At 31.8% G+C, this 56,618-nt stretch overlaps 4 protein-coding genes across 4 annotated transcripts in view; 2 read left to right on the top strand and 2 right to left on the bottom strand.

Moving 5' to 3' along the window:
* The first annotated feature begins 1,747 nt into the window (after positions 1–1,747).
* On the top strand, positions 1,748–28,702 carry LOC134723097 (uncharacterized). The gene is made up of 3 exons (XM_063586736.1): positions 1,748–1,808; positions 20,351–26,882; positions 26,991–28,702. The coding sequence occupies exons 2-3, from the start codon at positions 20,354–20,356 to the stop codon at positions 28,700–28,702; spliced, it is 8,241 nt and encodes a 2,746-aa protein (XP_063442806.1). The 5' UTR covers positions 1,748–1,808; positions 20,351–20,353.
* Positions 28,703–29,603: 901 nt separating this feature from the next.
* LOC134723847 (uncharacterized) lies at positions 29,604–32,920 on the top strand. The gene is made up of 2 exons (XM_063587386.1): positions 29,604–29,780; positions 30,879–32,920. Exons 1-2 carry the CDS (start codon positions 29,753–29,755, stop codon positions 32,690–32,692), a joined length of 1,842 nt encoding a protein of 613 aa, XP_063443456.1. The 5' UTR covers positions 29,604–29,752; the 3' UTR covers positions 32,693–32,920.
* Positions 32,921–37,847: 4,927 nt separating this feature from the next.
* LOC134723098 (protein NipSnap homolog 3A-like) lies at positions 37,848–47,664 on the bottom strand. Its single transcript, XM_063586738.1, has 6 exons — positions 47,439–47,664; positions 42,497–42,716; positions 41,078–41,236; positions 39,241–39,339; positions 38,493–38,561; positions 37,848–37,909 (listed from the first exon to the last, which is right to left on the bottom strand). Exons 1-6 carry the CDS (start codon positions 47,478–47,480, stop codon positions 37,848–37,850), a joined length of 651 nt encoding a protein of 216 aa, XP_063442808.1. The 5' UTR covers positions 47,481–47,664.
* Positions 47,665–53,929: 6,265 nt separating this feature from the next.
* Positions 53,930–56,618, bottom strand: part of LOC134722111 (T-cell immunomodulatory protein-like) — a 19,466-nt gene continuing 16,777 nt past the window's right edge. The window contains exons 15-17 of the mRNA XM_063585633.1: positions 56,532–56,614; positions 55,948–56,065; positions 53,930–55,394 (exon numbers count right to left, since the gene is read on the bottom strand). Coding sequence (XP_063441703.1) covers positions 55,335–55,394; positions 55,948–56,065; positions 56,532–56,614 — 261 coding nt within the window. The 3' untranslated portion in view covers positions 53,930–55,334. The remainder of the gene's footprint in view (positions 55,395–55,947; positions 56,066–56,531; positions 56,615–56,618) is intronic.

Genomic DNA, 56,618 nt, shown 5'->3' on the forward strand with positions numbered 1-56,618 from the left:
CTACGGGGAGGCGTTGCAAGATGAGGATTGTTAGTCCAGTGGTTTATTTTTTCGATAATGCGAACCGAGTGTATCCAAAACGGAAAATTTCTAAAGCACCTTTTCAAGTAACTTTACTACAAGCTATAGTATCATCTCATACAACTATACCAAAGTAATATATGCGTATATCCCGAAATTGATAAGGGTTGGTTGAGAACTAAACTTTATGGCTTTCTGTCGAATTTTGTTTTTTTAAATTGTTTTAATCGATCCAGAGAAGATCATTGAAAAAAGGACCAACTGTTTAGTTAAAAAAATTAGAACCTACAATAAACATGTAAATTGTAAAAATGAACAGCAACATACACAAGAGTAGCTAAGGTACATTATATGTGCATGCATATATACTTGAAAGTCCTGATTAGCAAAGCGGCGATATTTTTTTCTCATCGGCTCTGTGTTTATTCTCTCTTTTCTGTATATAATGTACTTATGACATGGCTCTCATATGTTCTGGTTATGACTTTGATAAAGCTTTATACAAAAGGATTGTATGATATTCCTAGGACTTCCTAAAGGAGGACATTTTTCTCTCTGCGTAGAAATCATTATAGATCCCTGGAACTGTCACGGAATAGAAGTTCCTTCATAGTAAAAGTTCCACATGGAACAACTATTCTGGAATATTACTTCCACAGGAATAAATATTACAGTAGATGTTCCTAACGGAATAAATAGTATAGAATATTTGTTCCATCAGGTACAGGTATTATGACATTGTTCATAATAAAGTTTCCACTGGAACAAATATACATTGACAGAACTAGTATACTATTAGTATAATAGTCCCAGTAGTTCCTGACCTTGTATATTGTAGATAGAAAAATAAGATATTTCACTTGTCATTCATTGAAAAATAGGACCTACGTTAAACATGTAAATCGTAAAAATGAACAGCAACATGCACAAGAGTAGCTAAGGTACACTGTATCACGGTGCATGCATATATAATTTTAAAAGTCCTGATTAGCAAACCGGCGATTTTTTTCACCGCCTCTGTGTTTATTTACGCTTTTCCCTATATATATTAGAGGCCCTCATATAATGTACTTATTGCATGGCTCTCATGTTCTGGTTATGTCTTTAACAAAGCCGACTAGTCTACAAAGGGACTGTATATATTCCTATAGGACGTTATTTGTTCTTGGTAGAAATCGTTATAGATCATTGTTATTAAACCGAATAATCTGTCTCTTGTGTGTGTACAATTGTCATTTTAAATTTTCTTTTCATCATTTGGCTATATAATTTTATTTTTTGGTTCACACGTGTCTACCGATCATTGTATATTGTAGATCGAAAAAGTACTTAAGATAATAAATAACCTCATTGGCGAACCCAAAAGGGGGGTTGGTGGTCCGGAACCCCCCTTTTTTGGACGATCAATGCATTTGAATGGGGACATATACTTGGACCCCCCCCCCTTTTTTGTCCTGGGTTAGGACCCCCCCCCTTTTTTTAAATGGCTGGTTCCACCACTGAACCTCATTATATATATAGTGACTATTTGATTTAAACTTTTAAAATGATGCAAGAAATAATCTCATAAACATTTCACCAGGTAAAAATGAACTTCATTCCAAAAAAATCCCTGATAAATATTGCCATTACGTACAATTATTTACAACACAAATTTAAATTGGTTTACCCGCCAAATAATTTATGGCGGGAAATTTTCGTATCTTATCAAAGAAAAAGTCCGAAGGGTTCGAAATACAAAAAAAAAACAGAAGAAGATAAAGTGCAAACAAACTAAGTTACAATTGGTAGGTTATTCGCTGTGTTGACCTTATAGGTAAACAAGATGGGAAAAAAACGCCATTTGTTTGTATTTTTACAACAAGTAAAAAAGTTTACCTATATATATGTGAATTTGGAGCTGGAATTTGGCACAAAAAAATATAGTTTTGGCTCATGAGATACATCTAATTACCAATTATATTTTATAAGAAACATTGAAGAGAGTTTGTGTTATTTTTTAGACTGAAGTACACAAAAATAAAAAACATGCCTGACTTTAGTTTTTCAAGAAGGAGAAATGAGAAAACGGGTAAACATTGATTAAGGGGGATTAACTGTTAAAGCTGAGATAAAATCCCCAAAATTTGATAAAAAAAAAGCACAATTAAAAGTTTTAAGAAAAATAAAATATAATTAATAGTTAAGCTAAGCTAGGTTTGCAGTGGCCAGCATATCCATTGGGTAAAGATGTATACTGCCCCCTTTTTATACACCTGTTTACAGTACATAGGGGAAAAAGCCTTTATTCTCCACTATTTTAAGGCAAACCATATCACTGACAGTATACCAATTTGGTATACTGTCAGTGATATGGTTTGCCTTAAAATAGTGTCAAAATTGGTATACTGTCAGTGATATGGTTTGCCTTAAAATAGTGTCACTGACAGTATACCAATTTGGTATACTGTCAGTGATATGGTTTGCCTTAAAATAGTGGAGAATAAAGGCTTTTTCCCCTGGAGAAGAATCCCAATTTGAAAAAAATGACTTGAAATTATTCCAAAATAGACAACTTTTTCCCAAACACTGAAAAACACTCCTTTAAACATATTTCATGTCTAAATGACTACAAGTGCTTATTTGAGGGTCTATTTATGTATCAAAAGGGGTCTTATTTCACTCTTGAAAGGGGGTCTGTAAATTGAAGTTTCAGTCAAATTCATGGTTTATTATAACTTTCCCTATTTGAAGAAAATTACGCATATTTTCCCAATAAAAAAGGGTAGAGGTTACATTTTGAAAAAAGCCAACAATATCACTGACCGTTGTCTGTCTGACTGTTGTCAACATGTCAAACATGAACTAGAAAACACCTTAACTGATTTGTATGAAACTTAAGGGAATTATTTATATATATTGATGTGAGCTCCCTTTCCATTTGCATAAATTTAAGATTTTATCGTTTAAGAAATAATTCATGGAAGCCATAGATTGTTGGAAACTTACACATGGCCTGGGCCGTGATATTCGAATTTTATCCTGAGCGTTAGTGAGGGATAAAATAAACAAATATCACAGCCCAGGCCATGTTTAAATTTCCAACAATCTATGGCTTCCATGAATTATTTCAATTCTAATAGGACAAATACAGTCATTAAAAAACTGAAGCGAGGGTGGGTATGCCGTGTGTGTGGCTGTTCATTTTTACTCCCTGTTAGATAAAGCTCAACTTTTTTTTATAAATATGTAGCTTGCATAGGTTATTTTGTGAATAACTGCTTGAAAAAATCTTTCTAACTCTTTAAATTCTCAAACCCAACATTGTCAATTTTTAATTTACATGTTTTTTTCTCTTAAGCTACTGTAAAATCCAAAGTTGACATTTTGTAACTAAGGAGCTGTCAAGTTGTCTTGCTGAAATAAGTAAATATGCGAATAATGCAATAGAATAAAAATAAAACAAAACCTACCTCAAAATATCAGTTTTAATACAATAGCATACGAAAACTTTCAATTTTAGCGGTTTCATTTGTATGACCTCATGTTTTGAAATGACTTAACCCTTTCAACGCTACACAAAAAAATAGAAAAATGGCTGCTACTGCTGCATATTTTTTGTGTTCATTCATTAGAACAGTATATTCCTTTTCAGACTGCTGTATCTTTTTTATCATAAGAGATACAGACAAAGTTATTGCATGAAAAATGCTCAGGAGAGTATGAACTGTAATGTAAGCCAGTTATTTCAGTAAATTTTTTATCAGGCTACCTGCATTTTCAGGTAATTAACAGGTAAAAGGTGTAATTTATTACATTTGTGTTGAAATTTGAATAAAAACTACTTTTAATCTTCATCTATTTTGTTGTTTTATCTGCCATATAGTAAAGCAGACACAAATTTCTTGAATCTGTAGCGTATTGCACCAGACACAAAGAATTATGTAATCATGGCACAAATCAGTGGCTCTGTCCTCAAAATTTTCAGTCAACCTCCATTTTCCCACCTTTTTAGCTCACCTGGCCTAAAAGGCCAAGTGAGCTTTTCTCATCACTTCTCGTCTGTCGTCCATCGTCGTTAACTTTTACAAAAATCTTCTCCTCTGAAACTACTGGGCCAAATTAAACCAAACTTGGCCACAATCATCATTGATGTATCAAGTTTAAAAAAATGTGTCCGTTGACCCGTCCAACCAACCAAGAAGGCTGCCATGGCTAAAAATAGAACATAGGGGTAAAATGCAATTTTTGGCTTATTACTCAAAAACCAAAGCATTGAGAGCAAATCTGACATGGGGCAAAAATGTTCATTAGGTCAAAATCTATCAGCCCTGAAATTTTAAGATGAATGGGACAACCCGTTGTTGGGTTGCTGCCCCTGAATTGGTAATTTTAAGGAAATTTTGCAGTTTTTTATCTTGAATATTACTATAGATAAAGATAAACTGTAAACAGCAAAAATGATCAGCAAAGTAAGATCTACAAATAAGTTACTATGACCAAAATTGTCAATTGACCCCTTAAGGTAATCGGGTAACTGGTTTTTCCAGTATAATGCCCCTGAATTGATGATTTTAAAGAAATTTTGCAGTTTTTGGTTATTCTCTTGAATATCATTATAGATACAGATAAACTGTTAATAGCAAAAATGTTAAGCAAAGTAAGATCTACAAATAAGTCAATTTGACCAAAATTGTCAATTGACCCCTTAAGGAGTTATTGCCCTTTAAAGACTTTTTTCACAATTTGTTCATCATGTTGTCTTACTTTAAAAAGTCTTCTCCTTTGAAACTACTGTATCAATTTCAGCCAAACTTAGGCTAAATGAGTTTCAGAGTAGCTAGTATAAATTTTATATTTTATTTCCTTGTATGTCAAGAAACATAGCTCCTCTGGCTAAAAAAGAACATAGGAGGAAATGATTTTTTAGCTCACCTGGCCTAAAAGGCCAAGTGAGCTTTTCCCATCACTTGGCGTGCGTCCGTTATCTGTCGTCCGTCGTCCGGCGTTAACTTTTACAAAAATCTTCTCCTCTGAAACTACTGAACCAATTCAAACCAAACTTCATCTGATTGATTCCTAGGGTATCTAGAATAAAGTTATGATTTAATTCCTATTTCATCAAAAAACATGGCCGCCATGGCTAAAAATAGAACATAGGGGTAAAATGCCGTTTTTGGCTTATAACTAAAAAAAACAAAGCATTTAGAGCAAATCTGACATGGGGTTAAATTGTTTATGAGGTGAAGATCTATCTGCCCTGAAATTTTCAGACAAATCAGACAATCCATTGTTAGGTTGCTGCCCCTAAATTGGTAATTTTTTTTTGGTTATTATCTTAAATATTACTATAGATGGATATAAACTTTAAACAGCAGTAATGTTCAGCAAAGTAAGATTTACAAATAAGTCAACATGACCAAAATGGTCAGTTGACCCCTTTAGGAGTTATTGCCCTTTGTAGTCAATTTTTAACAATTTTTCGTAATCTCCATGATCTTTTACAAAAATCTTCTCCTCTGAAACTGCTGAGCCAAATAAATCCAAACTTGGCCACAATCATCATTGATGTATCCAGTTTTAAATTGTGTTTTTTGACCTGGCCAACCAAACAAGATGGCTGCAACGGCTGTAATAGAACATGGAGGTTAAATGCAGTTTTTGGTTTTTTCTCAAAAACCAAAGCATTTAGAGCAAATCTGACAAGGAGTAACATTGTTTATCTGGTCAAGATCTATCTGCCATAAAAATTTTAAGATGAATGGGACAACCCGTTGTTGGGTTGCTGCCCCTGAATTGGTTATTTTAAGGAAATTTTGCTGTTTTTGGATATTATGTTGAATATTATTATGGATAGAGATAAACTATAAACAGCAAAAATGTCCAGCAAAGTAAGATTTAGAAATAATTCAACAGGACCAAAATTTAAGTTGACCCCTTTAGGAGTTATTGCCCTTTATAGTCAATTTTTAACCATTTTTCGTAAATCTTAGTTAACTTTTATAAAAATCTTCTCTAAAACTACTGGGCCAAATTTTACCAAACATAGCAAGAATCATAATTAGGCTATCTAGTTTAAAAATTGTGTTTTGTGATCGGGCATACCAACCAAGATGGCTGCTACGGCTAAAAATAGAACATAGGGGTAAAAAGCGTTTTTGGCTTGTAACTCAAACACCAAAGCATTTAGAGCAAATCTGACAGGGGTAAAAGTGTTTATCTGGTTAAGATCTATCAGCCCTGAAATTTTTAGATGAATTGGACAACTCGTTGTTAGGTTGCTGCCCCTAAATTGGTAATTTTAAGGAAATTTTGCTGTTTTGGGTTATTATCTTGAATATTATTATTGATAGAGATAAACTGTAAACAGCAATAATGTACAGCAATTTAAGACTAAAAAATAAGTCAAAATGACCAAAATTGTCAATTGACCCCATAAGAAGTTATTGTCCTTTCTAATCAATTTTTAACAATTTTCATAAAATTTGTAAATTTTTACTAACATTTTCCACTGAAACTACACGGACAAGTTCATTATAGATAGAGATAATTATAAGCAGCAAGAATGTTCAGTAAAGTAAGATGTACAAACACATCACAATCACCTAAACACGAATTTGTCATGAACTGTCTGCTTCCTTTGTTTAATTCACATATACCAAGGTGAGCGACACAGGCTCTTTAGAGCCTCTATTTTTTTTTGCTTTTGAAGAAAATAGGACGATTCAAAGAACATTTAAATAAATTGAAAAGCCAAAATAATCATTGATGAGAGATTTCACCAAAAAAATTAAGGTGAGCGATTCAGGCTCTTGAGAGCCTCTTGTTTGTATTCTTTTAAAAAATCTTCTCCTCTGAAACTACATGGCCAAATTTAACCAAACCTGGCCACAATTTTCATTGTGGTATATAGTTTTAAAATGTGTCCCATGACCCCCGCCTACCAAACAAAATGGCCGAAATGGATAAAATTAGAACATAGTGGTAAAATTCAGTTTTTGATTTATATCTTGGAAACTAAGACATAAAGGGCAAATCTTACAGGATTTAAATGTCCATCAGAACAAGATCTATCCCCTCTCAAATTTTCAGATGAATCTGACAACTCGTTGGGTTGCTGCCCTAAAACTGGTTATTTTAAGGAAATTTTGCAGTTTTTGGTTATTATATTGAATACTATTATAGATAGAGATAAACTGTAAACAGCAATAATGTTCAGCAAAGTAAGATCTACAAATAAGTCAACATGATCAAAATTGTTAGAGGACCCCTTAAGGAGTTATTGCCCTTTATAGTCAATATTGAACAACTTTTCATAATTTTTGTAACTTGTACAAAAATTTTCTTTTCTTAAACTATTGGCCAAATTTAACCAAACTTGACCACAATTATTATTAGGGTATCTATTTAAAAAAAAGGGTCTAATGACCCCACCTACCAACCAAGATGACTGACATCAGTAAATACAGTAACAGGTGAGCCACACAGGCTCTTGAGAGTCTCTAGTTTTTTAGTGGTATGAGTTAACATTGGTACGGGATAACTATAATTCGATAAAACACAAAAAGTACATGGCTCCTACACTTGTAACCAGGATTGGCTATTTTTAAAGTTGAGTGACTTCAGATTATTACTATCCAGCTGTACCAGGGTTGCCAAAAATGCTTGAGACTCACGCATGTTCATGCTTTTTTGTGACAGTATCCTTGGATCTATTTTTTCCTCTTTGATCTTTTCAATTTGGGCCAAATCTAACGCATTTGCTTAATGAAAATTTGGCAGAACTACTATGGCAACGTATCCCTCTGACAGAGCATTCTACTCTTTGATTCGTAAATCTCAGTAATCTTTTACAAAAATCTTCTCCTCTGAAACTGCCGGGCCAAATTAAACCAAACTTGGCCACAATCATCATTGGGGTATCTAGTTTAAAAATTGTGTCAGGTGACCTGACCATCCAACAAAGATGGCTGCCACAGCTAAAAATAGAACCTACTAGGGGTATAATGCACTCAAAAACCAAAGCATTTAGAGCAAATCTGATGAAGTAAAATTGATTATCAGGTCAAGATCTATCTGCCATGAAATTTTCAGATGAATCAGACAACCTGTTGTTGGGTTGCTGCCCCTGAATTTGTAATTTTAAGGAAATTTTGCTGTTTTTGGTTATTATCTTGAATATTATTATTGATAGAGATAAACTGTTAACAGTAATAATGTTCAGCAAAGTAATATTTACAAATAAGTCAACATGACTGAAATGGTCAGTTGACCACTTTAGGAGTTATTGTCCTTCATTGTCATTTTTTAACTATTTTTTGTAAATCTTAGTAATCTTTTACAAAAATCTTCTCCTCTGAAACTACTGGGCCAAATTAAACCAAACTTGGCCACAATCATCATTGGGGTATCTAGTTTAAAAAATGTGTGGGGTGACCAGGCCAACTAACCAAGATTGCCACCAGGGCTAAAAATAGAACATAGAGGTAAAATTCAGTTTTTTGGCTTATAGCATTTAAAGCAGATCTGACAAGTCAAATTGTTTATCAGGTGAAGATCTATCTGCCCTGAAATTTTCAGATCTATCCAACAACCAGTTGTTGGTTTACTGCCCCTGAATTAGTAATTTTAAGGAAATTTGCCTGTTTTTGGTTATGATCTTGAATATTATAATAGATAGAGATAAACTGTAAAGCAATAAATGTCGGAAAAGTAAGATCTACAAATAAGTCAACACAATCGAAATGGTCAGTTGCCCCCTTTAGGAGTTATTGCCCTTTATAGTCAATTTTTAACCATTTTTCGTAAATCTTAGTTATCTTTTACAAAAATATTCTCCTCTGAAACTACTGGGCCAAGTTCATTATAGATAAAGATAATTTTAAGCAGCAAGAATGTTCAGTAAAGTAAGATTTACAAACACATCACCATCACTAAAACACAATTTTGTCATGAATCCATCTGCGTCCTTTGTTTAAGGTGGTACCCAACACTTTCACTAAAATTAATTTGGCTCGTTTAATTTTCATAAAATTTTGTCAATGTATTTACTTTGACCCTTTAACCCTTTCCTCCATTGAAATTTTTTTTTTGCATACTTGATTGGCATAGAATTTTTTTGATAAAATGCTGAACTTATTCTTTAAAGTATTTTTTTTTTTTAACTTTTGATTTTTTTATTTCCAACAATTACAACATATACATGATATACATACAATATAATACATATAAGATAAATACAATGTCATTTTCATAAATAAATCTTAATTGGAAATATTTTACATTTTCTATAGAAAAGATAAAGAAAAATAAAAAAATAAAAAAATAAAATTAAATAAAATAAAGAAATAAAGAAATAAAGAAATAAAGAAGGAAAAATAAAAAACAAAAAACAAAAAAACAAAAACAACACTCAAAAGGATTATCCAGTTACATCCCTATCTTTATTTTTAATATCACATAATTATGTTGAAAATTATTTTTTTTTATATTTACGAGACATATTTCTTTCGTAACAGCCATCAACACTGATCAAGTACATAACATGGCAATTATATTTTCTTTAATAAAGATTATAATTAAGTAGTCCTAAGTAATTGTAACAACAACAAAAAAGACATTAGTCAGTATACAATAATAGTTTTTCAAAAACATTCCATACATTGTCAAATTCAGTTATCTTTTTATTTTTTACAGCTATCATACTCTCTAATTTATACATATCTTTCAGTTTTATTATAACTGCTTGCAATGAGAGATTCTTTTTAAAGCATCTAGAATTATACATATATTGTTTAATATAAAGAAAAATCATGTTATATGGGTTGTTGGGAAATATCTTGGATAAGTCTCCAAAAAGAAAGTTTAATTTATTCATTGGGAGACTTATTCCACCGGAAAGGAACCAGTTATCAACATCCTGTAGAAAATCTTGTACAGTATTGCAATTCCAAAATAGGTGTTCTATAGACTCATTATCTGATTTACAAAATGTACACAAAGGATCATCAGTCAATTTTATTTTTACTAAATACTGATTTGTGGCAATAATGCAATGGTTAATCCTATATTGCAGCCACTGTAATTTACTATTTTTAGTAACAGCAAAAGGCAGTCTGAAAATCTTTTTCCAGTTCAGGTTCTGTTCACCTAAAATTTTAACCCACTTAAGCTGTCCAGTAGGAATAACATTATTTCTTGTCAGTACAGAATACATATCTTTTGATCCTTTACAATGTTTTAAAAATATTTGTAGACATGATGGTATAAAAGGACAAACTAATTTGTAAGATCCTTTAGGGAAAGATTTTGATGCCTCTTTCACTGCCGAAATAACACTGTTAAATTTAAGAAAATCTGTGTTAATGTTATATTTTTGATTAAATTGGTCAAATGAAATATACAATCCATTTTGGTCAACTATATCATTTACAAATCTAATACCACTTTTGAACCAATCTTGATAAATTACTGATTTATGACCAATCTTAATATTATTGTTTAGCCATAGTGGATTTGATAAAAATGAATCATAAGTAAAATTTCTTTCTTTTTGAATAATCATTTCCCAGGATCTTAGTACATCTTTCCAAAAATGGTTGTTAACTGTCATATACAGTTGTCTAATATAATCAACACCACAACTAAACAACTTTCTTTTATCTATGTTTGACATGAAAATATTTTGCCATTTACTATCTCTCTGCAAAATCCTCCTAATCCATGTGGATTTAAGTGCTGTAATGAACATATTCAAATCAAGCATTTTCAAACCACCCTCCAAGTAATCTTTGATTAGAATATCCTTCTTAACTCTATGTATAGGTGAGTTCCATATGTATGAATAAATAAGTTCATTTATTCTCTTAATAATATCATCTGAAGGATTTGGCAGAGAGATAATGAGATGGTTTACAATAGGCAAGACTAGAGTTTTAATCACAGTTATTCTCCCTATAACAGTTAGATTCCTTTTAGACCACTGATTTAAAGTATTTTTAATCTGTACAATTCTTTCAGAATAATTTATCTTAACAATTTTTTCAAGATCTACATCAAAATTAATTCCTAGTAATTTAAAAGAAGTTTCACCCCAGGACAGATTTCTGTTAGGACATAAAGTATCTGTACTATATTTTTTGCTCCCAAACCAAATAACTTGTGTTTTTGTGAAGTTAATATTCAGTCCAGATATTTTTGCAAACCAATCTAATTCTAATAATGATTCTTGTAAAGATTTTTCACTCCCATCCAAAATCAAAGAGGTGTCATCAGCAAATTGTGACAATTTATGCTCAACCCGTGTGACCTCTATGCCACTAATGTCGCTATTTCCCCTTATTTTCAATGCCAGAATCTCAACACATAAAATAAAAAGATATGGAGACAAGGGGTCCCCTTGTCTACAACCTCTTCCAATAGTAAAAAAATCTGAAAGGTTCCCCCCCTGGATGACAGCAGAGTTGATATTATTGTAAAAAACTTTAACCCAATTGATGATAGATTCGCCAAAATTGAAAAATTTCAAAACATTTATCAAAAAATCCCATGATATTGAATCGAAAGCTTTTTCGAAATCAATCAAAAGTAATAACCCTGGTATTTCATGTTCCTCTGTGTACTGTAATATATCATAAATGAGTCTTATATTTTCCCCAATATACCTTCCACTAATAAAACCAGTCTGATCAAAATTTATCAGTTTATCAAGGACACTCTTAAATCTGTTTGCAATAGCTGCTGATCCAATTTTATACACAGTATTTAGTAAAGATATAGGGCGCCAGTTTTTTAAAAAGTGGCGGGGTTTATTCCCTTTTGGCAAACAAGTAATAATTCCTTGTTTTTGTGTAACAGATAGTTCCCCTGTTTTTTCACCATAATTTAAAGAATTTACAATAAAAATTTGAAGATCCTTCCAAAAAAATTTATAGAACTCTGCTGAAAAACCATCCGTTCCAGGAGTTTTGTTGTTTTTCATTTTTTTTAATGCTTCTCCAGCTTCTTTAACAGTAATTGTACCTTCCAAGTTTTCTTTTTCCAGAGACGAAAGTATAGGAACATTTAAATTTTTCAAGTCTTTTTTAAGATCACTTAAAGTACTTTTAGTATCCCTTTTTTTATAAAGATTGTCATAAAAATATTTAACTTCATTCAAAATATCTTTTTGTTTTGTTATAATTTCCCCATTTTCTTTCTCTACTTTGGGAATAATTTTACTCATAAAATTTCGTGATTCTAATCCACAGAAATAATTAGTAGGTTTTTCCCCTTCCTGTATCCATTGGACACGGGATCTTACTAATTTCCCTTTCAATTTTTGTGTTCGTAAACTTTCAAGCTCATGTTTTTTTGCTTCTAATGCATTAATGGAATGTTCATCAACTCTTTCCTCTAATTGAGTTATTTCATTTCGAAGATTTATTTCCCTTTTTTCATCTTGCTTTTTTTTATAGCTTGAATATGAAATTGTCTTCCCCCTAATTTCCATAAGAAGAGTCTCAAGCAAAAGCTGACAGTTAATTCTAAAATGAATGTCTGTATTGTCTATTTTGTCAATATTTTCCATATTATAAACTAAAGCACAATATTGTTTTTTCACTTCCTGAATTTTTTGCTTAATAGTATTTATATAGTCTATATCATATAATAAAGAGTTGTTAAACTTCCACAAACCTTTTCCCCTAATGAAAGGGTTAAATTCTAAATCTAGCAAAATCATAGAGTGATCTGACCGATAGCTTGGAAGTACATTACAATTTTTTAGACTGTTTAAAAAGTTTTCAGTGAGAAGAAAAAAGTCTAATCTAGCCTGTTTAAAAGGATATCTTTTCCTCCAAGTGTATCGCTGTACATCTGGAAAAAGTTCTCTATACGGGTCTATCAAATTTCTTTCTTCAATAAATTCCAATACTTTTTCCCTAGCTTTGGGATTGTTAATATTCACATAGTTGCAATAATCTATACCTGGGTTTTGGACAAGATTGAAATCACCACAAATAACAAAGTATTCATTTTCAAAATCATCAATAACAGACATAATATTAGAAAAAAAATCAGGATTGTCTGTATTTGGTCCGTATAGACATACAAGAGTTATCTTTCTATTTTCTACAAGAATATCTAAAATTAAATAGTTTCCATTTATATCTTTTTTTTCTTTCAACACTTTGCATTCAAAATTATTATTGAACAAAATAGCTACACCTCTAGAGTTTGAGCTAACAGATGAAAAATAACACTCATAACCCCACATAGATCTCACTATGTTTTCTATATCATTTGTAAAATGAGTATCCTGAATACAATATATATTACAGTTCTTTGACTTCAGCATATCAAATACGTCTCTTCTTTTTAATGTGTTACGGAGGCCTTGACAATTAACAGACAAAATCTTTAATGAACTCATTGATAGAAAAAAGTTTGCATCCAAATTACATCAAGTAGTTGAATGAAAGAAATAAATATAATTTTCCAATAATGATGTAAACATAGAAAAGTAATCAGAATGGGGATGTCAAACAGGATAATTTTCAAAGGAGTGTTTAAAAATAAACGAAAAAAAATAGAACAATAAATGAGAAAAAGTTCTAAAAAATATTCAATGGATTGAATATGACAATTGCGATAAAGCATTTTCATAATTAGTTTTTACAGAATAATATCTTTACATTAACATTTGCCATAAGTGTCACTTATAATTGTAATTGTGAGAAGTATATATTTACATGTTCAATTATAAGAATAATAGAAATAAGTGACTCAAGGGAGATAACAAAAAATACAAGTTAAGTCACATGAAACATTATAAATGTAATGATTGTATATGCTTAGGTTTTAAGTATACTAATTTTACCATAAAGTTTCTATATAATATAAATTATCATCAATATTTCTTATTATTATAAAATAGTAATGTATAAACATAATCTACAGCAGAAATACTTGGACATATTGATTCAAGGGAGATAATACAAAATTAAAAAAAAACCAAACAAAATACAACAACATTGAGTCACATTCAAAATAGGTAGTTAAACTATTTCTTATTTCTAGATATAAATTTTTATAATTTTACAGTTACTATTTAAGGTGTCAAAATGAGTACTTGAAAAAACATTTTCTATTAATTTCAGTTAAAACCAAGAATTTCAATACATTTTGTCTATTTTCTGTTTTGTAACCTTGTCCTTATATTATCAAATAAGTTAAACTTCAGTTGTAAACCATCTTCCATTCTACCATATACTCCAGAGTTGTAAAACCATACAGATTCAAAACAGTTCATGTCTCTCAGTTTACTAATCAGCTGCATGTTTCTCCAGGTAACGTCGTCACTAATGCGTACTTTGTTATTCAAGTTTTTTCTCTCTACCATCACTTTTCTTTTCACATCGCTATTGAAAAGTCTAACTATCATTGGTTTTGGTCCAGGTTTGTCTGATGGTAAGCGGTGGATTGCAACAACATCCCTCTCTTCAAGGTGAACATTCAGATCCCTTCTCACAGTTTCTATAAAGTCTGATCTCAAAATCTGATCCTCACGTCTAGGAAAGTTCATGACTTTGATGTTGTTTTTCCTAGAATATTGTTCATTATAGTTTGCACTAGTTAATGCCTCTTGGTTCATTCTGGTTGAATCCTCTAAGCCTTTTTTGTTTTTAATAACTACATCTCTGGTTTGGTCAATTTGTTTTTTAAGTTCTTCATTTTCTATTGATAAGGCTTCAAACTTGTTTTGCATCTCTTGCATTTCTTTCTGTACTGTTGTTAATTTAGTGTTAAGTTTCTTATCCATCGTTGATTCAAATCTTTGAAATAGTTTGGTCACAATAGAGGTAACAATTATTTCTAAATCATGTGTTCTTACAAGATCTTTTGTTAGTATGTCAAGATCATCTTTTTTGGTTATCCCCTGAAGGTTTGTTTTGATTTCATCAAGGTCCTTTTGTAGACTATTTAATCCACTAGTGTCCATGCTATTGTCTGACTCACTAGACAACTCTGAATGAGTTCTTTTAGGTAATTTAGGTTGTGTTCTAGCTTTTGTTTTATCTAAATCCTTTCTGGCTGACAATAGTGTTTGAACAGTATTAGTGTTAGTAGATTTCTTTTCCTTAGGATTTTGTCCAGTTTTATTACTTGGTAAAGAATTGCCTCCAGGCATAATGTTGTTTGTCAATTTAACTGCTCACAATAGAAAATCAATAATTCAACTCTAAAGATCCAAAAGAAAATTCTTTAGAAGCTCATAGGTAGGTAATTCCACATCAAATTTCTTCAAAACAAATATATTAAGAATCCAAATTCACTTCTTCATCCTTTGGTATTGTTTTTAATTACTGGCACTTTGAAAAAATAACTATATTCTGCAAAAACTGAGGAGCTGATTTTTATGGTGTTAACAGCTCGGCGGCCATATTTCCCCCTCTTCTTTAAAGTATTAAGGCATTGCGAAAAACAACTATTTCATTAAATAAATTTAAGTCAGATATTCCTATGATATTCCTTTTCATATTGGATACAAACTTTATTAAGTCAACTGCAGACACTTTGTACTCAAAGTGTTTCAACTGAGGTACTACACAGGCGTCAAAAGGCGTCATTATGGAGTAAGGGGGGTGGCGTCAAAAGGCGTCATTATGGAGGAAAGGGTTAACAAAAATATAAAAATGTCAAAAATTTTGAACCAACCGTTTTGTCAGAAAAATTACACTGGTTATATAGCAGTTAGACAAACACCAATTTTGATCATTGAGAAGCTTATTATTCCCTTTACAACACAACGTCATTTAAATGTTTACCTGATTTTACAGAGTTATCTCCCTGTAGTGTTAGGTACCACCTTAATATTCACATAGACCAAGGTGAGTGACACAGGCTCTTTAGAGCCTCTAGTTTTCATTATCACGCTTTCATATTCTGTTTAATGGTAGCATTTGCAAACAATAAATTTTGAACCCTGCTTAGAATTTTAATTTGGGTTTTTATTGGCCTATGTGTTAAAATTATGTAAATTCAACTTTAATAACTCAAGAAATTATTTGAATATGAAATAATTTTAAATTCTGGAAAATTGATAAGAAATGTATGGTGAAAACTGGGTTAGCCACATGAGCATGGTTAAGGTTCAAGGTGCTCTCACTGATATTTAAGTATGAACTAACTAACCCTCCTTAAACATATTTTTCAGAGTTCAAAATTATTCGATACTCAAATAATTTCTTGTTTTTTATGCTCTATGTCTCTTTAACAACAAATCATCAATATGTCAGAGCAATCACTGATTAAAGAAACCAGTTTTAATGTTTTAGATTCCATTCTATAAAGGAGCCACTTCAGATGTCCAAAAAAACTCATTATAGGTGCAAAAAGGACTGTTCCTCAGACCATATTTCATTTTTGTCCTCCATGCGTTGTGGGAGACTAGAAAAAATACCAGGCGTCTGTCTGTCTGTTTATGCAGTCTTGTTGGTGCTCTTGCAGTTACAATTCTTGCCAATTTTTTTAAAACTTATACTCTAGCTTAATATCAACAATATATCAGACAAGTTCTAAAATGGTGGAAAATTGACTTTTTTAAAAAGAATTATTTCTCTTAGAAATATTATTGAAAATTGCATTGTAAGCGCACTCGTTGGTACATTTCATGTCAAATTTAAAAAAAAAACCTTGTATTATAGTTTAAAACCAGCAATATCCTAGACTAGTTTGAAATGTTGGAGGATCAATTTATTTTTTAAAGAGTTGTGTCCCTTGGAACTATTGAATTTATAAAAATGGCTTCATACACTCTCACAGGTACAATTTTTGTCTGATTTTTATTGTCGAGCCTTCGACTTTAGTCGAAAAAGCGAGACATAGCAATCCTACATTCCGTCGGCGTCTGCGTCGTCGGCGGCGTCAACAAATATTCACTCTGTGGTTAAAGTTTTTGAAATTTTAATAACATTCTTAAACTAAACTGGATTTCTACCAAACTTGGACAGAAGCTTGTTTATGTTCATAACATAGTGTGCAGAAGTAAATTTTGTGAAAATAGAATTCCATTTTTTCCGTATTTTACTTATAAATGGACTTAGTTTTTCTGCCAGGAAACATTACATTCACTCTGTGGTTAAAGTTTTTGAAATTTTAATAACTTTCTTAAACTATACTGTATTTGTACCAAACTTATACAGAAGCTTGTTTATGATCATAAGATAGTATCAAGAAGGAAATTTTGGAAAAAATAAAATTCCATTTTTTCCATATTTTACTTTAAAATGGACTTAGTTTTTCTGCCAGGAAACAACATTCACTCTGTGGTTAAAGTTTTTGAAATTTTAATAACTTTCTTAAAACTATCCTGGGTTTGTACCAAACTTAGACAATAGCTTGTTTATGATCATAACATAGTATCCAGAAGTAAATTTTGTTAACAAATAAATCCATTTTTTTGTGCATTTTACTTTTAAATGGACTTAGATTTTCTGCAAGAAAACAACGCATTCACTCTGTGGTTAAAGTTTTAAAAATTTTAATAACTTTCTTATACTATTTTGGACCTGTACCAAACTTGGACAGAAGCTTGCTTATGATCAAAAGCTAGTATCTATAAGAAAATTTTGTAAAAAATTTTGTACCTGTGTATCTGTATTTTACTTATAAATGGACTTAGTTTTTCTTCCAGTTTACGTTACAGACAGTCTGCAGTTAAAGTTTTCAAAACATATTGTATTTTTACCAAACTTGGACAGAAGCTTCTTAGAATCATAAGATAGTATCAAGAGGAATATTTTTATTGATTTTATTCCTCTTTTGTTGAGCCTGCAATTAACAGCATAAATAGGCGAGACACTGGGTTCCGCGGAACCCTTAAGAATTTTTAAACTTATACTATAGGTTATTATATGCAATATCTCGGAGAAATTTTAAAATGGTGGACGATCAACTTTTTAGCTCACCTGGCCCGAAGGGCCAAGTGAGCTTTTCTCATCACTTGGCGTCCGTCGTCCGTCGTCGTCCGTCGTCGTCCGTCGTCCGTCGTCGTCGTCGTCCGTCGTCGTTAACTTTTACAAAAATCTTCTCCTCTGAAACTACTGGGCCAAATCAAACCAAACTTGGCCACAATCATCATTGGGGTATCTAGTTTAAAAAATGTGTGGCGTGACCCGGTCAACCAACCAAGATGGCCGCCACGGCTAAAAATAGAACATAGGGGTAAAATGCAGTTTTTGGCTTATAACTCAAAAACCAAAGCATTTAGAGCAAATCTGACATGGGGTAAAAATGTTTATCAGGTCAAGATCTATCTGCCCTGAAATTTTCAGATGAATCGGTCAATCGGTTGTTGGGTTACTGCCCCTGAATTGGTAATTTTGAAGAAATTTTGCTGTTTTTGGTTATTATCTTGAATATTATTATAGTTAGAGATAAACTGTAAACAGCAATAATGTTCAGCAAAGTAAGATCTACAAATAAGTCAACATGACCAAAATGGTCAGTTGACCCGTTTAGGAGTTATTGCCCTTTATAGTCAATTTTTAACCATTTTTCGTTAATTTAAGTAATCTTTTACAAAAATCTTCTCCTCTGAAACTACTTGGCCAAATTAATCCAAAATTGGCCACAATCATCTTTGGGGTATCTTGTTTAAAAAATGTGTGGCGTGACCTGGTCAACCAACCAAGATGGCCGCCACGGCTAAAAATAGAACAAAGGGGTAAAATGCAGTTTTTGGCTTATAACTCAAAAACCAAAGCATTTTGAGGAAATCTGACATGGGATAAAAATGTTTATCAGGTCAAGATCTATCTGCCCTAAAATTTTCAGATGAATCGGTCAATCGGTTGTTGGGTTGCTGCCCCTGAATTGGTAATTTTGAGGAAATTTTGCTGTTTTTGGTTATTATCTTGAATATTATTATAGATAGAGATAAACTGTAAACAGCAATAATGTTCAGCAAAGTAAGATCTACAAATAAGTCAACATGACCAAAATGGTCAGTTGACCTGTTTAGGAGTAATTGCCCTTTATAGTCAATTTTTAACCAATTTTTCGTAAATTAAAGTAATCTTTTACAAAAATCTTCTCCTCTGAAACTACTGGGCCAAATTAATCCAAACTTGGCCACAATCATCTTTGGGGTATCTAGTTAAAAAAATGTGTGGCGTGACCTGGTCAACCAACCAAGATGGCCGCCACCGCTAAAAATAGAACATAGGGGTAAAATGCAGTTTTTGGCTTATAACTCAAAAACCAAAGCATTTTGAGGAAATCTGACATGGGATAAAAATGTTTATCAGGTCAAGAACTATCTGCCCTGAAATTTTCAGATGAATCGGTCAATTGGTTGTTGGGTTGCTGCCCCTGAATTGGTAATTTTGAGGAAATTTTGCTGTTTTTGGTTATTATCTTGAATATTATTATAGATAGAGATAAATTGTAAACAGCAATAATGTTCAGCAAAGTAAGATCTACAAATAAGTCAACATGACCAAAATGGTCAGTTGACCCCTTTAGGAGTTATTGCCCTTTATAGTCAATCTTTAACCATTTTTCATAAATCTAAGTAATCTTTTACAAAATCTCCACTGAAACTACTAGGCCACAATCATCTTTGGGGTATCTAGTTTGAAAAATGTGTCCGATGACCTGGCCATTCAACCAAGATGGCCGCCACAGCTAAAATAGAACATAGGGGTAAAATGCAGTTTTTTTGCTTATAACTATGAAACCAAAGCATCTAGAGCAAATCTGACAAGAAGTTAAATTGTTAATCAAGTCAATATCTATCTGCCCTGAATTTTTCAGATGAATTGGACAACTGGTTGTTGGGTTGCTGCCCTCCAATTGGTAATTTTTAAAGAAATTTTGCCGTTTTTGGTTATCTTGAATACTATTATAGATAGCGATAAACTGTAAACAGCAATAATGTTCAGCAAAGTAAGATCTACAAATAAGTCAACATGACCTAAATGGTCAATTGACCCCTTAAGGAGTTATTGCCCTTTATAGTCAATTTTTAACAATTTTCATTAATTTGGTAAATTTATGTAAATTTTTACCAAATATAGTTCTCTGTTACTAATGGGCAAAGTTCATGATAGATATAATTGTAAGAAGCAAAATCGTTCAGTAAAGTAAGAATTTCAAACACATCACCATCACCAAAATACAATTTTGTCATGAATCCATTTGTGTCCTTTGTTTAATATGCACATAGACCAAGGTGAGCGACACAGGCTCTTTAGAGCCTCTAGTTTTAAAATGTGATATGCTCTTTGAAACATTAGAGGGACATTAGCTCTCTTCTGTTATTCTGTTGTTTCATTATTGATAAGTAATTTATATTGTTTCATTTCAGATTATGTACAGACCCGGAGGTTTTGACAGAAGAGAATGTCCTGAGCCACCACATTTGCTTTTACAACAGAACAGATTCCAGATATTGAATGCTCAGAATCAACAGAATTGTACATCTCCAGTGCTATATAAACAGACTGGAAATACAAACATGGACCAAGTTCAAGGTCACAATACCAATGTCAACATAATACAGAACCAAGGTCAAGGATGCAGTCCAAGTGCACAGATTATTAGATGTAGGAGAATGCTATGTCAGACTCAAGAATTCTATTATATGTTTCCATCCCCTCGGAGATCATCCATTAGTAACCATCCTAGTGGCTGTAGAACTATGGCACAAAGAAGACTTATGCATCAAAGGCTGGACTCCAGTAACACAGGAAATTCAAATCAACATTTAATGATTGATAATGAAGAAAACTATATGCAAAATAGCATGTTACCTAGAAACATATTTAATAATCCACATACCAACTTGTCCATAGATAACAATGCTATTTGTGGGAAGCAGCAACTTGTACAAGAGTTTGAATCTAGTGATAGGTCATGCAGTCAAGTCATAAATGGAGGTATTGGAGGAGAACAGCAGGCAAGACTGTCCATGTCCCAGTCTCGTGTGGCTCTGTCAGATTTCATCAACAATAATTCTATAGATATTGATCAAAGTTTTAATGGCTTAGATGATCATTCCTACAGTCGTAAAAATACAGACAATTTTTCATATGAAGATGAGAATCATACTAATGCAGCTTACTATACAAACTGCCAAAGAGATAGCTCCTCCGAAAGACTGAAAGTACTGCAGACAAATTCTGCTTCTTATGAAGGTCAAAGATTTCAAAACTCTAATGTATGTCCATTTCAAAGGAATCAATGTGCCAATTCATTGAGAATAGACAGAAATTCTAATGGCAATCCCACTGTTAGTACAGATAGGTCAGGAAAACAGTCTGCATTAAATCCTGATGTAGAATCCAAACTAGTCAAACAACATCTGAGGAATAAAATTGAACAACAAGCATCACTGAATCATGTGGTAAAGTCCAAATTGGTCAAACAGTCTACATTGTTACAGTTAGCATTAAGAGATATGATAAACAAAGAAAAAGAAAAAGAGAAAACTCATATTGAGGCTGCCAAAAATAAAAAGAACTTTAGAATTGAAGGCTCTGCAATTACCATGATTACTGAAGCTAAACAACCTGACAAAACATCACAGACAAAAGATAAAAGTAAACATTTGGAAAGTGTGGTTGATAAAACAGAATCAAATATATTATGCTCTTCAACTTCATCTGGTGAATCTGTGGAATGTATGAATGCAGATAAAAGAAATAATTCTGAAAATGAACCAATGGAGAAAAAGAACTTCACTATTTCTGCCAATGTTCCAACTGTAGAAAGCAAAATAATTGTAGATAATGCAAAAATGGTTACTAGGAGTTCAAGAATAAGTGAAAACCAAAACAAAGCAACATGTCATCAGCAAGTTAATGTAAAGTCATCATCAGAATGTGCGAGTGAAGGTCAAGTTAGGACTCAGACAGCACAAAGTTCGGAGAGTGAAGGTCAAGTAAGGACTCAAACAGCACAAAGTTCAGAGAGTGAAGGTCAAGTAAGGACTCAAACAGCACAAATTTCAGAGAGTGAAGGTCAAGTAAGGACTCAAACAGCACAAAGTGCAGAGGCATCTTATAATCTGGCATTAAAACAGTGGCAAAAACAGAATTTGTGTAAAACTAAAACTTCGCACTTACAGAAAACAAATACTGTTAATCAATACCACCAGACACACCAACAATTGAAAACGCAGAATTCTGGAAGAAGCATAGAAATGGACTCCTCAAATACAAAGAATTGTGATCCATCCCTTGAGGCACTTGAACAGAATTCTGTCAGATCTATGAATATCCACTCAAATACAAAGAACTGTGATCCACGCCTTGAGGCCCAGAAACAGAATTCTATCAATTCTATGAATATCCACTCCTCAAATGCAAAGAATTGTAATCCAAGCCTTGAAGTTCAGAAACAGAATTCTGCAAGTTCTATTAATATCCACTCAAATACAAAGATTTGTGATCCACGTCTTGAAGCACAGAATCAGAATTTTGCCAATTCTATGAATATCCACTCAAAAACAAAGAACTGTGACCCACATCTTGAAGCACAGAAACAGAATTCTGTAAATTCTATGAATATTCACTCAAATTCAAAGAATTGTGATCCACGTCTAGAAGCACAGAAACAGAGTTCTGCCAATTCTGTGAATATCCAATCAAATACAAAGAATTTTGATCCACGCCTTGAGGCTCGTAAACAGAGTTCTGCCAATTCTATGAATATCCACCCAAATACAAAAAATTGTGATCCACGCCTTGAGGCAAGTAAACAGAGTTCTGCCAGATCTATATATATCCTCTCAAATACAAAGAATCATGATCCACATCTTGAAGCTCAGAAACAGAATTCAGCCAATTCTATGAATATCCACTCAAAAACAAAGAATCGTGATCCACGCCTTGAAGCATGTAAACAGAATCCTACAATAAGTAATGACTCACTAAATACAAACAGCTTCTATCAAAATGCTGAAATATGTACAACAAATGACTATGGATACACACACAGCACACCTCTGCTTCACTATGGATACACACACAGCACACCTCTGCTTCACTATGGATACACACACAGCACACCTCTGCTTCATGACAGAAAGAATGTAGATTGTAATGTAAGTCTTGATAAGTTACAAAGTATAAATCCAGAATGTCCAAGAAAAAATCCATGTAGAGAAAATGAAAGTTCTGAGAACTCCTGTCACAACAGAAAAGAGGTATCCTCTAAAGATACAGGATTCAGACAGGCTCTTGTAGATGTTGTTAAAGCTATGTTTGACTTGAGGAGGAATAAACACTTTAAGGAAAAGATCATTGCAGGAAGTGAAACAGATAAAGCAAGCAACAATGACAAGAAGCTTGATGGACAAAACTTGAACCAAACCATTTCAGCACACAAGGGTGATTACGAGCTTGATAGACAATCAAGAAACCAGCCTGATAAATTAAGCATAGAGGAGTACAAGCTTGCCAGACAAACAGTGAATCAGCAGATTAAACCAAACAAAGCTGAGAGCAAACAGGTTGCAGAAACAAGGAACCAGGCCAAATCATTTGAAACCTACGATAATTCCCAAAATGGAAGAGTTAAACTTATAAACTGTCAAAGAAGTTCAAACTTTTCGACAAAGACAAATCCTGTTCTGAGCAAAACTGTAAAAAATACTGAAGTAGCAAATAAAAGGCCTACCTCTCTTGAAGCGACTAAATCCAGTGAAAAGTCTGCCTCTCTTGAAGCGACTAAATCCAGTGAAAAGTCTGCCTCTCTTGAAACGACTAAATCCAGTGAAAAGTCTGCCTCTCTTGAAACATCTAAATCCATTAAGGATAAACCTTTTTCGTGCATTTCCAATGCTAATGATAGAAACATTTTTACCTGTGTATTTGACACTGACAGCACAAGGACTAGTTGTGATAATAGAGATGACATTGAAAACGATGATTTCATGGATGAGAACAAACATCACGAAGAATACAGGAAAACATCTGACTTGCTTGAAAAATCTTACTCCTGTCAAACTCCAGACAAATTAAATGAAAAATCTAACTCACATGGAACTGACAAAATTAGTGAATATGGTTTATTTTCCAGTGAAAATTCTGAAGATGATAGATGGCTGCCAGATAAGAAAGAGTCTGTTAAAGAAAACTATGAAGATGGACCAAAAAAGTCTGAAGATAAATGTTTAATTTTACAAAAGGATCTTCGGAGTACATCAGTTTCAGATAACAAGGAAAGGAATTCTGACAGCGAAGGTTCCAACAATATAACAGAGAAAACAGGTGTACATGGTAACATTAACTGCAAGACTCCATCGCCTTCAAAAATGTCACCAAAAATTCAATCCACTGGTAAAGATTTTAGTTTCTTAGAACTAGGATATTGTCCCCTAGCTTTACCTCTTGGTTGCTATGCCTACGAAGAGGATGCAGACAGAGAGGAGAACAATAACGACTCTCCCAAAAGACTAGAATTTGACCCTGACATTGTAGCCACAAATAAACACATGAGAAAGCTTTGTGATGAGAAATACAACCATGACAACACAGAGATTCTGACACCATGGGTTATAAGATATCTGGATGAAATCCCAAAACCAACAATTCGTAGAGAATTTTTAGATAAGATGGACTTAGAATTGAATGAGAACGAAACTAACCATCATCATATATTACAAGCTTCTATAGCTTCTCCTGAAAACAATGATAGTGGGGAAGAGGATATACAAACTGTCTACAGGGAATCACCACTGATTATTCCATTGGAAACTCACTATGTGAAAGATACTATAAAAACGCATCAGATAAGATCAACACTGGCTAGTTCATTGGACGATACACTGTCAGATATAAATTCCATTCCAATTTCTGATGACACACCATTGATAATCCCATCAGACAGTCACTATGTGAAAGATACTATAAAAACTCATCAGATAAGATCAATTCTGAATTGTTCATTGGATGATACACTGTCGGATTTAAATTCCATTCCAGTTTCTGATGACGAATGTGATTGGTCATTGGGGGAGTCTGAAGATGATAGCAGTACAGACAACTACAGTGAAAGAGTACCAGGAGACTATAGTGAAAGGGTACCAGGAGATAATAGTGATGGGGAACCAGGTGAAAGTGACCAAAATGAGGATAAAACAGACAGTGCAGTGGAAAAGTCGACTTATTCAAAGAAAAGTTTACAATGTGAGTTTGGTCCTGAAAGTAGTGATAATAGTCCAAATGTAAATATTACTACCGGAAATCAAGTTTTGATTGACAGGTCAAATACAGAAGGGACTGATTACACAAAGAATGAAAACCATGGACATTTGTTGCAAAGAGGAACTCTTCTGACAAATATTCCTGTTGACAATAAAGCCAAAAACTCTGAAAAGGATAGTTCATTGAATTTTAAGATTCAAAATGAAAATGTTTTACTGCATAAAGATGCAAACTTTCATGAGAAAACTGATAATAAGAAGGAAGAGTATTATATAGGTGTCACATCTATGAAGATTAACAGTCAAAAAGAAAAAGATGAGATATCAAATATTGTTGCTAATTCAGATAATTTAGAAGATGTAGCTAAGGGAGACAACTTGTTAACTGAAGGAAAGACAAAATTGTCCAGTTTATTAGAGACCAAAGTGACAGATGCTGCTAGTGGTTCTACTCTGTCAACTAAAAAAACAAGGACCAATAAACGTTCTTCTCCAACAGAAAATCAGCTGTTCCAGGAAGCAATGAACTTTTTATGTAGTGGAAAAATTAAAGATAATAATGAGAAAATTATAGATTGTTTCTCAAATTCTTCAATACGAACCAGGCAAATGTCTTCTAATATTGTTAAAGATGTTGAACAAGGGGAGGCTAGAAAGAAAAAACAAAAAAAATCAAGTTCAGTTGAAAAAGATATTGTGCATGCAGACAATGTGAAGAAAAATGTGGCAAGAAATGTGAAGAAATGTGGCAAGCCTTCAAAGGTCAAAGAATTAAAAGAGAAACAAAAAACTATTTTAGACAATTTAAAATCACAAAAAGAGATTATCAGTTTAGAGAAAAAGCAGGAAGAAAATTGTGAAAATTGTGATGGCATTGAGGAAACAAAAGATAATTTTGATCCAAAGACAAAAAATGCAGAATTGAATAAAGAAGTAACAAATGGTTCTAGAGACAGAAACTACTTGATAGAAGATATTGAAAAACAGAAAGAAGATAAGTTTGATAACTCTTTTGTTGTAATGCCAGTTAATAAAAAGTCAAAATGTTCTTTGAATAGACCTGACATTTCTATGGATGTGTTATCAAGCGAACAGAAAGATCTTCCACTTAAAAGACAGGGTATATCTCCAGAAGAATCAGAAGCTTTGACGGGCCTTTTAACTTTAGGAGAAAGTTGTAAGAGTGTAGAGACCCAGACTTTATACAACACAGACCTAAAAAACAGGACTTTACTGAACAGCTCATGTGAGGTTAAATCTAATACTAACCGCAGCAGTGATGATATTATACAGACAAGCGAACTAGAAAATGAAATTGACCAACGCATAAATAAGTTACTAGATGATGTTAGAGGTAAACAGTTAAATGGTGATAAAAGTGGGGCTAATGAAAAGAATAAGGGAAAAAGCAAGTCGAGGGGAAATAGTCTATATCATAAAAAGTCGAGGGGAAATAGTCTATATCATAAAACAGAAGAGCGAGAACTAAATCTCAAAGACAACAAAAAAGGTGAAAGTGAAGAAAACCTTGAAGGCAATAAAAAGGACAAGAAAGAAGAAAATGGTGATGTTTGTAAAAGAGATAAGGAATTACAAAATCTTGAAGATGATCAAAAGGACAAACAAGTACAAAATGAGGAATTTGATAGAAAGGACAAAGAATTACAAAATCCTGATGGTGATCAAAAAGGTAAACAAGATGATAAAAAGGACAAACTAGATGATAAAAAGGACAAATTAGATGATAAAAAGGACAAATTAGATGATAAAAAGGACAAACAAGAACAATATATTGAAGGTGTTCAACAGGACAGACAAGAACAAAATCTTGAGGGCAATAAAAAGAACAACAAGCAAGAACAAAATATTGGATGTGATCAAAAGGACAAGCAAGAACAAATTAGTATGGAGAATGAACATGAAAAAAATCTTAAAAGTGATATAAGTGATGGGCTAGAACAGAGCAGTAAAGAAGAACATGATCATCATCCTCCTTTGCCTATTCTTATTGCGGCAGCTACTGAAAATGACCGATCTGTTCCTATTGATACTACTGTGCAGAGTGGATCAACAGGGGAACAGTCAGTTACAGCTTCAGATCATACCCAAAGTCCTGGCTCTAATGAATATCTAGAAAATAGTGATAGTGATACAATACCATTGGTGGTAAAAACAGTAGTGGAAGAAAAGACTCCAGGAAAATGGTTAATTCCTATATTAGAACGACTGAATATTGACATTTCTAAAGGACGACTCGTTGTTACAAAGACTGCACAGAAACTTTGTATTAAGACTGGGACATTGATTAAATCTACGTGTTCATATTCCAGTCAAACCTCAGTTGTTCAAGGAACAGAAGAGAGGAATACAATCAACAGTCCAATTGATGAACAAAAGTCTAGTTTCCATGACAGTGATAGTCAAAATCATGATGATGAGCTGGATATTGAGAATGTAAATAGTTCAATAACAAAAAGTATAAAGAGAAAGAAAGGTCAAAATTTAAGTGATAATTCTATGGAGCTAAGATCTCAAGGAACAACAAATACCAAGAAATGGAAAAAGTTGAAAGATGGTGAAGATACGTCAGTACCAAGAATCACAAGAAACAGAGCATTGCAAGTTAAAAAAAAACCGACAATAAACCTTCCAAATAAAAATGGAAATTTGATAAAGAAAAAAACTTCAGGGAAAAAAGTTAAAGAAACTGTTGTAATGTGTCCAGAATTAAATGATATTTCTATGGAAAATAATATTAATCAAAGTAAAGAATCCTTGTGTCACAAAAAAACAGATTCTTCAAATAAAAAGAGTAAGGGTATAAAAGGAACAAAAAGAAAACTTGAGTTTGATGTTAGAGAAGATGAAACAAATGAGAACAAAGAGGATATTTGTGATAACATGGATGAAAATCAAATGATAACTAAACCACCAGAAACAAAAAAGAAGAAAATACCAAAATGCAGGAAAATGCTGAATAAAAGTAGTACTAAGGAAGAAAAGTCAACTGAAAATATAAGTCCTGCAGCAGAATTACCTGAACAGATGAACAATTTAGGTGATGATGTGGTCTCAGAACTTGATAACCAGAAAGAGTCAGAAAATGGCAAAAAGCAAAAGGTTAAAAAAAATATTATGAAAAAATCATCTAAAAAATTATTGAAGTCTCTATCCACACCTAAAACTAAGTCGTTAAAAGCCATATCAGGTGCAAAATCTAAGAAGAAAACATTGGCAAATGGTAACAAGGTTTGTTTCCGCTTAGTGACTGAACCCTCAGAGCAGAAGATTGTTCGACTAAAGGCTGAGGCACTAAAGAAGTTATATGCTACAAAGATCTGTGCCTATTGTAAACAAACGGTTCCAAGCAGGCAGTTTAAACACCATGTGAAGATCCACCACCCATACAGATGTGCTAAATGTGGACTACTTTTCTCAAACAAGGTAATAATAATTTCACTTTATTACTTGAATATATGTAATGAAGTGGGTACATGTGTATGTGCATGAGATTACACCATACACAGAAAAGAACGAAAAAAACATATATAAGAAAATGTGGTTAAGTGCCAATGACACAACTCTCAATATAAGTCACAGTATGTAAAAGTAAACCATTATAGTTCAAAGTACGATCTTGAACACAGAGCCTTGACTCACACCAAACAGCAAGCTATAAAGGGCCACAAAAATGACTAGTGTAAAACCATTCAAATGAGAAAACCAACAGTCTAGTCTATATAAAAACGAGAAACAAGAAACACTTATGAACCACATGAAAAAACAATCGGGCAAAAATATCCATGAAATATAGACTTCAACTGTAACGTTCAACCCTTTGTCACTGCTGTTGGTCTAAGCAGTTCATCTATATAATGATGGCTTGTCTGTCAACTTTGAAGTGTGAGTTCAAATCTAACTTGTGGCTTTGTGTTCATATCAGATCTTAACAGGGATTTCCTGCATATGGTTGGTGGGTTTCCCTCATTACACTTCCTTACCAAATAAAAGCTGGCCACCTTAATTTAGCTTAGAATGCAAGTAGAAGACTTAATCATATGATATGTAATGCTCAAGGTTGATATGTGCAGAATTTCATAAAAATTTAAACAAAATGAATTTAATGTAAATAATGAAATTCATACCGATTTGTAATGAAATTTTTACCGATAAGTTCTTTGAAATGATTAATGTAGCTGAATACATTTAAATTGAAAGAAGGAGCTTATGGGTCATCAAAAAAAATATGATAAGGTCACATTTGTCAGAAATTTTAGCAAGAAATTATTTTTCTGAAAGGCTTTGATCTTTTAGACATTCAATGACATTGTATTGCCTTTGTTCCCCTATCTGACCATACACATTACAAATATTTTCCTTTGTACATGGTTTATTTTTCAGGAAGAGAAGTTGGGACATCGAAGAGAAAAGCACAGTATTCATCAATACCATTGTATTATCTGCAATAAGATATTTGATGAGAAGTGGCATTATGGACATCACATCAAATCATTGGTTCACAGAAACAACAGAGAAATCTATAGGAGAGCTATTAATATCATGAAATCCTGTATAGGGTTAGATCTTGGTAAGTGTATTATGATATTTGATTACTTGCATAAACTAAACTCCTTTGATAAAAGAGTTGATAATAAAGATAATAATATAATAAATTTAGCATGCTTTATTTAAAGAGGTTGATTTCTAGAAAACAAAGACTTGAATGCTAAAAACAATGTTAATTATGGATCATCAACGAAGGCCAATGATGTTGACATTTACTGTTCAATAGTTATGGCACTTAGTTATCTTAAAAGTTTGTTTTTCTTTAGTTTTTGAAAGATAATAAAAATGCAGCTTGATCAACTCTGAGGTAAATCCTAAAAGGAAAGTCCCAAATCAAATGACAAAATTCAAAAGATAATACACATCAAATGAATGGAAAATAACTGTCATACTCCTGACTTGGTACAGGCATTTTCTTGTATAGCAATTGGGGGGTTAAAGCTGGTTTTAATGCAAGCTAAACCTCTCACTTGCATGACAGTCGCATCAAATTTCATTACACTGACATCGATTTGTGAACAAATAATATAACATAAAACGTTAAATAACACAATGATGGGATGTTTTATTACAGAGCCAGGACATATATGTATTGAAGAAACAAAAAGGCATATAGACGAAGCACATTAGCAAAAATTAAAGACAAGAGTGCAAAAATGTTTTACAATAGCACAATAACAGGATGTTTAAGTACAGAGCCATGCTGTGAAAAAAAAACCCCAGAAAAACAAACTAAACTGTAAATCTTTCACACAGACATTTAATCCAAATTGAATTCGAATCAAATGTGAATCTAATTCGCTATCGCATTCACGCATTCTTCTTTTTTAATTCGAATTAACTAATTTGAATTAGTCGAAATATGTTTTTCAATAATACAAATAAAAGTTAATGCTTTTGGACAGTATAGGGAATTTGATGCGCATTTCAATTCAAATTATAATTGACACTAGGACGTAAAATGTTTCGAATGCAAATTAAATTAATTTGAATTAGTTAATGCACATCGAATTTGAATTACGTGTGAACTCAGCATAATATTCATAAAGAGAAATAAAAGAATGGTATTACAATTATTAAGATGATACAGACTTCAAAACTTTTGATCTTATATTTTCAGGACCTGCCTCTAAAGATCTGATGATTTTAGAAGATGGTCATACAGATAGTACTCAGAAATCGTTGGTTCCTGTTGAGCAAAGTGTTAACTTGTTTTGTAGTACAGAAGATGTTACATTATCATACCATGAACCAGAGGTACAAAATTTATTGAATGAACTGTCAGATGTAAAATCAGTTATGTTAAATTTGGTGAAGAGTAATTCTGATTTCTCCTTTGGTCAGTTTACATCCAGTGGTCAGTCTTCTTTCTTTGACTGTCAGATTGGCAGGCAAGTAACACAAAATTTCATTAGTGATACAGTATACTCCAGTGAAGATGCACAATTTAATGATTTAACACCATGTTCTGAAAATGGTTCTTTGATGTCTCAGAACACATTTGCTATAGACAACAATTTGTCATCATCATCTTCCACTGTGTCATTGGATGATTCAAATTTTAGAGCTTGCCTAACCAATAGTAGCCAACAAGATAGTATTGGAATACCATGTGAGAATTCAAATTTTAGAGCTTGCTTAACCAATATTAGACAAGATTATACTGGAATACCATTTGATGATCCACATTTTAGAACTTGCCTATCAAATACTGGCCAAAGAGATAATACAGGAATATCTATAAATGATACAAATTTCAGAGATTGCTGTACTGCTAGCCAACAAAGTAGTAGTGGAATATTATTTGAAGATCCAAATTTTAGAACTGGTCTTTCCACTAACCAACCCAATAGAACTAGAATGTATTTTGATGATCCAGATTTTAGAGCTTGCTTTAATGCTAACCAACAAAATAGGACTGAAATGTCATTTGATGATCCACATTTTAGAGCTTGCCTCACCAATAACCTACCAAACAGTACTAGAATGTCATTTGATGATCCGCATTTTAGAGCTTGCCTCACCAATAACCAACCAAACAATACTGGAATGTCATTTGCTGATCCACATTTTAGAACTTGCCTCACCAATGACACAGGTATTAGAGCTTGCAATACTAGTGAGGGGCAACTACAAAATGATGAATTATCAGTTTGTGATCAAAACTTGAGAAGCTGCCCAGCAAAGATTAGGCAACCAGATATTGACAAAACAACTGTCATTTCTAAGACTAATGGTTCTCCTACCAACAATGACATGTTAACTGATGCATTCAGACTGCTTGAGGAGGAAGGCTATTTTGAGAATGACCAAATTACATCTATTACTTCTGATATTGACCTATCTGAAATCGTAAACAACAAAGAATTTACAAATCTGACCAAAACTCCACTTGTTATGGAGCAAACATCTTGTATGTCTGGAGTTCCAATTGAACAATATCCTTATTTAGCTGGGAATCAAGTAGAGCAAAATCCTAACATGCCTGAAATTCCAGTGCAGCAATGCCCTAACCTACCTATGATTTCAGAGGAGCAAAATCCAAGTATGCCTGGAAATCCAGTGGAGCAATGTTATAATCTACCTAGCATTCCAGTGGATAAAAGTCAAATTGATATCATCAATGGAAACACTGAGTCAACTGAAAATTATTCATTGCTTGAATTATCATCTGACATTCCTATCAATGCACAGCCAAATATTACCACAGCTGATTTTTCTGAGAAACAGGGGCATTTTAATTTTGATTCTAACAATAACACAGTGGGACAAAATGTACAGCAGCGAATTGGACAGAATTCTGATAAAGTACAGTGCCAAATTGAACAGAATGGCAATGTACAGTGCCAAATTGAAGATAAGGGAAGAAATGTACAAGATGAATACTTTGCAATTTCCCAGGAAATTGCACAAGAAGAAGGAATGGAGTTCTAGAATTCTCCAAATTAATGTGAATGGTTATTGAATTAGATATGACATGAGACCAGTTGTAATTGTGTATTTGTGTTATAAGTGGGTTAAAAACGGTTTATTTCTGTTGACCTAGAAGTTTGTTTCAGTCATGTAATCTAAAGTATTTTTGTCTCTAATAAGACATTGGGGTCTTTTATTCTGTCTTTCAATATTTTTTTCTATTTTTCCATAGTTTACTGATAAATGAACAAATTTATTCTTGTAGCTAACATTTAGATTTTTAGTTTCAATCTGTTACAAGTTAAAATTTAATTTATACATAACATTTGTCAACCTTCATCAATTTTTTTTCAATTTTGGAAGTTATTTTTAACATTTGCTATGTTGAGTTAGTATGACAATATATCAATTTACATTGTGATTCAAACAGGTTACTTAGAACTTCTTATTTTTACAAATTTGTGCAAATTTGTGGTAAAAAAGTGCAATTGTAGTTTTACACCAAGACTATAAAAGCCTCATATTCATATTTGTTCTGCTAATCAAATATTGTATATATTCCAAATTTGTATGTTAACTTAATCTTTGTGATGAAAAACTGGTTACAATATATTATCTTGAAACTTTGTATGCTGTGTTCTATATAATTTGTGCAATAATCTTATATACTTTTCGAGTGACTACTATAAAGTTGATACAGATAATTCAGAAATTTTTGCAATGTTTTGAATTATCCCGTGAATATTAAGGATGGGATATTACATTTTATAGACACAATTTTTCTATTCACATTCAGACAGCATATAACAACTATTTTTCCTGAACTGATGTAACGCAAAACAAAAAAAATCCTTTCATAACAACTATGACCTTTTATTTTTTTAGAGGAATGTAAGATAATTTTGCAATATAGAGCATACATGCTATAAAGGTGAATAATTTTATTAACAACAGTTTCTCAAATTGAATTTATAATTTTGCATCTATGTTGGTTATAAAGGATAACATTTATACATTCATACAACTTCTGAAATACTGGTATGAATCGCAAATTATGTCTTACTATTTGTTAAGATTGATGTTAAGTTTTCTTTTGGGGTTTCATGAACCATCCAAAATTTTGTTGTATTTTTAAAGATTTTTTCTATTAATATTTTTTTTTCATGTATTTTGTAAATTTATTTTATGTTTAATGTTCAAATGTTTAGATATAGTCCACACACATGATGCACAATTATATAATATTATTTTCAAACCTTGAAGAACCTCATACACTTTTCTTTCTTTCTATTGCTCTCCTTTGTAAATTTCTATCTGTAATACCTTCCTTTTCTCCTGTTTATTTACTACTGAAGTATTTTTTATGCATTCATATTGGATTATGTTCTTGTTATTGTGATATTGTTAGAAACTATAGATATTTTTTGTGTTGGTTATTTTTTTAGGTTTTTGAAAATATGTTTTAACTGTTTAAAATAATTCCAGAGTGAATTTGTGATAAGGTCAGTTTAAGGGGACTACTAATTGATAGTTAATTATTTGGTTTGCAACTGTTTTATCCATTGACATGAAGATAATTTGGGTCTGCCACCTCAGTCAATGTGTATTGACTTTAAATCTTCAGCATAGTTAAAATTTGTTATGGTCAATTTTAGAAGAACCACTTATGAGTCAATGATATTTTGGTTGTGGTTGTATTATTTGGCCCTGCTTCTTCAGTCATGGTTCATAATCTTAAAATGTTTTGCAATGTTTTCATGCTAAAGTATTGTCATTTCAATTCAACATTTGCAATATACTATCAAAATTACAGGAAAATCTTATCTGTCAACATATTATATTGCAAAGGATGTGAGACATAAACTTAATATTATTGAATTTCTTGTTTTACTATTTGATAAAGGATTTTACAAATGTATTTGTCTGTTTTTTTGTTAAATGAATTTCACACAGGATGTGCTATCTGTATTTTTAATAACATTTTTAATTTTATTTTATCCAAGTCAAATATTGACTATTTAGTAGTTTGCATACTTGTTATATTGTTAAGTGTTAAATAATTTTAATTTTTGTAACATTTTTCTACTGTGCTTTATAATTAGGTCAGTCATGGGTCATAACTCTGGATGTTTTCATTTTTAAACATAACTAAGAAACATAATAAAGCATTCAAAGATTAGCATTATAAATAATAATCATGTTTATTTAAATTGTTAATTATGATTAAGGAATTTTGAAAAAATAATCATAATGAAAGAACATGATTAGTATAGCATTTAGAAAGATTATTTTCAGATTATATATTTTTATATTGAGAAATTTAATACTCAATTTTGTTTAGCAAACAAAAAAAAAGATTTATAACAAATGTACAAAACCAGCACACAGTTTTTTTTATTCCACACTGCAATAGAGAAAAAATACTATTTCTTTTGTTTTTAGACTATGGTGAGGACTTTGGCCTGTTAAAAGAGTTGATATTTATGTGCTCTCTTTTATTTATGCCAGTACAAAAGTAAAGAATATTATAAAATTTCAGTTAATAACTTTCAAATTATTATAAACAAGTTTGTTTTTAATGAATAATGTGTGTGGCAGTATATTTTTCTGCTACCAAAATCTACTTATTTCTAGTCTGTTACTTTATTTTTGTTAGGTATGTTTTAGTGTAAAATTTTAGTTTTGTTTTTTATGTTATTTTTAATAAAACTTTATTATTTCTTTTATCAAGTTTCATTTTATAAGCTTTCTTACTTAAATACTCATGAAAACATGAAAAGGATAACAGAAATTACCCAAGAAAAGAATATGAACAACCAATAGATAAAAAACAGACAAACAACAACTAACTACAAATGGTCCAAGTAGCCTGCTTTGTCATTATACCAGTTTTATTTGTACCTAAACTTAGGGAAATGATTGCCAATGAGACAACTATCCACCAAAGTTCAAATGAAGTGGATTTAAGCAACTATAGGCAACTATGGCCTTCAATAATGAGACAATTTGTTCACAATTTGAAAAACCTGCTACCTACAGGATGACCGCTTTACTTGAATAACCAAAAAGACAACACATTATTTGGAAAAATAGACAAGGTACCGGTACTGTTATTGTACCCTATTTATCTTTTTTACAACAAAAACTTCAAAGATATCCTAAGGCCTTGACAACCAGGATAAAGGATGATTTTGATTGGTGACAACTAACTTGTTAACTGAATCATGTGTGGAAATGTGAAACATCTTTAATGTTGTATTAATGTATTAAAACGATTGCAAAGGGGACATGTCTGTCTCAATTTTCATCTGACTGGGACTTTCATGGTTCATTGACCAATATTGATTTGATGCTTTGGTCCATTTTCAGATACTATAAGCAAAAGGTGCACTACATAGATAACGTATGCAATGATTGTAAGGTGTATATACTCCTCTGGGAGAGTTCATCTGATCTCACCACATTTTCATGGTTCATTGGTTGACATTGAGTTTTAATATTGAGCTCTGTTTCTCAGAAACTCTAAGCAAGAGGTTTACTATATTTGGAGTTCATTCAACTGTTACTGAACATATTTGACAATCCAAATCCTCAAACAAAAGTAGGTGACTGACTTATGCAAACGGTATCACATGTTACATATTATCACTTGGGTTTCTGACCTAATATGAAGTAAGAACATGTGATGAAAATGTTTGAACATGCATATTTTTATTGATGCCGACTTGAAATTCATTTCATCAAACACCAGGATTTGTCCAAGTGAAACTATTTTTCAATATAGCTGGAGAAAAAGTAATTTAAGATGATTATTTTATCAACATCTACCATTTAACACATAACTTTTGTATAAGAAAACTTATGGTGCGTATTGTGTAAGAGTGCTTACTCCAATCATCCTAAGGAAAAACTCCCTAAGAGCTTGCACTTACAGTTGAAGGAGATGGAGGTGAGCAGGATTTAGTTATGTTAGAATAAAGTCAGACTAAAAATTAGTAACTGAGGCCAGGGCTGAACTAAGAAACTTATTAAACAGAAAGTTAAGGTTTCAAAATAACAAAACAACTTCAAAGTTTTTCCAATTATTTTATTATAATATAAAATAACTAAGCACCTTGTATAAGTATATAATAAATATGATATATATCAAAAATGATTTAAAAAGTGGATATTCAACATCTGATTATTACTTGTAAACCATAAGCAATAGGCAACCAAATTTACTTTTAATTCCAATATTAAAATGACATTTAATATAATACAAATATCAATCATAAAAATATTGACATTTCAAATTAATTGCATGCATTTTGAGATGCAAAATATTGTAAAAAAATATTTTCAATATTACTCTGTAAATATAAATAAAACAGTTTTCCTCTTTATGTTCATAATTAATTTGCTATCAATTTTTCTATAATTTAATGGCTGATTAATAAAAAGAAATATATTTTGCAAAATCTTTCTTTAATAATTATACTATATAAAATTCAAAATCATATATTAAACACTTACAATATGTTATGTAAAACTGTTTACTTGAATAGATAAGCACCAATGGACGTGAAAATAAAAAAAATAAAGCACTCATGGACATATGTAGTAACATAAACGGTACCAATTTTTCTTCACCAGATGCATTTTGTCAAGTGATGCTCAAGGACAAAATATTTCAGAAAAAAAGATGAAGAGCTATAAAACATGAAGCAAATCGAGTATGGAAGACTTTTTTACAACTCTGTATAAACTATAAATGATAATTTGGAGATCTAAGTACAACAAAAAGTAATCAAACAATTTTGCTAATATTAATAGAAACATACTTTTACATTATAAACGTTTAGCTCCCTGAAAACTCCTTGCAAAAAATGTAAATTTGATATAACAACCATGACTAGAATAAAACTCTATTGTAAAAAAATTAACAACTGGCATGTTTTAACATTGTAAAATAAAGTAGATTGAAAATATACATTGCACTGAACATAACAACTTAAAACTTTAAAGAGTAAATACAAAGTGGCTATGCAGACAAACACAGTTATACATAATACTGGATATCCTCAGCCCTTTTCTTTCATTAAGTCATTGAACCAATTGATGACCATGAAGTGGATGAAACCATATAACAGATTCATTTCAATGGAGACCATGGTGTAGATGGATGCAGACTGATTCACTTCAGCGGTGACCATGGTGTCGGCATCAGCAAGCGTGAATGGCCTGTAGCAGTAGATCCTGAAAAAATAACAAAAGATAAATTGTATTTTCCATTTCTTATCACCAGTGTTAACTTCTTTTCCTGCGTACCCTGAATAGTACTACATTTGGAGCAGGCTTGACTAAATATATGTTTGTTGGGGAATTAAGTTGGATTTGTGCTACTTAAACTTCCGTTTTCCGTTTTCTGTTTTGGTTTTGCCTGTTGTAGAGTGTTTAGGGTCTTTTTTGACAAGAGTTGACAGTTTTGCATGCCCCAAAGTTTATTGTTCACTTGTGGTACACCTAATTCATCCTCAAAATTAAAACATAATAATAGTCTAGGTCAGTGAAAGTGTTTTTGCGCCTAAATCAACAAACATTTTAATTTTGACACATTGTTATAAACTATATTAAACATAAAACATTTATTTTCAAATTCAGAACACTTTATATGGGCATTCAGATTATTCATATAAGATAGACTGATCCAAAAAGATAGTAATATGAAAAATTATATCCTGCTTAAATGAAAGTATATAAAGCCTATTAAATTGATTGACTACAAATAAAATAGAATACTTGTTTGTATGTTAAAGAATAAAAATGACAGAAATTTAACCTTTACTATTGACTTTCTTTAAACTGTTAACCATATCATCTACTGACTTGTGGAACCACAGGTTGCAGCCTAAAAATAAAGAAAAGTGTTATATCATTTAAGATGTCTTCATAAATTAAAGTGCTTGAATACATTCATCAATATACTTTTTTATTCTATGGATTTCCATCTTCATCAACAAGGGGAGAATGTTCCTGTTTCAAATAAACAAATACAGAAATTGGATAAGAACAAAATTGTTTTAAAGTTTCCTTTTAAATTTAAAAGTCTGTTTCTAAAGGGAGATAACCATGTCTTTGATAGAAAAGTTTTACCACAATTCTTTTAAAATAAAGTTGAGATATTGTTTAGAAAATCAAAATATTTTCCAAATCAAATTCAGATATTTTAATGAAAAATCAGTATACTATTCAAGTAAAATCAGAAAACAGGGGCAGTTTTTGATTTAAACATCTACATTTGATTTTCACAAAGTTTTCAGGGGAGATAACTGAAATATCAAATTAAACAGGAAAAGACCAACCATACATTTCATTTTGCCGTATTTTCCAAAGAATCAATTTCTTGGATTTTGAAAAGTTTTCCAATTATCAATTAATTTCTGGGATTTTGAAAACTTTTCCAATTATCAATTAATTTTTTGAATTTTGAAAAGTTTTCCAATTATCAATTAATTTCTTGGATTTTGAAAACTTTTCCAATTATCCAGACTCTTATTTTAAGGTTTTAATAAGACAAAATAGTGTACCAGTGTTGAGTGGTCCAATCAGTCCTGTGAAAGATCCCAGTAATTTGTCTTCAGGTCGTTCAACTGTTTTACCATTGAAAACTTCCAGTTCATAAACACCTGAAAGAAACAAGTTATGAAACTGAAATAAAGCCGGATGATTTACCTTTTTTTTATTATTGTAACAATAAAACAATTTTTGAGATGTTTTGGCCATTGGTCTTTTTAGTTCTTTTAACAACTACATGGCTGACTTTATTTTGTTTTAAAAAAAAAGAAAAAAAAAGAAAGAAAATAATAACAGCCATGTAGTTGTGAAGAAAAATAAATAACTGAAGAAGGCAAATGGCCGAAACATCTAAAAAATTGGTTAATTGTTACAATATAAAATATGTTCCCTATTGAAATTTTGAAAACAAGGGTTTTACTTATTGAAAACTAAAAGTGAAAATAACTAGTTTGATAACTGCAATAGATTGATTTTCAAAACAAATGAAATTATTTAATATTATAAAAATAATAAAATTGAGAATGGAAATGGGGAATGTGTCAAAGAGACAACAACCCGACCAAAATAAAAAAATACAACAGCAGAAGGTCACAAACAGGTCTTCAATGTAGCGAGAAATTCCCGCACCCGGAGGCGTCCTTCAGCTGGCCCCTAAACAAATATATACTAGTTCAGTGATAATGAACGCCATACTAATTTCCAAATTGTACACAAGAAACTAAAATTTAAATAATACAAGACTAACAAAGGCCAGAGGCTCCTGACTTGGGACAGGCGCAAAAATGCGGCGGGGTTAAACATGTTTGTGAGATCTCAACCCTCCCCCTATACCTCTAACCAGTGTAGAAAAGTAAAAGCATAACAATACGCACATTAAAATTCAGTTCAAGAGAAGTCTGAGTCTGATGTCAGAAGATGTAACCAAAGAAAATAAACAAAATGACAATAATACATAAATAACAACAGACTACTAGCAGTTAACTGACATGCCAGCTCCAGACTTCAATTAAACTGACTGAAAGATTATGATTTCATCATATGAACATCAGGCACAATCCTTCCCGTAAGGGGTTTAGTACCATACCATCATAACATATATGAGAAGAACATAACCCGTGTCATGCCAACAACTGTTTTTAGAATAAATGTGTTTAGTTCCGACGCAAAGACCTTATCAGTGACTCAATATTAACTCCAAAATATGCAATCTTTAATGACTTGACAACAGTATCGTAATTATATCCCTTCTTAATAAGTCTATTCAAAGGTTTTGTAAGTTTATGAGGTGAATACTGACACCTTTGTGCTTTATAAAGAATATTTCCATAAAAAATTGGATGTGAAATACCTGAACGTATAAAAAGTCTGCATGTTGAGCTATATTTTCGAATGATGTCTTTATACCGATGATAAAATTTAGTAAATGTTTTGACTAGTTTGTGATATCGAAAACCCTGGTGTAATAATTTTTCAGTAATACATAAATTTCTCTCGTTAAAATCTAAAACATTGTTACATACACGAGCGAATCGTACAAGTTGAGATATATAAACACCGTAAGATGTTATGTCTTCTAATGATGTACAATGTTATGAAATATGTGTACAATCAGACTGATTTAGTTTGTTTGCATGGTTACACTCACCATTTTTGGGGCCCTTTATAGCTTGCTGTTCAGTGTGAGCCAAGGCTCCATGATGAAGGCAATACTTTGACCTACATAGTTTACTTTTACAAATTGTGACTTGGATGGGGTTGTTTCATAGGAACTCATAGCACATCTTATATCTGATTGATACAGGGTTCCCAATAAGGTACAATGTACTACAAATTTAGTATTTGACAAACCTTTGAGATCTTGTTGATTAAGATTGAGTTCTCCATTAGGTACCAGTAAAGAATTCTCCTGTCGTGTCATCATTGGTAATATTTTGCCAAAGTAATTAGCTATCCAGGAGGCATCACCAGCTAAAGCTTGTCTTACTTTGGCTCTGTGGTCCAAACTATCTGAAATTGTATAGGAAGTAATTAGCTATCCAGGAGGCATCACCAGCTAAAGCTTGTCTTACTTTTGCTCTGTGGTCCAAACTATCTGAAATTTTATAGGAAGTAATTAGCTATCCAGGAGGCATAACCAGCTAAAGCTTGTCTTACTTTTGCTCTGTGGTCCAAACTATCTGAAATTGTATAGGAAGTAATTAGCTATCCAGGAGGCATCACTAGCTAAAGCTTGTCTTAATTTGGCTCTGTGGTCCAAACTATCTGAAATTTTATAGGATGTAATTAGCTATCCAGGAGGCATAACTAGCTAAAGCTTGTCTTACTTTGGCTCTGTGGTCCAAACTATCTGAAATTGTAAAAGTTGAAAATCACAGCAGATACGACTGTTGACCATCAATCATAATAAAAAAAAAAATGATTTCACAAAATCTCTTCAGTCGTCTTCATGTATGCATTCGATTCAACTCCTGCTTATAGACTTTGTAAGGAGTTAATCAAAAAGTCCATTGACACACTTTTGGTCCAAATAGTATTATCATTGTACATAGCCAGAAACATCAGACGAGTTTGAAGCTATACACCCTAGTATAAACAGTAATTTCTGACATATTTAAGTGTAAATTTCTTACTGTGAAACAGAACTTATTTGTGGTTTACAGAGGAGGAATGCAACTCCAAGTGATGGTGATATGTTTGATTTATATCCTTGCCTTTCACAGAATTTTTTTTTTTAATACATGGTATATGCCAAAACTTCTGAGGTCTTTAAATATTAAGGGATAAACTGGCCCCATGTATCCTTGACATGATAAGGACATCGTGTTTGTTTGATATTTCTACATCATCCATCTGCATTTCTTGTGTACATTATTTTTTAACATTATTATAAATACTTTCTACAGAAATCTTTTAATTCAACAATGTCACATTTATCTTATATATACCGGTAGTCATAATAAGGGCTACTATTCAAAATGGAGTAAAAACCAGCATGTTCAAGAGAGCCCCTTGCATGGAGTATACTGTTGATTCATTATTATTCGTTGGATACAAATTTGATGGGATTCTTGGGTACAGGTGAACCAAAAAATTAAATATTCAATGAATTACAAATATTCTATAAGCTTTGTATGCAGATGTTGTCAAAACCACGAAATCAAATATCCACGAAAATGCAAGTTTTCATCAATCCATGGAAATTGATACCCACGAAGAAAAATAAATCCACAGTAATAGTATTTTTTGCTAGATGTTGATTATACCTACCATATTCCCAGATGTGTACCATATCATTAATACCACCTATTTCACTAGTCCAATAGCCAATCAATACAGAGTGCTGTGTTCGTAGATGGAGCCACTCTTTAGACAACTCCATAAAGGGCTTTACACTTTCTGGTTTTACCTGGTATACTCTCAGCTCATATACCTTAGAATTGTGTCTTACACTGCTTTGATGAATATTTTTCTTTATGAAACCATTTAACTGAAATCAAAAAAAAAATCAGTCTTAAATAAATAAAGTTACAAATCCATTTATAATTTTAATGGTACTCATTAATAATTAGAGTCAGTAGTCTGGACAGTGAATAAATATTGAAAAGACTGGGTAAGTTGATTTTTAAGTTACCAGGTATTTTAAATTTTATATTTTTTTCAGTTGATTAAAAAAGAAAAGAGAAAAGGGTACAACAACAAAATATCTTTGCTGAATTTGATCAGCTTTACAAATAAAACTAGACTAATACTTTGTTTACATGTACAATTAATTTGAATTGAATTTGAATCGAATTTGCCAATCACGTTCACACACTCTTCTTTTTTAATTTGAATTGAGGCGAGTTGGCTTATTCGAAATTATTCAATTCGCATTAGAAATACCCTTATGTTAATAGGAATTAAAATTTAAAATGTTTTGGACAGTTTAGCAAATTTGACGCGCATTGCAATTTGAATTAGGAGTTGAAGTTGGGATTAAAAACATTTCAAATGCGAATTAAACTTATTCTAATTAGTTAATCAAAGTGAATTCAAATAATGTGTGAACTCAGCATAAGTGATAATGCTCCTGCACTCAACAATGAAGTAACTGTATTTTAACAAACTCAATGTATGACTTTCTTTTAGATATTATTGTTTCCTGGCAAAGGTAGATCCAGCCATTTTTAAAAGGTTGGGTTCCCAACCCAGGATAAAGGGAGGGGGGTTCCAACCATATGTCCCAATTCAAATACATTGTTTGTCCAAAAAAGCCCCAAAAAAGCTGTGAAAACTGTTAAAATATGGAAAAATTAAGGTTGGCAGGTAGGTGAAACTTACATAAATGAAGAAATAAATGAAAAATGAACAGATTGATGCCCGATTTATATAATTCCAAGGCCGTCAGTCAGCACCAAAAGCGATGAAGCAGTGCATCTATTTTGGGTGGGCAAATATCCACTTTTTGATATTGGACGAGCTTTGACGTCCCACGGCCCCAGCTTGTCTGATAAAACAGCCGTTGGACGTCAGAGTAATCTCGGACTATTCCTTAATATGCAAGTATATACCTGGTACTAGAAAAATGACAAAGTTCAACTATCTCCCCAAAAAAGCTTATAGCAATAAAAAACAAATCCTGACCACATGCACACCTTCAATATATATGTGCAAACAGCTAGCAAAGTGAAAACTTCATAACATTCAAACTGTAGGAATAGCTTTATAACCATTATTGGGTGGCAGGACAAAAGGAGGACAGATGGACAGATGCTTTCCTTTCTTCAGTTGCCCTTAAGTTGCTGGGGGCACAACAATATTATAACTGAGGGAGAGTAGGAGGGGTCCTGATCCCGAAATCCCTAAATCCTGGGCTTAAAATACACAAAATCCTGAGGTCCCGAAAAATCCCGAAGTCCCGAAATTCAAAAAAAGAATTCCCGGATCCCGAAAGGGTCAATCCCAATATCCCGGGCCTAAAAACACCCAATCCCGGAGTCCCGATAAATGTCCTATCCCCCCTCATAACTCATGATGAAAATAACATCTTATTATTTTGTAATATCATCCACTTTAACTCAAAATAAATTTTATAAAGCAACTTTCCTAACAATACAAATGTTCATGAGCCAAAGTAAATTTGTATTCAAAATGCAGAAAATAAAACCCTGTCTGATCCACCAATCATGCACCTGTCATTGCCTGTAAACTGGCATCGTTTTACTTTTTTAACATAATATCCCTTTCAGTCCAGAGACTGAATATCATATTACATAGGCGTTTTATAACTACTACATTCTATGTCTTTCTCCATGTTCACTAATGTGATGTACATGTAGCAGGTCAATCAGCTGGGTCAGCTATTTTTGTAATTCATCTTCTCTTAGTCCGAGATTACTCTGACGTCCGACGGCTGTTTTTCCAGACAAGCCCACGGCCCCAGCTCTGGAAAAACAGCTGTCGGACGTCAGAGTAATCTCGGACTAATCGGATCTCCTGTAGTTGGTGATCGCAATACTGGTATACCAGTATTGTGCACAATACTGGTATAAAAATTTTGTACCAGTATTGTAACTTTTTATTAAAAAAAACAGCAATACTGGTACAATACTGATATACCAGTATTGTAGTTGTATTGTTGACTAGACTATATTGAAGATGAAAGGGAGATTAAATGAACTCAAATAGATTATAGAGGATAATTGTGAAATCAATTAACAAAAATTAGCCAGTCATGCCAGTTAAAAGTCATTAATATACTGGCACACATAAACAAAGGATTATTGAAATTAACTCAATTAATATCATAACAATTGCTAATAATTTATTATATTTCTTTACTTTATTTAATTCAATATAGATAAAATAAAATAAACGCTTATTATTATGAATCTGAGTAAATATTTAACAAATTCAAGCAAATTATTACACTCTTATATTAAACACTGTAAATTCAGCATTTACATGTATGCCTGGCCATTAAATATTTTGACAGATATTTAATACATGTATACATTTTTTTGTGTACTAAGATCATATTATGCATTTCTTTCAGTTGTCTTTTTTTTCTTATTAATCTCTCACAACAAAAGATATCAATTATAAAATAAGTTGCTGTATAGGGGAACCTGGTTATAATCCTTACCGTACCTTACCTCTGTATCTTTAACCCTCTTTGTAGAGGAACCATACGCTAGTATGTATAACTTGTGGTCTTTCTTATATACAGTGATGCCTCCACCAAATATGTTGCAGTGCTCAGACTATTTACACAGTGAGATCCTACCCACACACAATTATATTACAAATCCGTTATCATATTTATTTACAATGTTTCTGTGTTGATTAAAAGTCAAGTCACATACTTTAAAATTACTCTCTTTCTTTTTATATACACTGGTATCACATTTGTACCCTTAACCGATCGATGTATTCTTTAAAAGTTAGTATCACTCTTTAAAAAAAATCAAATTAACTACATGTAGTTTGTCTACATGAATGTTAAGGGTTGAAGCAGTTGATTCAGAACCATGGACAATACAATTAGTAGCAGATACATGTATTTGTACTGGTACAAATACTAATACTAGACAAGCACTCTGGCAGTAATTAAGAGAGCTGTACAGGTGTTATCTGAAAAAGCTTTGAATTTAGTAAGTGTAAGAGAAAGTCCACAGAGACTGAGTAGCTAAATGCAAATATAGGAAAGGGGGGTAGCAGAAATCACATCTGAAGAAGAAATAGACAATACCAATGATGATGATACAGAAGCTATAACAGCATTAGTGTCAATATAAAATTCACTAAAATATAATATTGAGTCTTGGAAAGAGAGAAATGAAAGAAAAATTAGAAGAAAGTAAAGCGTTTGTTAAAATGCCGAGACAGAATGGTTAAGAAAAAAACATCAGAAGATTAAAAACTTTATTTGATGACAATCACAGTGTACCATCACGGCGGCATCAATGGCATTATCAGTTAAACACAATCATTCCTAATATAATTGTCATGTTATATGCTAATTTCATTATGCATATATGAGACACTTTTAATAAAAGATTAATTACCTATACTGTTTATTTTAAAAAAAAAAGCACAATACTGGTACAATACTTAAGTAATAATTCTTTCATGCCATGCTCTATGCTCATTTTAACATGGGTAGCCATTATATTTGTTAATATCTTAATACTGAGCGTTAGCGAGGTATTAAATGTTTACAAATATAATGCCTAACCATGTTAAAATGAGCATAGAGCATGGCATGAGAGTATTATTTCGATTCTAATAGGAATATTTTGAACTTTTGTACTTCGAAGCGGACCTATAGTAGACGCTCGAATTGTCGCCATTTTGATTTGATGAACACAAATGTTATAGAAAAATCAACAGTTTATCAATGAAAAAAGAACAGATTCATTTAAACTTACTTTTAGAATGTTTTTATTTAATTTCCTAGCGAGCAACACCAACAAAAATGTCCATTTTGATCTCTGGCATTATTCAAAATTCACCTTCGTCAATCACGCCCAGCCTATGTTCTATTCGAATTAGAACATGGCTTTGTACACAAAGCTAAAGAAGAAAGTCATATTAGAATGGAATACAATACTGGTACAAATTTTTTATACCAGTATTGTGGACAATACTGGTATACCACGTCCACAATACTGGTATAGGTGGCACGGTAGTATTTGCTTTCCAGAATTTAGGTTGCTCTTTTGTGTACCCTACTTAGGTAAATGTATCTAAACAGTGTGATTGGACAAAAAGTACAGTATCAACTGAACATACTTTTCCAAACTGAGGGATGAATCAGGTGTTGAAAAATATGAAATAATTTTACATACAGATGAAAATGAATTTTTGAGAATTTTTTTTAAATTTTGTATTCACTTCACCATAAAAGACATAAAAGTACTAGTGGCCTTAGGTTTTTAAAAATAGCAAAAAAAGTAAACGGTCATGATACATATTCAAATTCATTTCTGAATAGTAAAATGAAAGTACTTCAGTTAACTGTGAATGTAGAATTTTTTGCAGTGTTAGAAAGTGGTGAAAATTCTAAAAAGGCTATCATTATCCCCTATGGGCCAGGAAATACTACCGTGCCACCTATACCACTACCTCACCAACTATACAGGAGATCCGACTAATCTTCTCTAAATAGAATAAATGACATGCTTCAGTGTTTTACGGTATGACCACTTGAATACTTGTAAAGAATTACCTTAATTGAAGGTGCAGATCGTATTATTCTTCTAGAAAACATTCTTTTTCGTCAGTAAAAAAATTGTTTAGCAAAACAAGAAATAGGTCAAATTTGTAAACCGAAAACCAATCCCGTATTGCATCCGAAAATCCGGTTTAACTAATAATGAGGTCGTCCTCGATTTGTAAACCTCTTCATCCAATCATTACTTTATTTGTGAACTTGTTTAATTTAACTGATTGTTTGTTGTTTTGTGCATAAAATATCATTGAATTTAAAAACAAAATTTCTCATCTGGGGCATTATTCAACCTTCCAAAGACTTTGCAATGAATATCTTATTTATTCAAACTTTTTATTAATGATCTCCCTGATGTCTTCTCTTCTTGTGCTAACCATGTTAATGTTAATAACCAAAGGGTTGATTGTTTAATGTATGCTGATGACATTGTTATTCTCTCAGATTCACCAGAGGGATTGCAAGAAAGGTTAACCATGCTTAACAATTACTGTTCTAAATGGTGTTTAAATATAAATGAGAACAAGACAAAAGTTATGATTTTTAATAAAACAGGGAGACATTTTAATCTCCCTTTTTACCTAGGTGAAAAAGCTATTGGTTGTACATATAATTATAAATATTTGGGAATCACTTTTATACCCAGTGGAAAGTTTTTTCAATGTAAAGATGAACTGTACAAAAAGTCTATGAAAGCATGTTTTAAATTACAACAATGTATGTCATCGTCAAACCCTAGTGTTTCAACTTTACTTCATTTATATGACCACACTGTAAAACCAATTTTAACCTATGGATGTGAAGTCTGGGGTATGTTTTCTTTAAACTCAGCTGCATGTAAGAAAAATGATCAATATATATTAGAAAAGGTGTTTTCGAATGATACATCTGAAAAATCACATATCAAATTTATGAAATATGTTCTAGGTGTAAATAAGAAATCCAGTAATCTTGCTGTGACTTCTGAACTAGGGAGATACCCAATGTATTTTTATATTATATTAGCAATGTTGAAATATTATCATCGACTTAATAATACTAAGAACATTTTATTATATGATGCATAATGCAGCATATGTATGTAGTAAAGAACTTCACAATAATAAAGTGAATACATGGTTTTCAAGTATAGACTGTATTTTAAAAAAGCTAGGCATACAAACATGTAATTTAAAAACCAGTATCTACTCTTTCACAAAATTTATCAAAGATAAGCTATATAAAAACTATCTCCATTTCTGGAAGGAAAATAGAAATAAAGTTTTACAATCAGATCAAGGTAAACTTACTACCTATTTTTCCTTTAAAACTCGATTTTGTTTTGAAAAATATTTGGATCTTAAAGATTTTAGATTAAGACAATCAATCTGTAAAATTAGAATAAGCGCTCATCCATTAAGGATTGAGACTGATAGATACGCCAAACTTTATGTGAATAGGACACTCAGAAAATGTTTATACTGTACTTTAAATAAAGTTGAAGATGAGATACACTTTGTAACTGAATGTCCACTATATATTGATAACAGAAATGATTTTTTTACTGAAATATCTCTAAATTGTAATAATTTTCAATCGTTAGACAATTTTTCAAAGTTTTTATGGCTATTTACACAAGAAAATTTAAATGTGTATAAATGTTTAGGAAAGTATTTATCTAAAAATCTAGAGATAAGGAGAAGTTCAAAAATAATGAATACAAATTAGCCACAAATATACATATTTTGAGTGGTATATGATTTTAAATGGTATATTTTAAAGATCTAAAATGTATTGTCTGATTCTGTCCCCAGGCCTTTTATAGCATTTTTTTAATAGTACTAAACAGTGTTGTTTTCTTATATTATATGTCTCTAATTTATGTCTAATCATATGTACTTGTATGTAATGTCATGAAAGCTCTTTATAGGGCCCTTTAATTGGAAATAAAATATTCTTATTCTTATTCTTATTCTATTTGACTTTGACCTATAATCTTTTGAACAAAACAACTAGAGTGGGGTGCTCATTTTCGCCGGGGACACAATTTCGCCGTTTTAGGATTTTGAGGTGTAAAAACTTCAAAGGATGGCTGAAATGGAAGAAATGTACTGGTAAATTATATGTTTATAACAAATATGATATTTTTTTAAACTGAAACAAAATTGCGGCTCCTACCGAAAATTACCGAAAAACGGACAACGATTTTCGGACAATTTCCTGAATAAAAAATATGATTTCAAAGAAGTTTTTCTCAGTTAATATTTGACTGAATGCCCTAATTTTGAATTCTTTACACCTTTGAAAAGTCTGCTATTCATCTGTAATCCAATTGATTTGATAAAAATTGTTAAAAGCTGCGGTTATTTGGTTTTAAATAGATGTGTAAAAACGGCGAATATGTGTCCCCCATTGACAAAATATCCGGAAATTTCAAGCACCCTTTAATCTAACTTTTCAGATGATTTTTGTCAAACAAACACGTTTTCAAGCTTAAGAATATTTTGCATTTAAAGTTATCTTCATATAGAAATATCAGTATACTTCAAAAACATTTAGACCTGACCATAAACTGTAGAAAAAAAACCGGAAAGATTTGGCGAAAATGAGCACCCCACTCTATATGGGTCTTTTCCATCTCATTGGGAAATTATCAAGCATCACTTGGTGAAATTTCAGTACATAGTCAAAAAATTAACTTCTGGTAACAAAAATGTTGCCAAATTTTCAATCTCACTCTGAATAGCTGCTGTCTATCAGACCTTTGATCTTTGACCACTAATCTTCTTATATATATTTAAAGTAGTAGTCTACAGTTATTACAGACAAATTGTTCAACAGATACAATTGGGTCATAGAAAGTATGACAGATTATAGATCAAAAGTTACATTGGGGAACACCTTTTTTTCCAAAAATTCAGTCTTGCAATATTTGCTGTGACTTTGACCTTTGACCTATCTACATAAAAATCAATATGATCTACTATCCAATGGGAATTTCAAGGATAAATTTTGGACTAATAGTTCAAAAGATAGCATTCATAAAGAACTTGTATGCCTGAAATACTGGTGTAATCATAATCTTTAATCTGGTGACCTCAAAGCTCCTTATCCTGTGGGCTCAATGTGAAACCAAGTTTGTTTTTTATTTGTTTTTTGGGTCAAGTGTGCTGATAGTGTATAATTGATTGGAATTGAAAGACATGTGATATCAAGAAAACAAAATCGTTCTCTGGATTTCATGGAAAACAAATATGTTGTCCAAAAGTCAGTGGATTTATTTCTCTGACCTTGATCTTCAACTTATTGACATAAAATTCAAATAGTTACCTCACTTTTTTTTATGATATTATTTAAGCAAGTGAGCTTTCTGTCAAAACATATAATATAATTACAGGAAAAGTATGGAAAACAAACATGGAGAGCCGTGGTGTAGTGGTTAGTGCATCGGACTACTAGCACAAAGGTTCCTGGTTCGATTCCCATCTGGGATGAAAATTTCAGGAACTCAATTTTCGGCTCTCCCTTGACACCATTTGCGAGTATGGTCTTGAGGAAACGATGATAGTCCGTCGGAAGGGGACGATAAATGGCTGACCCGTGTTAAGAGAGAGCCATATCTCTTGCACGTTAAAGACACCCTTGTAGATTTCGAAAAAGAGTAGGCTAATGCCGCTACAAGGCAGCACTCGCACCCGCAAAGTGGAAAGGGATTAATATAAGTTGCAAAACTTGTTTCCCAATCCACTATAAATAAATATGTTTAAACTATGGAAAACAAAACTGCTTTTTGCCAATTTTAGTTTTTTATTTTGACTTTGGAAATAGTAACCTAAAATCAATGTGGTCTTTTAAAAACCTTTTTGTGTGTAACAAATACTGTTTGGTAAAGCTTTTATCTGTAAACCAGATATTTGACTCCAGAACAGCAATTATCATACAATAGGCAGAGTAACTAGACTCAAATTTCATGACCAAGTCTTTCAGTTGACTGTGTTAATGATGTCTTAACAATAAATCTGTTGTACGTTAGATGTGTACTGATTGGTATTTAAGTCTTAGAAGCATAATTTGTGTATGCCCTGTTGTTGTTATTGGCTTATAACAATCTGTCAGAAGCTGTGAATACTACCAGATCTGTACCTAGTACCTTTTTGTTGTATGAATGAATGAATAAGTACCCTGCCACATCCACTCTGCTTTTGTTAGATAATTTTCTTTTTTTAATCGATCTAATGAACCAGATGCTCTGCAGGGCGCAGCTTTATACAACCGCAGAGTTCAAACCTGGAACATTGGGGCAAGAATGGACACAACATTCAAGCTTGATACAGCTCTGAATTTGGATTGTGATTAAATAGTTGACACAACACAGGTGTCTGACACATAATGAATGTGGTCTAAGAACTTAAACTTTAAAACTTTAATTTTAAATTTGACATTACCTATTATGGTCCAATATCCAAAATATAAATATATGGTTAGATTCAGCATATCAAAGAACCCCAAGAATTCAATTTTTGATGAAATCAAATAAAGTTCAATTTTGGACCTTTAGACCTCAATGTGGACCAATTTGATAAACGGGCCCAAAAATCAAAAATCTAAATACATGGTTAGATTCAGCATATATCAAAGAACCCTATGTATACAATTTTTGTTGAAATCAAACAAAGTTTAATTTTGGACCCAAATTTGGACCAACTTGAAAACTGGGCCTATAATCAACAATCTAAATACATGTTTAGATTCAGCATATCAAAGAACCCCAAGGATTCAATTTATGTTAAAATCAAACTTAGTTTAATTTTGGACCCTTTGGACCTTAAAATTTCATAGATTTCTTTTTACTTATACTCAAGTTATAGTGCGAAAACCAAATGTCTTCAGAAGACGACGACGACATCTACAACGCAGACGATGACGCAAACATGATAACAATATACAACCAAAATTTTTTCAATTTTTGTGGTTGTATAAAAAGGTGCTTCTTAACTGATTTTTATAGTTTTATCTGATGTTGAACTGTTACATCTCTGTCCAAAGTAAAGGGGAGGGTTGGGCCCTTTAAACTAGTTTAACCCCTCCACAGTCTCTATGTGCCTGTCCAACGTAAGCCTGTAATTCAGTGGTTGTTGTTTGTTGCTGTACATCATATTTGGTTTTTTTTGTACATAAATAAGGCCATTAGTTTTCTCGTTTGAATTGCTTAACATTTGTGATCTAAAGGCTTTTTAAAGCTGACTATGTGGCTTTGCTCACTGCTGTACAGTAACCTATAGTTGTAAATTTTCATGTCATTTGGTCTCTTGTGGAGAGTTGTTTCATTAGCAAAAATTTGTAAGGGTTCCGTGAAACCCAGTGTCTCGCCTATTTTTGCGGTTAATTGCAGGCTCAACAACAATGAGGAAAAAAATCAATAAAAATATTCCTCTTGTTACTATTTTATGATTGTAAGAAAATCTAAGTCCATTTAAAAGTAAATTACAGAAAAAACGGAGTAATCTTTTCACAAACTTTACTTCTGGATACAATCTTATAATCATAAATAAGCTTCTGTCCAAGTTTGGTACAAACCCAGGATAGTTTAAGAAAGTTATTAAAATTTTAAAAACTTTAACCACAGAGTGAATGTTATGGTTCGCCGCAGCAAAACTAAGTCTATTTAAAAGTAAAATATGGAAAAAATGGATTTATTTATTTACAAAATTTACTTCTTGATACTATCTAATGATCATAAACAAGCTTCTGTCCAAGTTTGGTACAAACCCAGGATAGTTTAAGAAAGTTATTAAAATTCTAAAAACTTTAACCACAGAGTGAATGTAATGTTTCCCCGCAGAAAAAACTAAGTCCACGTATAAGTAAAATACGGAAAAAATGGAATTTTATTTTTTACAAAATTTACTTCTGTATACTATCTTATGATCATAAACAAGCTTCTGTCCGAGTTTGGTACAAACCCAGGATAGTTGGAGAAAATGATTAAAATTCTAAAAACTTTAACCACAGAGTGAATGTTTTGTTTCCCCGCAGAAAAAACGAAGTCTATTTATAGTAAAATACGGAAAAAATGGAATTTTATTTTTACAAAATTTACTTCTGAATACTATCTTATGATCATAAACAAGCTTCTGTCAAAGTTTGGTAGAAATCCAGTATAGTTTAAGAAAGTTATTGAAATTTAAAAAACTTTAACCACAGAGTGAATATTTGTTGACGCCGCCGATGACGACGGAATGTAGGATCGCTTAGTCTCGCTTTGCCGACTAAAGTCGAAAGCTCGACAATAAACCATTTATTTTTATATTTATAAACATTACACAACAAAATATCATGTAGTAAAATAAATAATTTAATAAGAAAAAAAATCATTGATGAAATAGCCTTATTTCACCATTAAATAACAATGGAAGTTTTGTTTATATGTGCAAAATAAATATATGACAGGTATATATAAATATTTTCAATGATTTTTTACATAAACATGTAAAAATAGACAAAATATAAACTTGTATCCCTTTTTTTATTTTACATAATAAAGTTTTATATCATATCTTCATATTTGACAAAAGAATATGTCTCCTGATGCTCATTACAGCTATTACCATGTACCTTGTTTCAAAATAGCTTAAAAATTTGAGAAAATGACACGATTTCATTTTTATTTTTGGGGCAAAATAATGTTTGTTATGTAGAAATAAACATGAAAGGAAAGTATGAAAAGTAAGGATAGAAAATGTTAAATTATAATAAATGATTCAGTTATCTAATGAATAATTGAAACTGAATTTATTTTTTACAAAACATGCTATATAACACAAATCTGATACAAGTAATTGTAAAAAACATGGAATAAAGGACAAAAATAATAAAAAAAACACATGAAGAAATAAAATAGCATCAGATCTTACTCAGGCACAATAGGAATAGTTAAGATTGTATCATATGAAGGTATAGCAGACCATGTAAATGTCTACAGGTGTTGAAACATATTTTTTTCCCAAGATTTACTAAACACTACACACATTTAGGTGTTAGAAAGGTCATTATTTCTTTTTTTATTAAGCTGATACCTGTGTGTTCAGGTAAAACTATTATTTATTATATCAATTGTGAAATCATAAAACGTGATACCACAAGAAAGCAAAACTTTATCACATTTAAAAACAAAAATATCACTGAACAAACAAAATTCAAATAAATAGAGACACATACATGTCAGATACATAGAAAAATAGAAATACAAATGATCACAAGTTTCACAACCATCATACTATCTCTGAATTGTAATCAAAGCACTGTCAATACTGTGAGAATGTCACTCAAACTCGATCACAAAGGGCAGCATTTCCATACATGTCAATCATTTAGTTCAATAGTTTCTTTTCAAAAGTTTCATTTAAAGCTGTAACAGTGTTGCTGGAAGCTCTCTTAATAAGTATAGATCGTCATCAATTTATGTAATTTAGGAGTTATTTCACTTTACTACTTGTTGGAGTTCAGAATGCACTAACTCCTTTATAAATCAAGCAAATTCAATTAGATGGCAGGAAATTAAACTATTACATTTTTTGCTTGATAGGGTATGTTGTCTGTCAAAAAAAAAGACCATTAATGTTGTATTGAATACTTTATACTTTCTGAAAGTCATGTAAGCATCTGGTTTTTCTATATTTTTCATTAAGATCTATATCCCTTCTTATCCTGGAGTGGAAACATATATTTAGATTTGGTCTCTCACAAACAAGGAATGTTTAGCAGTTTTATTTAGGGATTTCAAAAGATTTCTACAGTGATACTGAGTAAACTTTTTTTACATTTACACATCCACATAATCATACTTCATTCAAAACATTCTCTCAATCAAAAAATTGAATTGCACAGAAATTTGTTAAGTCCTACAATGTCTTATCATCACATTGCATCAAAGTGAAATTTGTGCGAGTCTATCAGTTTCTCCTTTTTATCTTCAATCTGAAATTAAATAAAAAATGTTCTAAAAATACTTATAAAAAATTCATTTCTCATTATCAAAATATATAATAATGATTGCTCTTGAAGGTTTGTCAGCAGTTGTCATAATCTGTAACTGATATTGGTAATATTCAATATAAGGAGCTATATAAAATATACAAAATCACAAGCTCATTGTTGAAAGCCTTACAGTGACCTTAAAATGTTTTAAATTTTTTTTGTTGGGTTTCAGTTTGAGTGTCTTCACCCCTTTCCTGTTCATTGTACTGATATATTTGAAAGCTAGTAATTTTACCAATAATATACACTATTGTATTACATTGTATAAGTAAAATGATATTCTCCAGACATGTGCAAAATAGTACTTACAAAATAACTCCCCTTGACTGATGTTGAATGTACCATTATTTTTTTCATTAGATTATTTGTTTTTTCAAAGAAATGATATAAAGTATGTAAAATCAGCATCAGATCATAAATTATTAACTTTTATAGTGACAACACCAAACAGTACCAGTCTATTTAATGTTATATATAGAGTTATGTCTCTTACCTTTTCTCTCCAATGAAGGATCCCTACAATACCAGCGAGGAAGCCACATGTACCTAATAAAGCAGCACCAGTCAGCAGTACCAGTCTACTTGGAGTTATAAATAATTTGTTTATCCAACTGAAAAAATAAAGCTAAATGAATATTGGGTGACAATCATGTTTAAGATTATTGTGCCAATAATGCATTGTAAAAAAGATTTCCCATCTCTAGTTATTTATAAGCTATCTATTTGTAAAATTGTTTTTGTTTCTTCTTTCATAAAGTTTAAGAATTTAAGGCACAATTGAATAGTTAGTTTACAGAAATCTGACCATATTTCATGAGAACTTTTACAAACCTATTAGGTTCTGAAAACCGAAGAAAGTGACCTTCTGCTGTTGTTTTTTCTATGGTCGGGTTGTTGTCTCTTTGACACATTCCCCATTTCCATTCTCAATTTTATTTAGCCTTAGTACAGGTGTACTTACAAAAATGTTCAAACACTGATGGGCATATATATTAATAAGCAGAATGTATAACATTTTGGATTGATAATACCAAATTTGTTTTTAAATAAAAAGATGATCAAAATGCAATAACATACCTAGATGGGTCATCATTAGGGTAAGGTATAATTATTAGTTGTGAATTTGGTATAACTGCTGTCCAAGATTTTTTTCTAGCTGGCTGT

This window comes from Mytilus trossulus, chromosome 6, assembly GCF_036588685.1.
Source record: "Mytilus trossulus isolate FHL-02 chromosome 6, PNRI_Mtr1.1.1.hap1, whole genome shotgun sequence".
NCBI lineage: Eukaryota > Metazoa > Mollusca > Bivalvia > Mytilida > Mytilidae > Mytilus > Mytilus trossulus.

Bases quoted from the DNA above. Each gene is read 5' to 3' on its own strand.
- LOC134723097 (XM_063586736.1), top strand. From the start codon at position 20,354: ATGTACAGACCCGGAGGTTTTGACAGAAGAGAATGTCCTGAGCCACCA. The intron at 26,883-26,990 runs GTAAACAAGATG...AATATATTGAAG, and splicing joins TCCTGATGGTGATCAAAAAG to GTGTTCAACAGGACAGACAA.
- LOC134723847 (XM_063587386.1), top strand. From the start codon at position 29,753: ATGAAATCCTGTATAGGGTTAGATCTTG. The intron at 29,781-30,878 runs GTAAGTGTATTA...TTATATTTTCAG, and splicing joins CTGTATAGGGTTAGATCTTG to GACCTGCCTCTAAAGATCTG.
- LOC134723098 (XM_063586738.1), bottom strand. From the start codon at position 47,480: ATGTTTTCTAGAAGAATAATACGATCTGCACCTTCAATTAAG. The intron at 39,340-41,077 runs GTTTGTCAAATA...TGTTTCTTTCAG, and splicing joins TAATCAACAAGATCTCAAAG to GTGTTTATGAACTGGAAGTT. The intron at 37,910-38,492 runs GTTAAATTTCTG...TTATTTTTTCAG, and splicing joins AAAGAAAGTCAATAGTAAAG to GATCTACTGCTACAGGCCAT.